Source organism: Salmo salar, chromosome ssa14 (assembly GCF_905237065.1).
Source record: "Salmo salar chromosome ssa14, Ssal_v3.1, whole genome shotgun sequence".
Lineage (NCBI taxonomy): Eukaryota > Metazoa > Chordata > Actinopteri > Salmoniformes > Salmonidae > Salmo > Salmo salar.
This window is the reverse complement of record NC_059455.1, coordinates 68123269-68195357: the sequence shown is the minus strand read 5'-3', so window position 1 is coordinate 68195357 and position 72089 is coordinate 68123269. Positions and strand designations below refer to the sequence as shown.

Sequence of the window (72089 nt, the reverse complement as noted above, 5' to 3'; positions counted from 1 at the left end):
CAGTGTCAGTAGAAAGGCCTCTTTAGTACCCTAAGTTTTCATAACTGTGACTTTAATTGCCTACCATCTGTAAGCTGTTAGTGTCTGAATGACCGTTCCACAGGTGCATGTTCATTAATTGTTCATTGAATAAGCATGGGAAACAGTGTTTAAACCCTTTACGATGAAGATCGGTGAAGTTATTTGGATTTTTATTAATTATCTATAAAAGCCAGGGACCTGAAAAAGGTAAGTTTGCTGAGTTTAGAATCAGGGCGCCCACTCCGACAAGGTTAATTGACCCACAGTCCCACACGGTGACATGGTATCATTGACGTGACGTGCAAATGAGCAATAGAAAACTGATCGAGCAAATGTCACCATTCCGAATTTTTGTGTGCGTGTGCCCTGTGCCGCCGCCCTGGGCGGCTGCCCATGTCATCTATACCTAAATCCGCCACTGACGGCAAGCATACCCATACCATGCTTAAAAATATGAAGAGTGGTACTCAGTTATGTTGGATTTGGCCCAAACGTAACGCTTTGTATTCAGGACAAAAAGTTTATTTCTTTGTCACATTTTTTGCAGTATTACTTAAGTGCCTTGTTGCAAACAGGATGCATGTTTTGCAATATTTATATTTTGTACAAGTTTCTACACTTTCAGTTAGTATTGAGGAGTAACTACAATGTTGTTGATCCATCCAGTTTTGTTAAACAATTTTAAAATCACCATTGGCCTGCTAGTGAAATCCCTAAGCAGTTTCCATCCTCTCCAGCAACTGTGTTAGGAAGGAAGCCTGTATCTTTGTAGTGACTGGGTGTATTGATACACCATCCCAAGCCCAATTAATAATTTCACCATGTTAAAAGGGATATTCAGTGACTGCTTTTTTTTCTACCAATCGGTGCCCTTCTTTGCGAGGCATTGAAAAACCTCCCTGGTCATTGTGGTTCAATCTGTGCTTGGCAAAAGGGGGCATGAATTGTTGATATAATTGCAAAACAAACCCAACCTTAATTTACTCATAGTGACGCAACTCAGGTTCCAAACTCTGTTTTAGACGAGATTGACAATTTTTGTATAAATTATATTTATACTTTGTAGTCAATTTTGACACTAGAACAGATTTGACAGAAATCAATGCCACATAGTCTGTTTTCAAAGGGATTAGTTGATTTGTAACTCATTGCAGTCGCTCTTTAACTAATTATTTTTGAAAGTCTGCAATATAGTACTTATTTCTTAATTATACAATATATGATGACATTTAGTCATGACTGGTTAATTCTACTTAAATTAATCCAGAATGCAACATTTCTTTTAGATTACTGACCTTTAAGTTGCATTTACACATGCAGCCCGATTTTGAATTTTTGCCACTAATTGGTCTTTGCCCAATCAGATCAGATCTTTTGCCAAATAACTGGGCAAAAGATCAGAATTGGGCTGCCTGTGTAAACGCAGTTCTAGACTATGGAGTCTGACTAATTAGATTAACTATGTGCAGGTGGTTATGACCTGAGGTTGCTTAAGAAGCCTAAGACCACAAATATTGAAGCATTACATGTGAGCATGGATTGGAGCATACGATCAAAATCAAACAATGCAGAAGATAAAATAAAACATTCAAAACAATATTTTGTGAATAAAGGATTAGCCCATTACAGCATGATTCTGCAACAGAAAGATAGGAAAAAGAACACTTGGACTACCATATGCAGTACACAGGAAGTTGGTGGCACCTTAATTGATGAGGACAGGCTCATGGTAATAGCTAGAGTGGAATCAGTGGAATGGTATCAAACACACAGGTTTCATGCTGTTCCATTTGCTAATTTCCAGCCATTATTATGAGCCATCCTCCCCTCAGCAGCCTCCACTGATGCAGTGAATTTAATGCAAATGAAATTCTAACTTTCAACTGTCAGGGAAAGCAGGGAACCTCTTGCCTGGCTGCCCAAACGCCACGCCGACAGACAGTTTATTTGCAGCAATGAGTCTGGATCTGTGTAACTCCGCAATGATTTCTATAATGCAAACACATTCTAACCGTTCTGATTGATCCCAGAGACCGATAGTGTAAAGCGATGTTTTGGGTTATTGTCTTTGATACTTGTGGTGGTTAATTTCTTTACTATCAAATGAGGAGAGACAAACTTGTCACACAAGTCAGAGTTATACTTAAAACTAAATCTTTAATAATAAGAGCTTTGCAATAGCAATGACTTTCAACGATTCACCATTTATAATGATCCGTTGAGAGTGATAAAACAAAAGTACAAAGGTCTTTTATAGATGTCACAAAAATATGAATAGAAATACTGATAATGAAGATATCACCTGAAGTTGTACGATTCTTGTGGTTACATTTTCATTTCCATTGAATTCACTGCAAATCGCAGCCCAACCACTCTTTTTCTTTTGCTCAGTAGCAGTAGTATGGTTTTTACTTTCAACAACTGGATGGTTTGACAGAAATATTTTAGTAACATTTTTTTCATATTCACAAAAGTTTTTTTTTATAACTAATTATTTTTGCCTATGTCATTGTTTTGTCATTGTTTTGTCTCAATATTCATTCCAGTAATGGTGTTTTCTATTCCATTCCGGGTTTTTATGCACACCATTAGACCAACAGCATGTGCTCATACTTAACCTAATCAGGCTTAACACAGGTGTTCTCATTTAGGCTTACTTACCTTACTCCAGGACTCTACAGTCTCTGACTAACTGAGCCAAATTTCAGCCACGTTCATGTAAGCTCCTTAAATGTCCTAGTTTAACTACCACACATTAAGGCCTACTCCTAGCTTAATCTAAGCCCTGTCTGTCAAACCGGCCCCATATCTATCTGTATCAAACACATACAAAATGTGTACACAAGTACTACTTTTTTTTAATAAAGTAATGTCACATCACCAACCAATTTACATCTGATTAAAATGGATTGTGTATAAAAACAAATGAATCATGAAGGAAGGACATAACTAATATATTTGAGCTGAGCCCAGGGCACTGCTGGAATACTTTAAACGTGTCCCATTTCCTTCACGCTTCCTGTCAGTAATCCCCGATTTGACAATACTGGACAGTGAAAGCTTTGTCGTGAACCTATCATTTGCATTCACCTGTCTAATCACGTTAGGATCATTGTTTATTATTACTATTCAGAGGGAGGAAGAAAGAATGCCGCTTTTAAGACATGCAGCCCAATTCTGATCTTTTTTTTTTACTAATTGATCTTTTGACCAATCAGATCAGCTCTGAAAAAGATCTGATTTGAAAATATCTAAAGTGATCATTGGAAAAGAATATCAGAATTGAGCTGCCTGTGTAAACGCAAACATAGAGGCGCGTAATAGATTATTAACTCCAGATGTTACCGTTTAGCTTGTGAGAATGTATATTCGGATGCAGGGTAACGTCGTTCCAATTGGTAGAAAGCTGCAGCCAATTGCAAATACTTCCTAAATATACCTAGGAGAGATATCAATTGTCATACCGTGTTCAGCATTCGGTGAGGCATTGTATGAAACCATGGCTTGGCAAAGGGGCGCACTGCTTTTTTTCCCGGCTTGGCTTTGCTTTGCATTGACTGCAGCGGGATGGGAGCGCGTTTCCGAAGAGGCAACTTTTTTCCACCATAACCTTAACTCAGAGGAGAATTATACCAAAGACAAGGCTATAGTTCAACTTGGAGACCCCGCCAATGTCAGTCTTAACGCCGACCGTGGATTCCAGGTGCAATTCGAGGAGGTGTCAGATGCAAACAAGTGGGTATCCGTTACCGAAGCTGCCCCAGCCAGTTTAGCGGTTCTGTGCGGTGAGGATGAGTTTAAAGTAACACTTCCAGCTGGTCCAATGAGTGAAGTCAAGATTTTGGGTAAATTAATTAATTTATAGGTTTAAAGATCATCAAATGCAATTTGGCTACTTTGCTCATTCTTAACTTTCCCCACAGGACCCAACAGTATGCTCTCTGTTCTTGAAGCCCCAGAATCCTGTGGATACTCCTTAAATCGAGGACAATATCAGAACGCCTTAACTGTCCGCTTTTCAGGCTGCCTCATTAGGCGTCAGGTAGGGTTTTTGCCTTTCCACGTTTTAAATTATATAATTTAATGTTGTAACTGTGTCATTAGAATGATTGTACATTTCTTGCCACACTGAATCTCTGCAGGCTGGGCGGTACACCTTGATGGTGTTGTTTGTCAATGAAGCTGGCATAATGGATGTTTCTACAGTGTCCTGTGCGGCTAGCCCCAAATCCTCTTTGTCCTCGACCGTACACCTGCCCCTCTCTAATGGTCTTCGCAATGCCCATGGTGGGCCTCCTTCAAAGTGTTTTAAACCCAACCCTCGCAATCTCAGCCCTCAAAATCCCACCAAGTCTCCTGGTGAGTCATGAAATGTTCTGGGCCTGGTTTCCAAAAACCATCATAAGGTTTCACTTGAAAGAACTCATAATTTAACGCCTGCCTCAGTCGACTAGAACTGCTAAATGCGTTGAATGCTTCCCTCCTCTCCCTCCTACATTACTTTATACACAGATCCCCCCCCCTGAACACAGAATCCCATGCTGTCTGTTTCTGTGACTGCAGATCACTTTAGAACAAATTTGCCAACGTCTTTGCAAGTGATACAAACAAGTGACCTAGATGTATGACTCAAATCGAGATGACTGCATTAAAATGTAGGCTAAACCTATTGAAAAGCATCTTAATGTTCAATTGAGTTTTGCTACTGTATGTAATTTGTCTCAATATATTTAATGTGTGGCTTATGATGTGCCAAGTTTATTCTCTTTCTTTGGCTAAGCATTAGAATATGCCGCCTCAATATTTGCTGTTCTAGTGGTCTGAGGCAGTCGGTAAAGGAGCATTTTGTGAATTGCATTTAATTTAGGTCCTAATCTATGGATTGCACATGACTGGGCAGGGGCGCAACCATGGGAGGGTATAGGCCCACTCACTGGGGAGCCAGGCCCAGCCAATCAGAAGATTTCCCCACCAGGGCTTTATTACAAATACTCAGTTTCATCAGCTGTCTGGGTGGCTGGTCTCATACGATCCCACAGGTAAAGAAGCTGGATGTGGAGGTCCTGGGCTGGCATGGTTAAACCTGGTCTGTGGTTGTGAGGCCCGGTTGGACAAAGCCTAATTCTTTAAAATGGAGGTGACTTATGGTAGAGAAATGAACATTCCTGCAGTCAGCATGCCAATTGCATGTTCCCACAACTTGAGACATCTGTGGCATTGTGTTGTGATACAACGGCACACTTTATTGTACCCAGCACAAGGCGCACCTGTGTAATGATCATGCTATTTAATAAGCTTCTTGCTATGCCTCAGGTGGGTGGAATATCTTGGCAAAGAAGAAATGACTAACAGGGATGCAAAGACATTTGTGCACACAATTTGCTTTCTTTACAAATGGAACACTTCTGTGTTCTTTCAGCTCATGGGACTGACAATTTTTTTTCTTCAGTATAATTAGTTGGCTACTGATCCTCAACTCTACTTCCAATATTTTTTGTATTTCAGGCTGCAGTATTCCCCAGAACCAGCACTTGGCTTGTGGTTCCACTGGAATCTCATCCTCCCAGTGTTTGGTGATGGGTTGCTGTGTGGATTCGGCAACTTCCGCCTGCTTCTACCCAATGGATGGTAAATACTCTTTCACAGGGCAAGATCATGTTTGACTTTGAATAGTGAGGACTGATGTGTACTGCTCTCCCTCCCCAGAGTGCACTGCAGACAGACAGTTTATCTTTGCCGTTTACCATAACATCACCACTTTCCCGGTGTCTCCCACCAAACTTGTGGCTGCTGGGAAGTCTCGCTGTGGCCCAGTCATTGTCAATGACAAGTTTGTGGTCTTCAAGTTCTCAGTCACTGAATGTGGAACTCGCTCATATGTAAGTGGACAAGAATATTATGCACTCTGGAACCCTCCTGGTGTAGTTCTTGTTGATCCCCACAGTCATTTTATTGTTTTTATCTTCATTAGGAAATTGGTGAGACCGTGATCTACACAGCAGAGGTACAGACGGCCGTCCGAACCCTAAACCTGAAGTTTGGCATAATATCCAGAGACAACGCCCTCAGGTAATCCAGAAGTCACACATTGTGCAACAAACAAAATGGGCATTGCTTATTGGACAGTTTCTACAGTTTGGTGTTTAATATACATCTCAATGTCTACACCTTTTTCTACATTTCTGTCTTTGCTATATGCCTCTGTCATAGTATTCCTATATATTGAGCTGATTCACCAGTTAAGTAACTCAGTGTATGACTTCAAATACTGCTGTTGCAAATGCCACAAATACTTGCCTCTTGGCACTTTCAGAATGTAATTTAATCTCACTAATTGAGGAATCATTAAATGCACCTGCTGAGATTGACTTGTACCCATGTTCATCTCTAGAGTCATGGTTGAGTGCCGCTACCCTAAAGCTCTGGGTACCCTGCCAACAGTGGCGAGTGTTGGCTACATGGTGAAAAGCCCCAGTGTAACGTTCCCTTCAAAGGTGACATCCAAGGGACTGTTTGGTGTTGAACTCAGGATTGCTGAAGGTATCTGGCTGGCATGTAAACACGCAATGGCTGGAATATAATGGTTGCTGTTCCGAATACTTTACATTGCTGAAATTGCTCTTTTACCCATCCCCCCCCCACCAGACAAAACCTATACCAAGTACCTCAAGCGGCACCATCAGCCCCTGCGTCTCTTCCTGGGCCAACTTGTATATCTAGAAGTTCGTCTGACTTCTCCAAATCCAGAGGCGACACTTTTGGTCAACTACTGTCTGGCTTACCCCCGCTCTGCCAAGAACGTTCTGGTGCTTCTTCACGAAGGGTAAGCACTGCAATGACTTGGTGTGACTGATTTGCCTAACGTACTGTAGATTGCGTATTGGTGGGCTACCTTGCTCTTGAACAGCCAATGTTCTCTTAATTTTGGCAATGAGTCCCTTTATGTACTTACCCAGAGTCAGGTCAACTTGTAGCTCCATTTGTCTGTGTATGCAGTTGAAGGAAGTTTCTAACTAGCGTTGGCACAATAACTATAGACTTTATCTGCTAGCTTTGGCTAAGGACACTACTGATCACTTCCTTCATATTGGCCATAGGGGCAGACAAATGGTATCCAAGTTCATCTGACTCAAAAGTAGATAAGGGGCCTCATTGCCAAAATCCTGAAGGATCCCTTTATGTCTGAACTTTGCCCCATCCAATGTGTAGCCCTTTCCATAGCCAAAGCATGACAGCCATTTTGTGACAGACCTCCTTATACCAAGGGTATTCAACTCTTACCCTATGAGTTTGAGGGCCTTATGCTGCCAAGAGGAAGTTGTCATTGAGTTTCCTTGACCAATTTCTCTCCTCTAGATGTGCGAACCCTCAGGACCCCAATGTCTCCATCCTTAAATTCAGCAACCTGCCACAGAACCGCCACCAGCGTCGCTTCATGGTCCAAGCATTCCAGTTCATGGATCAACAGACCAACAAGTATCTGGATGAGGAGGTGAGGAAGCAGAATGGGGACTGGGATTCACACCTTGATTGGTGAATGAGGCTTTGAAAAAGCTCTATTGTGTGCAATAGTAACTTTTTTTTTTTTTTTGCACAAAGTCTAACATGTCAAGTTGGTATTGAATCTCACTTCATTCCTCCCCACCAGATCTACTTCATGTGCTCTACTGAAGTGTGTATGCCCACAGAAAAAACTTGTGAAGAGCGCTGCTTTGATGGAATTAGGAGGTGAGGAAGAAGACTGGGGACTTGCATCTTGATTCCCTGGATTGGTGTATTGTGACATGGAGACTGAGGCACAACAAAAGTTGGCCTACATGTTATACAATTTGTCCCATCTTTAGTTCTTTAGTTAGTATTTAGTCTCACTTTATTTCTTCCCACCAGATCTACTACATGTGCTCTAGATAAAATAACTGAGAAGAGTGCTGCTTTAAATGAAAGGTGAGTCTTTCTGTTCCCAGATTTGAAAGTAACCTGCTTCAGTAGGAGCACATAGCTTTCACACCTTTGTTTTCCAGGTCTGACTAATCTACAGGGTGACAAATCTGATACTTGAACATACTAAAGAAATGTGGTAATTTGACTAATGTATGTTGAAATAAATTATATTTTGCTTATTTATCTGAGTTTTATATTTATTGTAATGTGACTTTCTGCTTTCTAACCTTGTGAGATTATACAAACTCTGAGTGTATGGTATACTGGCTTGCTCAGCTGTGTAGCTGACTTGGGTGACGTAACTAATTACTGTAGCCACTACGCCCTCATAATTGTCAGCTTTGGTAAAATTGTGCATATGGCAGAGGTGTGTATAACAAATTGATGTCTTGAGGGGAAGTGGGCTGTTTGACAGACTTCTGGGTGCATTTTGATGCAGCCTAGAGGGATTTGTCTGATTCAAGGACCTTATACCAAGGCACTGTCAACAATGCTAATCATTCCTGGTCTGGTGTCCTGCGCTTAGCGACTCTCTGGATACGGTTTCCCAAAAGCATCTTAAGGCTAAATTCACATTAACCATAGGATTCTAATTTTAGCCTTAAGATGTTTTTGGGAAACTGGGACCTGTGCAAGGCAGGTCCCTTCAGCTCATGTTCATTTGACTTCAGTAGCTTTTGACAGCCCTGAAAAGGTTTTTGGTTGCCCTTGCTGGATTGGGGTGTAGTCATTATACAGAGACCTTAGCAAATAGTTGCAAAATGTTTAGCACCAAACCATTTACTCAATGAAAACCATCTATTGGACATTCAGGGGTGTATTCACTAGGAAGCAAACAAACTGGGAGGGGCCTACTTTGTCCAATAGACAATTCTGGTTCACTTTTTCAGTTTGAGTAAAAGCTTGTTTTGGGACAGTATTTGTCTAAAGGAAGACACCCCAGGTAGGTCCCTCCCCATTTACCCCTGGTGATGTGTCACACCTGCACAAACAATAATTCAAATGGACCAAGAAGCTCACGAATCCCAAATCAGGCCCTAGCAAATTGCCGTTGTCATGTGTTGCTGAGACAATTCAGAAGTTGACTTTCAGAGTGGCACGGTGATCACTAAACCATGAACTTGAACACACCAACTTCAATGATGCAATTCATGCCCCCCCCCCCAATGGTTTCCAAGATATAAACAAGTTACATCTAAAATTGGGAGCATTTGTGTGACGTCTCAGACACGCACGTGTCGCAATTATGCACACCTTACAAAATAATTGAATGTAATTTGCGAACTCAACATGTTGGGATAGTGTTTCGCTCTGGAGCCTGCAGCCTTGGTCATTGTGTCTAATTAGCCCCTACATAAGTAAACTTCCACTCCCTCAGCATTGGGACATTTGTGCATATGGCAGAGGTGCTTGTGAACCCGCAAATGGGGTGATTTAGGTTACCTCAGTCACAAATCCTGCCCATTTCTTCAAGCCAATTGACCTGACTTAACCACACTGCTAACCTTACATGAAGACCAAAGCACATTTTTATGAAATAGCCCATTTTTGGCTGTGGAAACAGATTTGGGTTTCAGCCTCAAATTTCCAAATTGTATCAACAGCAAAAGATGCCAGGCATGTGCATATATAGAGCCCTAGGGGTGGTGTTTTTGTAAACTGATTTAAATTCAATCTAGTCTTTTCTCTAACTTTAACCCCTCAACTACCAACATTTTAAATGTATACCTGTTACGGATCCCTTTGGCCCTGCAGTCTAGGGGGATGGAAATGAGACCTGTAACATAACTCATGCAAATTATAATAGTGAAAAGGAACAGAAAAAAACCCAACTTAAATCTACTGTCAAACTAATGGTTTATTTTTTTAAACACACGGTAATGGGGTTGAGCTGGACCCAACAATAACCCAAAAACACCCCTAAGCTAGACTAGCGTACTTCAGTACAGCTAACTAACCAAAAATAGTGGGTGGTTTGCCCAGTTCTAACTAGTGTATTTAGTTTTCCTATGTGTAATGTAGGCCTGTGGGCGACTGGTCTTGGTACCCCCTTTTCCCACCATCAGTCAACACTTCAACAAAACAGTACTCACAGGTACTGGACAAATGTGACATGTATGGGCAAAACAAACGAGCAATCTGCATACAGAGAGATGGCGAGCGCTTAAGACAGATTTAAACACAGATCGAGACTCAGAAAACAACTGTTTTTAAACCAAGGGAAAGGATGTCATAGGGTAAATGAAAAGGTGCGGGTGTCTTCTGATTAGTGACTGATTGGGTAATGATTGTCACCTGTGAGGAGAGAAAATAAATACACACTCAGGATACTTGTATCGTAACAAAACCATTCAGAAGTTTGGGGTCACTTAAAATTGTCCTTGTTTTTGAAAGCAAAGCACTTGTCAATTAAAATAACATCAAATTGATCAGAAGTACAGTGTAGATGTTTAAAATGACTATTGTAGCTGGAAACAGCTTTTTTTTAAAATATGGAATATCTACATAGGCGTACAGAGGCCCATGGCACGTTGTTAGCGTTTTAAAATGCTAAACTTGGATCAGCTAATTGATCATTAAACCCTTTTGCAATTGTTAGCACAGCTGAAACCTGTTTTGATTTAAAGAAGCACTAAAACTGTCCTTTAGACTAGTTGGGTATCAGCATTTGTGGGTTTGATTAGAGTTAATAAAGCCCCATACAAACATGGTCTCTTGTTTTCTTGAGTAAGGCAGTAGCCATCATTACTCAGAACAAGAAAAAAAAACTGACGAGTTTCAGAAGAAAGCTCTTTGTTTCTGGCCATTTTGAGCCTGTAATCAAACCCACAAATGCTGATGCTCCAGATATTCAACTACTCTAAAGAAGGCCAGTTTTATTGTTAAAGAAGCAAGTTTGTTTGTAACGCATGTCTACTAGGGTTGTTAGCCCACCTGTCTAATGATTATTTGGCCGTGTCTTTTTTTTTTTTTTTTCCCAAAAGCAACACGGGCCTAATATGAGAAATGGCTACCTGTAAAGTAATGAGTAACCATTTTAGAAAATCATGGGACATATAGTCTTTGGTTGCATGCTATTTTATGTCAATTATGTTGCTGCAAAGCCTATAATTGATGCTTCATGTTCTTATGCTGCCATCTATTGGAAATATTTAGCAATTAAGTTAATTCACATAAAGACATTGGTGAAGTAGCTTAGAAACAAATGTTCTTATTCATTCCCGAGATCCATCTCAAACCTGCCCCACCTATCCCAGCCAATTGCTGGACTTTCACATAGGTTACCCGGTCGCACCCAGTTCAAACCACATTTAAAAAATGTAAATGTGGCTTGTTTATCAAGTGTTCTGCCTTGCAATAATACATATAAAATAACTAATAACACGTTAACCTAGGCAAGCATTTTTTATAAAAAAAAAAACTAGGCTAGGCTACTCTACCCAAGAATTAGGGATTAGGGTTAAGGCTAAAATAGGTTATACCTATTGTAGGGTTTGACCCACATCAAATTACCCAGCAGCCATTTAGAAACATCAAATTGTAAAAAATAAAAATAAAAAAAAAACATCTGGCAGTTTAAATCGGCTACATTTTGATAAAGGACAGGGACATGCGTTTTGTTTAGGTTTACACCTTTTATGAAAGTAAATATGGTTAACCATGACCAGACAATGTTTAACGTTTTAATGGCCATGAGCCAGCCATCATTAGCACTATTGGTCATATCAATGTGTACCTAGGTGAACAGTGAGCGTGCTCACCGACTAGCTGTAACTTTGTTAATACGTTACTTGAGTTAAGCAAAAGAGTTTAACGTGGACATATCTTATTACCAACAATAGCGAAGCGGGCATTGTGACATGGAATAGAATGTTGTTCGGAAGGTGAGTTGGTGCTCATTAGAACGAATAGGAGCTGGCAGGGTGAAAACTGCCCTAAAATAAGGCCTGTTTTTTTTTCGCGAAAACTTCTAAATTACAGCAAACAGATGGTAATATTATGAAACTGGGCTCCACGGCAGATGCAATGAACTAGTTTGTATCAGAAAAGCGTTAATTTCATGTGTCCAGTTTACTCTTGATGCTGGCATCGGCTGTAACTGAGCTTCTAACGTTAGCTAAATCCATCTCCTTGTTTTGAATCCTCTTCGCTATATTCCGGTTGAAACATGTAGGGTTGGCTGTCACCATGTTGATAATAGATGCTCCATCATCGAATTTGAGTCGATGAGAGAAACCACTTGAAGCCATTGTGTCTGGCCAGTTCTTTCAGGTTTGCCCAAAGAATTGTTCTTCGATGAGGTTTAACGGCGGTTGGCATCCAATATGTTGCATTACAGCCACCTACTAGACTGGAGAACAACTCCCTAATACTATGCTTGAAAGAATAAATAAATACCCTACCATATAACACTACACTCACAAAAGACAAAAAATAACACCACCCTACTCTGCTATTTAAATCTATTTAGTTCTACCTCATGCCAACAACCTGAAAGGATGGGACATTACCACTTAACACACCTTGTAAATGATCTCCCACACCCAAATACCTCTGCAGCTGCCACCACAACCTCCATTTTCTGCGATTTACATTCCATCCCTGCAGTACAGTTGATAACCATTGGTATACAGGCTAAAAATCAGTTCAAAATGTGTTTCCCAGTCGGATCTCATTTATTCACGACTTCACTGTTGTCTTGAACTCACTGAAGTCAAGTTCTGAGTTGTTTTTTATGCACGGCACAAATCATGCTTAATTTGCAGCATAACCAATGTTGAATGTTTATCATTTTAAACTTGGAAAAGAGCCCCTTAATCCCAGATTTGGGACCCCACAGCCACTCTACTGAATAGCTGGCTAGTGATTGCTTTGCAATGCTTGCAGTTAACGTTAGCCACTCACTAATTCCTTCCAAACCCCTCATTGTTGAATTTGCAATTTCTAACTTGTTGTGTAATGTTTGTCCAATGGCTGATGGGCACGTATATGTTTTATCTATAATTTCTCTTCATATGACAAGGATTAAAAGGATTTGCCAGTAGATTGTCAACTTGATTCATGATAATGACTGCTAGCTAAGATGTTGACATGGTCAGTCCAATCAAAGCTACTGTACATATAACGTGATTTGACGTCATTTTATCTGTGACCAACGACCTTGAGCCTTCTTGGGTCGGCACATCTAATGTAACTCTATGGCAGCACCCAAGGGGCTAGAATTTTCTAGCTCTCCCCTTAGACTTGGCGGTGACGTAGTGTCCCCATGAGTGACAGAACACTGAGCCAATCACAGCGCAACGCTCCGTAATTTCTGCTGGCTTGCCCCAGCACCACAGAAAGCACTGAGCTAGGCTGAAACACCAGCATTTTGGAGCTGCCTTACTCAAGAAAACAAAAAAGAGGCCATGTTTGTATGCGGCTTTATTAACTCAATGATATACATATCTTTTACATTGTTTGCAAACTGATGTGACAAATGTGGGGCTCAAAACAGGTGTGGCTCTGCTCGACCTGCCCTGAATGACAGGTCGCCACCACTGCACCTGAGCCGTCATAGTGTATAATTATTTAATGTATTTTTATTTATCTAGGCAAGTCAGTTAAGAACAAATTCATATTTACAATGATGGCCTCCGAAAGGCCTCCTGTGGGGACTGGGCTGGGATTAAAAATAAAAAAATATATAGGTCAAAACACACATCACAAGAGATACAACACTAAATAGAGACCTAAGACAGCAACATAACATGGTATCATTCTCGCACATCTCGCTGTTCTAGAAATGACTCAGATATTATGAAAACAAGCCCAGATTCCCTCGGGGGAATAAAATCCCCTTTAATTATGTCATTTTTGTTTTGAGCCGTGGGCTTGAACGGGGCATCTAGCTCATGCCCGGGAGGCAGCTGGTTACAAAAGAAATGCAATCAATTTTCACCCGGTACACAACTTTTTTTATTGGTACATTACTTTTTCTTATCCTGAAAGCATACTGAGATGACTTTCCTCTGTCTGTTCTTTATCATCTGTTTCTGAAAATGTTTCAAAACTATTGCCAACAAGAAACTCACTTGGCTATGAGTATGAAGATTCCACATTGTTATTTGCAACGTTGGGGGTTTCTGAGATAATACCATGCCATCACAACTACTTGTAGTGTCACAGTCAGCAGTTTGGGAGGAGCTAATTGTCAATAAAAAGTTACAAGAGATTGAGGCATGTGCATTGCTCTGTTAATTCGTAGTTCAAATAGTCTTTGTCCCAACAGCTCTCAGATTCCAGTAAACTCTTCAGCCAAAGATGGCTCATCTTCAAGCACTTTTTAAATATGTGGATGAACACCAGGAGCTATACATTGAGGTAGGGATTTCTCACTACTTGAATTATAATGCATTTAGTCATGTAACGTTATTACTATCTCCGACTTGACTGAGTTTAGTAATGCATTAGTAATGCATTTGCTAGCCATAGTAATATTTTAGCCAAAACATTACTTTCCAGGTGAATCTCATATTAAATTCTTAATCTTCAGATTCAGAAGGACTTGATAAAATCCTAGCCTGACATGCCTAGGCTATTGCTTTCACTTCTCCAACCCCTTTAGATCACAAGAGTAGCAAGAACTGACATGGTAGCACAACCTAGTCTCAGAGCATTTAATGTTATTCTGTGCGTAAATCCGAGACTTCATATAGTATGGTATGTTACGTTTTGTATGGTATGTATTCATTTGTGGATGTCCGTCACCCATTTCGTAAATGTTACAAATTACAATTCATATTATATATTACGAATTTGCAAAACGTATGATATTTTATGAATTCTAGCCAGCTGGCCAATGTTAGCTAGGCTATGGGTTAAGTTTAGGAGTTAGGTTAAAGGGTTGAGGTTAGGGGAAGGGTTAGCTAACATACCAAGTAGCTAAAAAGTAGTAAGTAGTTGAAAAGTTTCTAATTAGATAAATTGCTAAAGTTGTCTGTGATGAGATTTGAACTTGCAAACTTTGGGTTGCTAGACGTTTGCGTTATACATCCTCCCCGACCATCCACCCTACTTTCATTTTTGCCTTAACCATACCAAACTTAACATATATTAATTTGGGTGTCCCGGATGTACGTTTTCTATGCTACAACTGGTCTATTAGACCAGGCTGGGTAACAAAAACACCAGCGCATAAGATAGGACACCAGGGTATTAGGTTTAGGTTTAGTGCCTAAGACTTCACTTCCTTGCCACAATAACAGTCATGTGCTTGTGGGTTTTCCTATTAATACACTTGAAGAACATGTATAGAGCAGGGACCTCACAATATAATATTATAACTATACTTTGGTGCCAATACGATATGTATTGCGATTCTCACAATTCTATATGTATTGCTATTCGATACTGTGATAAAATTTTTTTATTGCGATTCAACTTTCCAAGCATATTGCTCACCGTATGTCTGCTGCAGAGAGATGAGCGAGCCATGAGAACTAGTTCTGATCAGTCATGGAAATTAAAGTGCTGAAAACAAATTTTCTCCATATTTAAAAAGATGGAGAACCAGCTATGAAGGACAAATACTGGAGTTTGGATGCAGGTACAGCCAACTAGTGCAAAAATAATATCCCAATATGTAACAATTTCCTCCCCCCATCACTAAACAAATACCGATCTGAATGTGTCCTATAGGTTAAAATGTTTTAATTTAACCTTTTAACTAGGCAAGTCAGTTAAGAACAAATTCGTATTTATAATGATGGCCTGCCAGGGAACAGTGGGTTAACTGCCTTGTTCAGCTTGGGAATTAGATCCAGCCTATTTTCAGTTACTGGCCCAACGCTCTAACCACTAGGCTACCTGCCGCCCCTGTAAGTTGTCATGGAAATTCATGCTGAGAGAGACTTGGACAACCGTCTTCAAACAATAATCTTTATATAATATCGATTTCATTATTGCAATAATGAAGCTGGTCGACACACACCGAAGTGTGTGTTGCCGAGAGCTTAACATTTACAGAAGTGCAGAGTTATTTTATATAGTAGATCTAAAAATCCTTAGTCATGGCAGGTTCCACCCCTACCATGCAGATTGGGGCATCATAAGCCCACTCTGCACAGGGGTTGTTGTCTTAGTTTCCCAGATGCCAGGATGATTTAGAGATGATGAAGGATTGTTCTAAACTATTCCAGGCTATCTATCTCGGTTACACCCACCACATCTTGTCTATGGAATGCAGTCTTTAACTCATTTGTCAGCTCAAGCCATCTCTAGTGACACATACACCCAGATTAGCTGCAGGCGGTGGAAACCATCCCTTCACAGCATTAAAAGAACAGAAATGTCTTACTATTTGTAAAGTATTAATTGTTAACTATTAATATCAAACAAATCAGGTAAATATGTACTTTTTCTCTCACAGTATTCCTTGATTATTGCCACTAACATGAACTCAGTGCGTATGAATTTATGAAATTGGCTTCAAAGCCTCTGTCAATTGAAAATGTATTTATATTGGCATGACAAAAATGTGTGTTGCGTAAGCAACAATGTTGAACAATTCATCATGACATAGCCTACATTTAAAAAACAATAATCAGAATTGGGTCTAATGTTCATCTCTGTCTCTCTCTCTGTCCTGCTATCCTCTCTGCCTTTAGCGTCTTGCCCAATGGGTGGCTGTGCAGAGTGTGTCCGCCTGGCCGGAGAAGCGAGGGGAGATCAAGAAGATGATGGAGATGGCAGCCAAGGACATTGAGAAGCTGGGGGGCACGGTGGAAATGGTAGACATTGGCAAACAAAAGGTAGGCCTTTGCACTGTGCCTTGATACAGTGCCTTCAGAAAGCATTCATACCCCTTGACTTATTCCACATTTTGTTGTTACAGCCTGAATTCAATACCCCATAATGACAAAGTGAAAACATGTTTTTAGAAATGTTTGCAAATTTATTGAAAATAAAATACAGAAATATCTAATTTACATAAGTATCCACACCCCAGAGTCCATACATGTTATAATCACATTTGGCAGCAATTACATCTCTCTAAGAGCTTTGCACACCTGGATTGTACAATATTTGCATTATTCTTTTTAAACTTCTTCAAGCTCTGTCATGTTGTTGATCATCGCTAGACAGCCATTTCCAAGTCTTGCCAGAAATTTTCAAGACGATTTAAGTCAAAACTGTAACTAGGCCACTCAGGAACATTCAATGTCGTCTTGCTAAGCAACTCCAGTGTATATTTGGCCTTGTGTTTTAGGTTATTGTCCTGCTGAAAGGTGAATTTGTCTCCCAGTGTCTGTTTTAAAGCACACTGAACCAGGTTTTCCTATAGGATTTCACCTGTTCTTCACTGTGTTTCATTTCTTTATATCCTAAAAAAAACTCCCTAGTCCTTACTGTTGACAAGCATACCCATAACATGATAATGCCACCACCATGCTTGAAAAAATGAAGAGTGGTACTCAGTGGTGTGTTGTGTTGGATTTGCCACAAACATAACGCTTTGAATTCATTTCTTTGCTAAATTTGTTGTAGTTTTACTTTAGTGCCTTATCGCAAACAGGATGCATGTTTTGAAATATTTTTATTCTGTACATGCTTCATTTTCACGCTGTCATTTGGTTAGTATTGTGGAGTAACTACAATGTTGTGGATCGATCCTCAGTTTTCTGTCACAGCCATTAAACTCTAACTGTTTTAAAGTCACCATTGGCCTCATGGTGATATCCCTGAGTGGTTTCCTTCCTCTCTGGCAACTGAGTTAGGAAGGATGCCTGTATCTTGGTAGTGACTGGGTGTGTTGATACACCATCCAAAGTGTAATTAATAACTTCACCATTCTCAAAGGGATATTCAATGTCTGCTTTAACTTTTTTTTACACATCTACCAATATGTGCCCTTCTTTGCGAGGCATTGGAAAATCTCCCTGTGGTTGAATCTGTGTTTGAAAATCCCTGCTCGACTAAGGGACCTTACAGATAAATGTATGTGTAGGATACAGAGATGAGATAGTCATTCAACAATCATGTTAAACACTTTTTGCACACCGAGAGTCCATCCAACTTATGTGACTTGTTAAGCAAATTTGTGCTCATGAACTTATTTAGGCGTGCCATAATAAAGGGGTTGAATACTTAGACACAAGACATTTCAGCTTTTCATTTAATGAATTTGTAAAAAAAAAATAATTAAAAAAAAATTAAACATAATTCCACTTTGACATTATGGGGTATTGTGTGTATGCCAGTGACCCAAATTCTAAATGTTAATAACTTCAGGCTGTAACACAACGAAATGTGGGAAAAGTCAAGAGGTGTGAATACTTTCTGAAGGCAGTGCATATGTTGTAACGGGGTTAGGGAAAGGGGGATACCTAGTCAGTTGTACAACTGAATGCCTTCAACTGAAATGTGTCTTCCGCATCTGAATCAGAGGGGTGCAGAGGGCTGCCTTAATCGACATCCACGGCTTCGGCACTTGGGGAACAGTGGGTTAACTTCCTTGCTCAGGAGCAGAATGACAGATTTTTACCTTGTTAGCTCAGGGATTCGATCCAGCAACCTTTCGGTTACTTACCCAACGCTCTAACCACTAGGCAGCGAGAAGCCTAGAAATAAGAGGCACGGGCCTGCTACCGATAGCTGTAGCCTTATCTCCTGACCTTGAGCAAGGCACTTAGCCAACCCAAGGTCCAATGAATCTGTTTTTATCTCCATATCAAATCATTTCTGGGTAACAATTAAGTACCTTTCTGTAATGGTTTTTAATTAAAATGGTCAAAAATAAACAAAAATGGGATCTTTAGAAAATAGCAATTTCTCAAGCAAGAATGTTGCTAAGACTTGACTGGCAGTGGTCTGATTGGGGAGGAGAAACCTGGAAACGAGTTGTTATTGGCAGAGCGGTTTGGAACCCTCTCATCCTTATTGGTCTATTAATTAGTGGTGATGTCACCAGGCAGGTCAAATCTCCATCCCACCAAAACGAGCTGAAATTTCATGTGGTCTTTTCAAACAGCTCTTACACTAAAAGGGCAATATCATAATTTTCACAATTTCACAGTATTATTCCAACCTCATAGTGTGTAAATATATAAAAATCACAGGAAAATAAAGTTGTTGACTGCAGTGGGCCTTTTAAGAATTCTTCTTCTTGGTTCTTAAGTCAGGAAGGGGGAGATTATATGATATGGTCGAGGTATGTGTGCCACAGTCAACATTCTGTGTGTAAAACAGCCACTACCACCGACTGCATCTTGAAACATGGCTACAAACACAGCTTTGATTAGATACGCTTTAAGCAACATTAAACATGCGCACAAAGCATGAAGAGATTTGTTTTTGTATAGATATTTGTTATGGATTAGTGTTGCACTTTAGGGCTACTTGGTCTTTCTTGTATTTTAAATATGTGGCGTTAACATTTTTATCAATCAGTACTTGTTTCCCAGCTACATTGTCTGCATAGATTGTGTCAACCACCAACATGGGTCCCATTATGCCTGGCGATAACCAAACACTGCATTCCAAAGTAAGAACCTTATACCAACGGTCAAGCATGGTGGTGGTAGTGTGATGGTTTGGGGATGTGCTGCCTCAGGACCTGAACAACTAGCCTTAATAGAATGAACCATGAATTATTCTCTGTATCAGATAATTCTACAGGAGAATGTCAGGCCATCTGTCTGTGAGCTGAAGCTGAAATGCAGCTCTGTCATGCAGCAAGACAATGATCCGAAACAAACAATCAAGTCTACATGAAAACGCCTAAAAACAACAAATTTAAGGTTTTGGAATGGCCTAGTCAAAGTCCAGACCTAATCTCAATTGAGATGTTGTGGCATGACTTGAAACGAGCAGTTCATGCTTGAAAACCTACAAATGTCGCTGAGTTAAAGCAGTTCTGCATGGAAGAGTGGGACAAAATTCCTCCACAACGACGAGAGATTGATCAACAACGACAGGAAGCCATTCCAGCTGAAGGTGGGGCACAACCAGTTATTGAGTGTAAAGGGGCAATTACTTTTTCACACAGGGGCGTTGGGTGTTGCATAACTTTGTTTATGAAATAAATGAAATAAGTATGTAATTGTTGTTATTTGTTCACTCAGGTTCCCTTTATCTAATATTAGGTTTTGGTTGAAGATCTAACATTCATTATCAAAAATATTCAAAAGTAGAGAATGAATAAAGGGGTAAATACTTTATCACAGCACTAACATTTTGAGTTAAACTGCAACCCATCAAATGAAATGCAACTGCTCCCTTGACTTTCATTCATGTAAATCATTTACCCTAGGGTCTTTACTCACTTAGTCCTCTTCATCCCTGTGGATGCATGAGAGGCTTCCAGGAAAGAACACTGCTGCCGATCCTCTGACTGGACTCAGACCCCCTTCATCTCCTTTAACCCTGACTACTTTGCTGTATCACTGGCTCTTGAAAATCTGTCTCCTTCCCTTCTTCTTTTACCTGGTAATTTCTTTCATGTCGGTGCAATGAAGGAGAAGAGGAAAATATGGATTTTTAGACCATTGAGAATGAAACCCTTTTTATATTTACCCCCTCAGCTTCCCTCCGGAGAGAAGATCCCCTTGCCACCCATCGTCCTTGGCTGCTTGGGCTCTGACCCGGGCAAGAAGACGGTGTGCATCTACGGCCACCTGGACGTCCAGCCAGCCGCAATCGGCGACGGTTGGGACACAGAGCCCTTCACGCTGGTGGAGAAAGATGGTGAGAGCAGATATTTCAAAGCACCTAAAAGAGAACAGTGCTGAAACATCAAAATCCATGCCAACATTGAGATTTGGACTTTGATGTTTCAGTGTTCTCTTTTTTGGGGAAGTATGTTTCTGATTTGCATTTCTCCTTGCATCAGCTTATAGGTGTCATGATTTCTGTTGGATCTAGACTTGTGAAATATAGGCTTATGGCATTGTTTTCGTTTTATAATAATTTTTTTATCAAAAAACATTCCTACATGACATCATGCTGCATGATTACTGAATCAAAAATCAAATCTGCTCGCAGACTGCAGTTGTATGTGGCACACCTTTTAATCATTTCGCTGCTAGTCTAGGAAAGCTACAGGACACACTGTATGCTGCTTTCTGTGCTTGGCCCTCCTATGTTGAACATAATAAACAGTTCTCTATCCACCGGATGTGTACCAAACTCACTAAAAGTGGCAGTAATAAAGCCTCTCTTGAAAAAGCCAAATCTTGACCCAGAAATTATAAAAAAACTATCGGCCTGGTTTTAGACCCCATCATAGCACTGACTGCACTTGTGAAGGTGGTAAATGACCTTTTAATGACATCAGACCGAGGTTCTGCGTCTGTCCTCATGCTCCTAGATCTTAGTGCTGCTTTTGATACCATCGATCACCACATTCTTTTGGAGAGATTGGAAACCCAAATTGGTCTACATGGACAAGTTCTGCCCTGGTTTAGGTCGTATCTGTCGGAAAGATATCAGTTTGTCTCTGTGAATGGTTTGTCCTCTGACAAATCAACTGTAAATTTCGGTGTTCCTCAAGGTTCCATTTTAGGACCACTATTGTTTTCACTATATATTTTACCTCTTGGGGATGTCATTCGAAAACATAATGTTATGCGGATGACACACAGCTGTACATTTAAATGAAACATGGTGAAACCCCAAAATTGCCCTCGCTAGAAGCCTGTGTCTCAGACATAAGGAAGTGGATGGCTGCAAACTTTCTACTCTTAAAGTCGGACAAAACAGAGATGCTTGTTCTAGGTCCCAAGAAACAAAGAGATCTTCTGTTGAATCTGACAATTAATCTGGATGGTTGTACGGTCGTCTCAAATAAAACTGTGAAGGACCTCGGCGTTACTCTGGACCCTGATCTCTCTTTTGAAGAACATATCAAGACTGTTTCAAGGACAGCTTTTTTCCAACTACATAACATTGCAAAAATCAGAAACTTTCTGTCCAAAAATGACGCAGAAAAATTAACCTCTATGGGCTAGGTGGGACGCTTGCCTCCCACCTACTCAACAGCCAGTGTAATCCCGTGGCGCGATATTCAAATACCTTAGAAATGCTATTACTTCAATTTCTCAAACATATGACTATTTTACACCATTTTAAAGACAAGACTCTCGTTAATCTAACCACACTGTCCGATTTCAAAAAGGCTTTACAACGAAAGCAAAACATTAGATTATGTCAGCAGAGTACCCAGCCAGAAATAATCAGACACCCATTTTTCAAGCTAGCATATAATGTCACAAAAACCAAAACCACAGCTAAATGCAGCACTAACCTTTGATCTTGATCAGATGACACTCCTAGGACATTATGTTATACAATACATGCATGTTTTGTTCAATCAAGTTCATATTTATATAAAAAAACTGCTTTTTACATTAGCATGTGACTAGCATGTGACTAGCATTCCCACCGAACACTTCCGTTGAATTTACTAAATTACTCACGATAAACGTTCACAGAAAACATAACAATTATTTTAAGAATTATAGATACAGAACTCCTTTATGCACTTGCTATGTCTGATTTTAAAATAGCTTTTCGGTGAAAGCACATTTTGCAATATTCTGAGTAGATAGCCCGGCCATCACAGGCTAGCTATTTTGACACCCACCAAGTGTGGTACTCACCAAACTCAGAATTACTATTAGAAAAATTGGATTACCTTTGCTGTTCTTCGTCAGAATGCACTCCCAGGACTTCTACTTCAATAACAAATGTTGGTTTGGTTCCAAATAATCCATAGTTATATCCAAATAGCGCCGTTTTGTTCGTGCGTTCAAGACACTATCCGAAGGGTAAAGAAGGGTGACGCGCCCGACGCGTTTCGTGACAAAAAAATTCAAAATATTCCATTACCGTACTTCGAAGCATGTCAAACACTGTTTCAAATCAATTTTTATGCGATTTTTCGCGTAAAAAAGCGTTAATATTCCGACCGGGAGTCGTTGTTTTTGTTCAAAGAGAGAGAAAGTAAACATGGAGTCGGCTCGTGCACGCGCCTCCAGTCTCATTGTCCTCAGATCGACCACTATCCAAATGCGCTACTGTTTTTCAGCCATGGCCTGCAAAGTCACCATTCATCGTTCTGGCGCCTTCTGAGAGCCTATGGGAGCGTTAGAAAATGTCACGTTATGCCAGAGATCCCCTGTTTTGCTTAGAGATGATCAAGAAGGCCAAGAAATAGTCAGAGAGAGCGCTTCCTGTTTGGAATCTTCTCAGGTTTTGGCCTGCCAAATGAGTTCTGTTATACTCACAGACACCATTCAAACAGTTTTAGAAACTTTAGGGTGTTTTCTATCCAAATCAAACTTATATGCATGTGTCTTATATGCATATTCTAGTTACTGGGCAGGAGTAGTAACCAGATTAAATCGGGTACTTTTTGTTATCCGGCCGTGCAAATACTGCCCCCTATCCCCAACAGGTTAATCCATGCCTTTGTTACTTCTAGGTTGGACTACTGCAATGCTCTACTTTCCGGCTACCCGGATAAAGCACTAAATAAACTTCAGTTAGTGCTAAATACGGCTGCTAGAATCCTGACTAGAACCAAAATATTTGATCATATTACTCCAGTGCTAGCCTCCCTACACTGACTTCCTGTTAAGGCAAGGGCTGATTTCAAGGTTTTACTGCTAACCTACAAAGCATTACATGGGCTTGCTCCTACCTATCTTTCCGATTTGGTCCTGCCGTACATACCTACACGTACGCTACGGTCACAAGACGCGAGCCTCCTAATTGTTCCTAGAATTTCTAAGCAAACAGCTGGAGGCAGGGCTTTCTCCTATAGAGCTCAATTTTTATGGAATAGTCTGCCTACCCATGTGAGAGACGCAGACTCAGTCTCAACCTTTAAGTCTTTACTGAAGACACATCTCTTCAGTAGGTCCTATGATTAAGTGTAGTCTGGCCCAGGGGTGTGAAGGTGAACGTAAAGGCTGGAGCAACGAACCGCCCTTGCTGTCTCTGCCTGGCCGGTTTCCCCTCTTTCCACTGGGATTCTCTGCCTCTACCCCTATTACGGGGGCTGAGTCACTGGCTTACTGGTGTTCTTCCATGCCGTCCCTGGGAGGGGTGTGTCACTTGAGTGGGTTGAGTCACTGACGTGGTCTTCCTGTCTGGGTTGGCGCCCCCCTTGGGCTGTGCCGTAGCAGAGATCTTTGTGGGCTATACTCGGCCTTGTCCCGGGATGCTATGTTGGTGGTTGGAGATATCCCTCCAGTGGTGTGGAGGCTGTGCTTTGGCAAAGTGGGTGGGGTTATATCCTACCTGTTTGGCCCTGTCCGGGGGTTTAATCGGATGGGGCCACAGTGTCTCCTGACCCCTCCTGTCTCAGCCTCCAGTATTTATGCTGCAGTAGTTTATGTGTCGGGGGCTAGGGTCAGTCTGTCACATCTGGAGTATTTCTCTTGTCTTTTCAGGTGTCCTGTGTGAATTTAAATATGCTCTCTCTAATTCTCTCTTTCTCTTTCTTTCTTTCTCTCTCTCTCTCGGAGGACCTGAGCCCTAGGACCATGCCTCAGGACTACTTGGCTTGATGACTCCTTGCTGTCCCCAGTTCACCTGGCCGTGCTGCTGCTCCAGTTCCAACTGTTCTGCCTGCAGCTATGGAACCCTGACCTGTTCACCGGACGTGCTACCTGTCCCAGACCTGTTGTCCCAGACCTGCTGGACCCTGACCTATTCACCGGACGTGCTACCTGTCCCAGACCTGCTGTTTTCAACTCTCTAGAGACAGCAGGAGCAGTAGAGATACTCTCAAAGATCGGCTATGAAAAAGCCAACTGACACTTTCTCTTGTGTTACTGACTTGTTGCACCCTCGACAACTACTATGATTATTATTATTTGACAATGCTGGTCATTTATGAACATTTGAACATCTAGGCCATGTGCTGTTATAATCTCCACCCGGCACAGCCAGAATAGGACTGGCCTCTCTAGGTTTCTTCCTAGGTTTTGGCCTTTCTAGGGAGTTTTTCCTAGCCACCGTGCTTCTACACCTGCATTGCTTGCTGTTTGGGGTTTTAGGCTGGGTTTCTGTACAGCACTTTGAGATATCAGCTGATGTAAGAAGGGCTATATAAATACATTTGATTTGATGATTTGATATGCAAGGTGTAAAGAGCTATGAAGGCATGGCTTGCCTATAATTGACTATGTGGTATGTCGTTCTTAAGCCCTTTAGACATGCCCTGGACTATTGGCTATTATCTGCATGTTTTCCAAAAGTCTGCACCAATTAACCTAAAGACTCCAAAGTACAGGTTACATGGTTGGCAGACTAGGCTGTGATCAGTGTCACTCTCGTTCAAATGGGTTTATAATGATTGCATGAAATTAGTGTTCGATAAGGAACTTTCCTCAATGGTCCAGCAATCAATCACCTGTCTGTAAAATATGTTCCTTACTGGAAACCTAGTGTTCCCATCAAGTCTGGGCAAGTGAGACACAAATCATTCTGTTTTGATGTCTTGGCCTGTGGTTGCACAACATCCTGACCATGTTAGGCCTACATTGGTGACATTTGAGTTAGAATTTAATTGTGAAAACTGCCATTTGTGTGGATACATAGAATTTTTATTTTATTTTTTCAAACCAACATTTTATTAGCATATCATTGGAAGGACATAAGTATCAGTCAGAGCTATGTTGCTGTATACATGTCAGTGTGTCAAATGCAGAGATGTGAAAGCAGCACTTTCCTTTCATGCTGACACACTTTTCTGGATCAAAATGGGACTTAGGTGGTGGGAGCGTGGCCAAGTGCGAGGCCAATGCTGTGGTCGCCCTTCTGCTGGCTGCAGTGACAAAATGTAGCTATTTTAAAGCACATTTCCTGCAATTCTACAGATTTTGCCATGGTATATGTTATCTGAGTGACTCAAACATTATCAATGGGGGCCCCATGCCATGACAAAAATGTTAGATTCCCTGACTGTCTAGTTTTTAATTTGGTGATTGTTAGTTCTCAAAGATGATCTTATAAAAACAATATATATATTTTGTCCATTATCTTTTCTACATACTTTATATCTGGTTTTAGTCGTTGAAGTTTACACAGTCATTTTCGATCCCTAAAATTACACCCCCCCCAATCAGGTGACTGACACAAGACAGTTTTTTTACCGCCGAAGACTTTTCTATGCCAACAAAACCCTGTTGATGTCTTGTGACAGTCAAAATCCTCATTTGCTAAATCCTCATTTCCTTTTTTTGGCTCTTGATGTGTTTCACAGGGAAGCTAGTAATGAATTTTTTCTCTCCATTTAGTAGCATTTTCCCCATTTATTTTATTGGTCTATAATGATATCTTTTAAATGACTAAAGGGTAAAATAGTTTTCTTAGATAATATAGTAGATCATTATCATTGCTATATATTTTTTAATGGTTTTAGTCATTGACATTTAGATTTAAGTCATTTTCTTACTAAGACACCTACGGCTTGCAGATTGCGTAAATTGTCATCATAAAAAACATAATCAGCAATTTAATCCGCTGCAGGGAAGCTCTATGGCCGAGGCTCGACAGACGACAAGGGCCCAGTGTTGGCCTGGTTCAACTGCATTGAGGGCTACCAAAAGATCCAACAGGTAAGACACAGCACCACGACTTGATAAGTACCACTCACTCAAGCTAGCCCAGGACAAAGAAAAACCCATGGTATTGTGTTTGCAAAACTGTTTTAGTACATGTGCTCTTTTTTATGGTTAGGCACCTAATAACAAGCCTATAACCAACAAGCAAGGTTAAAAGGACTTGTTGATATGATGTCAGCTCCATGGTAAAAAGCCTCTTGGCTTGAAGACTTTTCGTCTTGATGATCACATCAGTGTTGTCAGCAGCATGGCCGTCAAAGTCCTCAAGTCATTTTTATGTCCTGTCATCAGCCTTTAATGATTGAGCTGACCTACATTTTATACTAGCTCCCTGACATAGTAACCATTTGAGGTACAGCCAGAGGAGGATGGGCCTCCTCTCTGAGTCTTATTCCTCGTCTAGATCATTTTTTGGGGTGTAGGCACTTTGTGACAATGACGCTTGAAAGCTAGGGCTATATACATTTTAATTGAATGATTTGATCTCTATTTGTCATAAAATTTAAGCACATGACTGAAAAAGTTGAAGCAGTCTTTTGTCAGCCCCAACAGTGACATTCATTTCGAGGCTTTAATAGTTTGTGGTTAACAGAAAACAAATGAAAAAGACATCTCTACCTGGTTGTAACAGAGACCAGTTGGTTGTAATCTGCTAATGTGATGTTTTCTCAACAACAACAAAGCATTTTACAACCAGAAAATAGTGCGGTATTTTTCCCGCTGAGATACTCATCCATGCCTCTCATGAAAACAGGAGCTTCCGATCAACATCAAGTTCTGCTTCGAGGGCATGGAGGAATCAGGCTCGGAGGGCCTGGACGAGCTGGTGTTTGCCCGCAAAGATACCTTCCTGAAGGACGTGGATTACATTTGCATCTCAGACAACTACTGGCTGGGCAAGACCAAACCCTGCATTACCTATGGACTGAGGGGGATCTGCTACTTCTTCATTGAGGTGAGGCCATAGAGTTAGAAAAATCTAGACAGTGCAATTATCACAATAAATAGTGATTGCATGGGTCATAAAATCAAATCAAATTTTATTGGTCACATACCTGTGTTTTGCAGATGTTATTGCGGGTGTAGCGAAATGCTTGTGTTTCTAGCTCCAACCATGCAGTAATATCTAACAAGTAATATCTAACAATTTCACAACATATACCTAATACACACATCTAAGTAAAGGAATGGAATTAAGAATATATAAATATATGGACGAGCAATGTCAGAGCGGCTGAAATAATCTTATTAAATACTTTTTTCTTTACATAGTTGAATGTGCTGACAACAAAATCACACAAAAATAATCAATGGAAATCCAATTTATCAACCCATGGAGGTCTGGATTTGGAGTCACACTCAAAATTAAAGTGGAAAACCACACTACAGGCTGATCCAACTTTGATGTAATGTCATTAAAACAAGTCAAAATGAGGCTCAGTAGTGTGTGTGGCCTCCACGTGCCTGTATGACCTCCCTACAACGCCTGGGCATGCTCCTGATGAGGTGGCGGATGGTCTCCTGAGGGATCTCCTCCCAAACCTGGACTAAAGCATCCGCCAACTCCTGGACAGTCTGTGGTGCAACGTGGCGTTGGTGGATGGAGCGAGACATGATGTCCCAGATGTGCTCAATTGGATTCAGGTCTGGGGAACGGGCGGGCCAGTCCATAGCATCAATGCCTTCCTCTTGCAGGAACTGCTGACACACTCCAGCCACATGAGGTCTAGCATTGTCTTGCATTAGGAGGAACCCAGGGCCAACCGCACCAGTATATGGTCTCACAAGGGGTCTGAGGATCTCATCTCGGTACCTAATGGCAGTCAGGCTACCTCTGGCGAGCACATGGAGGGCTGTGCGGCCCCCCAAAGAAATGCCACCCCACACCATGACTGACCCACCGCCAAACCGGTCATGCTGGAGGATGTTGCAGGCAGCAGAATGTTCTCCACGGCGTCTCCAGACTCTGTCACGTCTGTCACATGTGCTCAGTGTGAACCTGCTTTCATCTGTGAAGAGCACAGGGCACCAGTGGCGAATTTGCCAATCTTGGTGTTCTCTGGCAAATGCCAAACGTCCTGCACGGTGTTGGGCTGTAAGCACAACCCCCACCTGTGGACGTCGGGCCCTCATACCACCCTCATGGAGTCTGTTTCTGACCGTTTGAGCAGACACATGCACATTTGTGGCCTGCTGGAGGTCATTTTGCAGGCCTCTGGCAGTGCTCCTCCTGCTCCTCCTTGCACAAAGGCGGAGGTAGCGGTCCTGCTGCTGGGTTGTTGCCCTCCTACGGCCTCCTCCACGTCTCCTGATGTAGTGGCCTGTCTCCTGGTAGCGCCTCCAGGCTCTGGACCCTACGCTGACAGACACAGCAAACCTTCTTGCCACAGCTCGCATTGATGTGCCATCCTGGATGAGCTGCACTACCTGAGCCACTTGTGTGGGTTGTAGACTCCGTCTCATGCTACCACTAGAGTGAAAGCACCGCCAGCATTCAAAAGTGACCAAAACATCAGCCAGGAAGCATAGGAACTGAGAAGTGGTCTGTGGTCCCCACCTGCAGAACCACTCCTTTATTGGGGGTGTCTTGCTAATTGCCTATAATTTCCACGTGTTGTCAATTACATTTGCACAACAGCATGTGAAATTTATTGTCAATCAGTGTTGCTTCCTAAGTGGACAGTTTGATTTCACAGAAGTGTGATTGACTTGGAGTTACATTGTGTTGTTTAACCTCTCTCGGCTAGGCGGGACAAATTCGTCCCACCTACGCAACAGCCAGTCTAATCCAGTGGCGCGATTTTCAAATACCTTAAAAATCCTATTACTTCAATTTCTCAAACATTTGACTATTTTACAGCTATTTAAAGACAAGACTCTCGTTAATCTAACCACACTGTCCGATTTCAAAAAGGCTTTACAACGAAAGCAAAACATTAGATTATGTCAGAAGACTACCAAGCCAGAAATAATCAGACACCCATTTTTCAAGCTAGCATATAATGTCACAAAAACCCAGAAGACAGCTAAATGCAGCACTAACCTTTGATGATCTTCATCAGATGACAACCCTAGGACATTATGTTGTACAATACATGCATGTTTTGTTCAATCAAGTTCATATTTATATCAAAAACCAGCTTTTTACATTAGCATGTGACGTTCAGAACTAGCAAACTTCTGGCGAATTCACTAACAATTTACTAAATTACTCACGATAAACGTTCACAAAAAGCATAACAATTATTTTAAGAATTATAGATACAGAACTCCTCTATGCACTCGATATGTCCGATTTTAAAATAGCTTTTTGGTGAAAGCACATTTTGCAATATTCTAAGTACATAGCCCAGCCATCACGGGCTAGCTATTTAGACACCCGGCAAGTTTAGCACTCACCAATATCAGATTTACTATTACAAAAGTTTGATTACCTTTTGTTGTCTTCGTCAGAATGCACTCCCAGGACTGCTACTTCAATAACAAATGTTGGTTTGGTCCAAAATAATCCATCGTTATATCCGAATAGCGGCGTTTTGTTCGTGCGTTCCAGAAACTATCCAAAATGGTAAATCAGGGTCGCGCGCATGGCGCAATTCGTGACAAAAAAAATCTAAATATTCCATTGCCGTACTTCGAAGCATGTCAACCGCTGTTTAAAATCCATTTTTATGCAATTTTTCTCGTAAAAAAGCGATAATATTCCGACCGGGAATGTCCATTTAGCTAAACAGAGGAAAGTAAACAAAGCTTTCGGTCGACGCGGGCACGAGCCTGAGTCTCACAGTACTGTAACCAGCCACTACCCAAACGCGCTACTTTGTTTCAACCAGAGCCTGCAAAGCCACGATTCAGCATTTTGCCGCCTTCTGAGAGCCTATGGCAGCCGTAGGAAGTGTCACGGGACAGCTAAGATCCTCACTCTTCAATAAACAGAGACAAGAAGAATGACACCTTGTCAGACAGGCCACTTCCTGCATGAAATCTTCTCAGGTTTTTGCGTGCCATATGAGTTCTGTTATACTCACAGACACCATTCAAACAGTTTTAGAAACTTTAGGGTATTTTCTATCCAAAGCCAATAATTATATGCATATTCTAGTTACTGGGCAGGAGTAGTAACCAGATTAAATCGGGTACGTTTTTTATCCAGCCGTGTCAATACTGCCCCCTAGCCCTAACAGGTTAAGTGTTCCCTTTATTTTTTTGAGCAGTGTATATGAGATGAGTAATGCAAGATATGTAAACATTATTAAAGTGACTAGTGTTCAATTTATTAAAGTGGCCAGTGATTTCAGGTCTATGCATGTAGGCAGCAGCTTCTAATGTGCTAGTAATGGCTATTTAGCAATCTGATGACCTTGAGATAGAAGCTGTTTTTCAGTCTCTCGGTCCCAGCTTTAATGCACCTGTACTGACCTTGCCTTCTGGATTATAGTGGGGTGAACAGGCAGTGGCTCGGGTGGTTGTTGTCCTTGATGATCTTTTTGGCCTTCCTGTGACATCGGGTGCTGTAGGTGTCCTGGAGGGCAGGTAGTTTGCCCCCGGTGATGCGTTGGGTAGACTGCACCACCCTCTGGAGAGTCCTGTGATTGTGGGTGGTGCAGTTGCTTTACCAGGCAGCGATACAGCCCGACAGGATGCTCTCAATTATGCATCTGCAAAAGTGTGTGAGGGTTTTAAGTGCCAAGCCAAATTTATTCAGCCTCCTGAGGTTGAAGAGGCGCTGTTGTGCCTTTTTCACCACACTGTCTGTGTGGGTGGACCATTTCAGTTTGTCAGTGATGTGTACGCCGAGGAACTTGAAGCTTTCCACCTTCTCCACGGCGGTCTCGTTGATGTGGATAGGGGCGTGCTCCCTCTGCTGTTTCCTGAAGACCACGATCATCTCCTTTGTTTTGTTGACGTTGAGTGAGAGGTTATTTTCCTGGTACCACACTCCCCGAGCCCTCACCTCCTCCCTGTAGGCTGTCTCGTTATTGTTGGTAATCAAGCCTACTACTGTTGTGTCATCTGCAAACTTGATGATTGAGTTGGAGGCGTGCTTGGCCACGCAGTCATGGGTGAACAGGGAGTACAGGAGGGGGCTGAGCACGCACCCTTGTGGGGCCCCAGTGTGGAGGAGGTGTTTTCTACCTTCACCACCTGGGGGCGGCCCGTCAGGGAGTCCAGGACCCATTTGCACAGGGCGAGGTTCAGACCAAGGTCCTCGAGCTTAATGATGAGCTTGGAGGGTACTATGGTGTTGAATGCTGAGCTATATTCAATGAACAGCATTCTTACATAGGTATTCCTGTTGTCCAGATGGGATAATGGCATTGTGCATTGTGATGGCGATTACATCATCTGTGGATCTATTGGGGCGGTAAGCAAGTTGAAGTGGGTCTAGGGTGACATGATCCTTTGACTAGTTTCTCAAAGCACTTCATGATGACAGAAGTGAGTGCTACAGGGCGATAGTCATAGTTCAGTTACCTTTGCTTTCTTGGGTACAGAAACAATGATGGCCATCTTGAAGCATGTGGGGACAGCAGATTGTGATAGGGAGAGATTGAATATGTCCGTAAACACTCCAGCCAGCTGGCCTGCGCATGCTCTGAGGACGCAGCTAGGGATGCCGTCTGGGCCAGCAGCCTTGCAAGGGTTAACACGCTTAAATGTCTTACTCACGTCGGCCATGGAGAAGGAGAGCCCACAGTCCTTGGTAGCGGGCTGCGTCGGTGGCACTGTGTTATCCTCAAAGCGGGCGAAGAAGGAATTTAGCTTGTCCGGAAGCAAGATGTTGGTGTTCGCGACATGTCTTGTTTTCCCTTTGTTGTCCGTGATTGTCTGTAGACCCTGCCACATATGTCTCATGTCTGAGCCGTTGAATTACGACTCAACTTTGTCTCTATACTGATGTTTTGCCTGTTTGATTGCCTTGTGGAGGGAATAACTACACTGTGTGTATTCTGCCATATTCCCAGTCACCTTGCCATGGTTAAATGCAGTGGTTCGCTCTTTAAGTTTTGCGGGAATGCTGCCATCTATCCACAGTTACTGGTTAGGGTAGGTTTTAATAGTCACAGTGGGTACAACATAATTTCCTGATAAACACAGTCACCGTAGCAACTCACTCACCGTATCAGTATATTCGTCAATATTATTCTCGGAAGCTACCCAGAACATATCCTAGTCCGTGTGATCAAAACAAGCATGGATTCCGATTTTTGTCAGACCAGCGTTGAATAGTCCTTAGCATGGGTACTTCCTGTTTGAGTTTCTGCCTATCGGAAGGGAGGAGCAAAATGTAGTCGTGGTCAGATTTGCCGACATGAGGGCGGGGGAGGGCCTAGTCCTGCTTTAAATGTAAAAATGAAATAACCTTGTTTTGTCAGATGGAGTGCTGTGACAAGGACCTCCATTCTGGGGTGTTTGGAGGCTCGGTCCATGAAGCCATGACCGACCTCATTGCACTGTTGGGTGAGTTGAATCGGGTGTGCTGGAATAGAATTATCATAGAGATATGTAGGTATGAAATGATTTGATAGGTATAACAATAGGTTTGTAGCCCTCTGATAGAATCAAATAAAATGCTTGAATGAAGTCTACAAAGTGCCTAGGAGGTTCTATAGGGACTGTGGGTTGTAGGACTGGGGTTTGTTTCCGGACAGGGTACAAGATATCGCTGCGGGGTTCATAATGCACCGAACAAAAGAAAACGGACTGAAATTGGGTGGGATTAGTTTTCTTTTCTCGCTGCAAAATGAAATCAGAACACTGTGGTGTGTCCTCCTTCAGGCTCCCTAGTGGACAAGAAGGGGAAGATCCTGGTCCCGGGGATGTACGAGGAAGTGGCCAATATCACTGATGAGGAGAAGAAACTGTACGAGAAGATCGACTTTGACATGGTGGAGTACGCCAAGGACATCGGAGCTGGGAAGCTCCTACACGACACCAAGGTATGGAGAGCATGTCCCTGTTCGAATACTTCAGAAATGAAACATTCCTCTTTATTTTCTACCTCCCTTGAATCAATCACTGATCTTAATTGGTTGGTTTGGGGAAAGTAATAGGGTGCTAACCATGCTCTCACTTATCCAATGTGCTTACATATGCATTTCTGAAGAACTCAAACAGGGCCAATGTCTGAAATGACAAATAACTAGATTTAAAAGCAATGCTGGTTGATTCTTAGTCATTTGTAAGTGATTCATTCCCAACATTATCTGGTTCATAATGTCCTTTGCCCTTTCCTCTGACCCTCGTCTGCAGGAGGCTATCCTGATGCACCGCTGGAGGTACCCCTCCCTCTCTCTGCATGGCATTGAGGGGGCCTTCTCTGGCGTGGGTGCCAAGACCGTCATTCCCCGCAAGGTCATCGGCAAGTTCTCCATTCGCCTTGTCCCTGACATGGATCCCAAAGTGGTGGAGAAACAGGTAGAAACCTCCATAGAGTTGAGTTCTACCTAAATTCTAGATCAGGTTTTTAGATGCTTTACTCGTCTTTTAAGTGCAGATCTAGGATCAGTTCCCACCGTCGCTGGACCAGACAGGACTGGCAAAAAATGCTCTTCACTGACGAGTCGCAGTTTTGTCTCACCAGGGGTGATGGTCGGATTTGCGTTTATCGTCGAAGGAATGAGCGTTACACCGAGGCCTGTACTCTGGAGCGGGATCGATTTGGAGGTGGAGGGTCCGTCATGGTCTGGGACGGTGTGTCACAGCATCATCGGACTGAGCTTGTTGTCATTGCAGGCAATCTCAATGCTGTGCGTTACAGGGAAGACATCTTCCTCCCTCATGTGGTACCCTTCCTGCAGGCTCATCCTGGCATGACAAGGCCACCAGCCATACTGCTCGTTCTGTGTGTGATTTCCTGCAAGACAGGAATGTCAGTGTTCTGCCGTGGCCAGTGAAGAGCCCGGATCTCAATCCCATTGAGCACGTCTGGTACCTATTGGATTGGAGGGTGAGGGCTAGGGAAATTCCCCCCCAGATATGTCCAGGAACTTGAAGGTGCCTTGGTGGAAGAGTGGGGTAACATCTCACAGCAAGAACTGGCAAATCTGGTGCAGTCAATGACGAGGAGATGCACTGCAGTACTTAATGCAGCTGGTGGCCACACCAGATACTGACTGTTACTTTTGATTTTGACCCCCCCTTTTTTTTCAGGGGCACATTATTCCATTTCTGTTAGTCACGTGTCTGTGGAACTTCTTCAGTTTATGTCTCAGTTGTTGAATCTTATGTTTATACAAATATTTACAGATATTAAGTTTGCTGAAAATAAAAGCAGTTGACAGTACGAGGACGTTTCTTTTTTTGCTGAGTTTAGTTTCCAACAGGCCAATATTCTACATAATTTGCACAGAAAACCTGGTAAATAACTACAATGGTCATAATCGTTCCGGAACTCCAATTTGAGCAGCAGTAGCTGAAAAATGAGCTCCTACAAATATTGAAATTTACATGGTTTTTAGAGTGAAGTACATCGAAAAAAAGCAAAAGAAAACTGCAAGACTGAATAGGAGAAAAAACAAGCAACAAACAAAGAAGATAGGCTTTTGAAAATAACTATTTTTCATAAAATTGTAGTTATCTTAGCAAGCTGAATTGTTTACCAGTTGCTAAGCAGTTGCTAGGGACTCTTTTGGAAGAAGCTAGCTAGCTAACGAAGAACAACAAAGAATATCTAGTTAACAGAAGAAAAGAAAGAGAAAATCAGGACAGAAGAAAAAGGATATCAAAGTGAAACAGTTCTCTAAAGACACAGGAGACAATAATACAAGAAACAACACTTCTGTAGCTTGTCAACTATGTGTCTGTCTATCCCTGTTCTCTCCTCTCTGCACAGGCCATACAAACGCTTCACACCGCGTGGCCGTTGCCACTCTAACCTGGTGGTCCCAGCGCGCACGACCCACGTGGAGTTCCAGGTCTCCGGCAGCCTCTGGAACTGCCGGTCTGCAGCCAACAAGGCTGAGTTCATCTCAGCCTATGCTACCCTCCAGTCCCTAGACTTCCTGGCGCTGACGGAAACATGGATTACCACAGATAACACTGCTACTCCTACTGCTCTCTCTTCGTCTGCCCACGTGTTCTCGCATACCCCTAGAGCATCGAGCCAGCGGGGTGGTGGCACTGGAATCCTCATCTCTCCCAAGTGGACATTCTCGCTTTCTCCCCTGACCCATCTGTCTATCTCCTCATTTGAATTCCATGCTGTCACAGTTACCAGCCCTTTCAAGCTTAACATCCTTATCATTTATCGCCCTCCAGGTTCCCTTGGAGAGTTCATCAATGAGCTTGACGCCTTGATAAGTTCCTTTCCTGAGGATGGCTCACCTCTCACAGTTCTGGGTGACTTTAACCTCCCCACGTCTACCTTTGACTCATTCCTCTCTGCCTCCTTCTTTCCACTCCTCTCCTCTTTTGACCTCACCCTCTCACCTTCCCCCCTACTCACAAGGCAGGCAATACGCTTGACCTCATCTTTACTAGATGCTGTTCTTCCACTAATCTCATTGCAACTCCCCTCCAAATCTCCGACCACTACCTTGTATCCTTTTCCCTCTTGCTCTCATCCAACACTTCTCACTCTGCCCCTACTCGGATGGTATTGCGCCGTCCCAACCTTCGCTCTCTCTCTCCCGCTACTCTCTCCTCTTCCATCCTATCATCTCTTCCCTCTGCTCAAACCTTCTCCAACCTATCTCCTGATTCTGCCTCCTCAACCCTCCTCTCCTCCCTTTCTGCATCCTTTGATTTTCTCTGTCCCCTATCCTCCAGGCCGGCTCGGTCCTCCCCTCCTGCTCCGTGGCTCGACGACTCACTACGAGCTCACAGAACAAGGCTCCGGGCAGCCGAGCGGAAATGGAGGAAAACTCGCCTCCCCTGCGGACCTGGCATCCTTTCACTCACTCCTCTCTACATTCTCCTCTTCTGTCTCTGCTGCTAAAGCCACTTTCTACCACTCTAAATTCCAAGCATCTGCCTCTAACCCTAGGAAGCTCTTTGCTACCTTCTCCTCCCTCCTGAATCCTCCTCCCCCACCCCCCCTCCTCCCTCTCTGCGGATGACTTCGTCAACCATTTTGAAAAGAAGGTTGACGATATCCGATCCTCGTTTGCTAAGTCAAACGACACCGCTGGTCCTGCTCACACTGCCCTACCCTGTGCTTTGACCTCTTTCTCCCCTCTCTCTCCAGATGAAATCTCGCGTCTTGTGACGGCCGGCCGCCGAACAACCTGCCCACTTGACCCTATCCCCTCCTCTCTTCTCCAGACCATTTCCGGAGACCTTCTCCCCTTCCTCACCTCACTCATCAACTCATCCTTGACCGCTGGCTACGTCCCTTCCGTCTTCAAGAGAGCGAGAGTTGCACCCCTTCTGAAAAAAACCTACACTCGATCCCTCCGATGTCAACAACTACAGACCAGTATCCCTTCTTTCTTTTCTCTCCAAAACTCTTGAACGTGCCGTCCTTGGCCAGCTCTCCTGCTATCTCTCTCAGAATGACCTTCTTGATCCTAATCAGTCAGGTTTCAAGACTGGGCATTCAACTGAGACTGCTCTTCTCTGTGTCACGGAGGCTCTCCGCACTGCTAAAGCTAACTCTCTCTCCTCTGCTCTCATCCTTCTAGACCTATCTGCTGCCTTTGATACTGTGAACCATCAGATCCTCCTCTCCACCCTCTCCGAGTTGGGCATCTCCGGCGCGGCCCACGCTTGGATTGCATCCTACCTGACAGGTCGCTCCTACCAGGTGGCGTGGCGAGAATCGGTCTCCGCACCATGCGCTCTCACCACTGGTGTCCCCCAGGGCTCTGTTCTAGATCCTCTCCTATTCTCGCTATACACCAAGTCACTTGGCTCTGTCATATCCTCACATGGTCTCTCCTATCATTGCTATGCAGACGACACACAATTAATCTTCTCCTTTCCCCCTTCTGATAACCAGGCGGCGAATCGCATCTCTGCATGTCTGTCAGACATATCAGTGTGGATGACGGATCACCAGCTCAAGCTGAACCTCGGCAAGACGGAGCTGCTCTTCCTCCCGGGGAAGGACTGCCCCTTCCATGATCTCGCCATCACGGTTGACAACTCCCTTGTGTCCTCCTCCCAGAGTGCTAAGAACCTTGGCGTGATCCTGGACAACACCCTGTCGTTCTCCACTAACATCAAGGCGGTGACCCGATCCTGTAGGTTCATGCTCTACAACATTCGCAGAGTACGACCCTGCCTCACACAGGAAGCGGCGCAGGTCCTAATCCAGGCACTTGTCATCTCCCGTCTGGATTACTGCAACTCGCTGTTGGCTGGGCTCCCTGCCTGTGCCATTAAACCCCTACAACTCATCCAGAACGCCGCAGCCCGTCTGGTGTTCAACCTTCCCAAGTTCTCTCACGAAACCCCGCTCCTCCGCTCTCTCCACTGGCTTCCAGTTGAAGCTCGCATCCGCTACAAGACCATGGTGATTGCCTACGGAGCTGTGAATGGAACGGCACCTCCATACCTTCAGGCTCTGATCAGGCCCTACACCCAAACAAGGGCACTGCGTTCATCCACCACTGGCCTGCTGGCCCCCCTACCTCTGAGGAAGCACAGTTCCCGCTCAGCCCAGTCAAAACTGTTCGCTGCTCTGGCACCCCAATGGTGGAACAAGCTCCCTCACGACGCCAGGACAGCGGAGTCAATCACCACCTTCCGGAGACACCTGAAACCCCACCTCTTTAAGGAATACCTAGGATAGGATAAAGTAATCCTTCTACCCCCCCCCTTAAAAGATTTAGATGCACTATTGTAAAGTGGTTGTTCCACTGGATATCATAAGGTGAATGCACCATTTTGTAAGTCGCTCTGGATAAGAGCGTCTGCTAAATGACTTAAATGTAAATGTAAATGTAATAATCCATTGTGCTCTTACTTGTCTGGTCTGTGTTTGTTTTATGCCTGGTACATAAGAGACAGAAGAATGTGCGATCGAGAGGAATAGAGCAGTTGCTTCACAAGGCATCTGTACCTGAAAATACATTATCTAAGTGATTGATAGTTGGTATTCAGCAGTCCTAAAAGTATTCCTTATTTTTTTGGAACTACTAAAATAGTTATTTTGTCAGACAGCATTGGCAGCAGCTCTATCGAGATGATTACTTGGAATGAGTCATCAAATAAAATAAATGTAGTTTACGCAATCACTGAAATATATATTTACTTCAACTGTATATGTTGTGAATGTATTGTAATGTTTTTTAAAAAAATGTATAACTGCTGTAATTTTGCTGGACCCTAGGAAGAGTAGCAGCAGCTAATGGGGATCCATAATAAATACAAATAATGATTTTTATTTGTGATTATTTTTTGTATTGTATTTATTATGGATTCCCATTAGCTGCTGCTACTCTTCCTAGGGTCTAGCAAAAATACTGCAGTAATACATTTTTTAAAAACATTACAATACATTCACAACAGATTTCACAACATATACAGTTGTAGTCGTTAAATGTATACGTTTAAACTCCGTTTTTCACAGTTCCTGACATTTAGTCAGAGTAAAAATTCCCTGTCTTAGGTCAGTTAGGATCATCACTTTTTATTTTAAGAATATGAAATGTCAGAATAATAGTAGAGAGAATGACTTATTTCAGCTTTTATTTCTTTCATCACATTCCCAGTTGGTCAGAAGTTTACATACACTCAATTAATATTTGGTAGCATTGCCTTTAAATTGTTTAACTTGAGTCAAATGTTTCAGGTAGCTTTCCACAAGCTTCCCACGATAAGTTTGGGTAATTTTGGCCCATTCCTCCTGACAGAGCTGGTGTAACTGAGTCAGGTTTGAAAGTCTCCTTGCTCGCACACGCTTTTTCAGTTCTGCCCACACATTTTCTATAGGTTTGAGGTCAGGGATTTGTGATGGCCACTCCAATACCTTGACTTTGTCCTTTTTTCCCTCATGATGCCATCTTATTTGTGAAGTGCACCAGTCCCTCCTGCAGCAAAGCACCCCCACAACATGATGCTGACACCCCTGGTCTTCACGATTGGGATGGTGTTCTTCAGCTTGCAAGCTTCCCTCTTTTTCCTCCAAACATAACGATGGTCATTATGGCCAAACAGTTCTATTTTTGTTTCATCAGACCAGAGGACATTTCTCCAAAAGATACCATCTTTGTCCCCATGTGCAAATGCAAACCGTAGTCTGGCTTTTTAATGGCGGTTTTGGAGCAGTGGCTTCTTCCTTGCGAGTGGCCTTTCAGCTTATGTCGAAATAGGACTCGTTTTACTGTGGATATAGATACTTTTGTACCTATTTCCTCCAGCATCTTCACAAGGTCCTTTGCTGCTGTTCTGGGATTGATTTGCACTTTTCTCACCAAAGTACGTTCATCTCTAGAAGACAGAACGCGCCTCATACCTGATCGGTATGACGGCTGCATGGTCCCATGGTGTTTATACTTGCGTACTATTGTTTGTACAGCTGAATGTGGTACCTTCAGGCGTTTGGAAATTTCTCCCAAGGATGAACCAGACTTGTGGAGGTCTACAATTTTTTTTCTGAGGTCTTGGCTGATTTCTTTTGATTTTCCCATGATGTCAAGCAAAGAGGCACTGAGTTTGACTCAAATGATGTCAATTAGCCTATCAGAAGCTTCTAAAGCCATGATATAATTTTCTGGAATTTTCCAAGCTGTTTAAAGGCACAGTCAACTTAGTGTATGTAAACTTCTGACCTACTGGAATTGTGATACAGTGAATTATAAGTGAAATAATCTGTCTGTAAACAATTGTTGGAGAAATTACTTGTGTCATGCACAAAGTAGATATCCTAACCGACTTGCCAAAACTGTAGTTTGTTAACAAGAAATATGTGGAGTGGTTGAAAAACGAGTTTTAATGACTCCAACCTAAGTGTATGTAAACTTCCGACTTCAACTGTAAGTATTTGGCTTAACCTCGTGGTGCACTCCATCAACAGCAGGTGCATTTCAAGAGCGGCAAATTTGAATCCAAATAAATGTCAAAATTCAAATTTTTCAAACATACAACTATTTTACACCCTTTGAAAGATAAACATCTCCTTAATCTAACCACGTTTTACGATTTCAAAAAGGTTTTACGGCGAAAGCATAAATTTAGAGTATGTTAGGACCCTACATTTACAAGAGTTGTGTGTAATGTTTTGTCAATTCAAAGACAGGGTCACCAAAACCATAAAACCAGCTAAAATGATGCACTAACCTTTTACAATCTCCATCAGATGACACTCCTAGGACATTATGTTAGACAATGCATGCATTTTTAGTTCTATCAAGTTCATATTTATATCCAAAAACAGCGTTTTACTATGGCATTGATGTTGAGGAAATCGTTTCCCTCCAATAACCGGCAGTCAAGTCAGCAACACAAATTAAATAATTAAAATGAGAAAACATTGGTAAAATATTATATTGTCATTTAAAGAATTATAGATTTACATCTCTTGAACGCAATCAACTTGCCAGATTTAAAAATAACCTTACTGGGAAATCACACTTTGCAATAATCTGAGCACTGCGCCCAGAAAAATACGGGTTGCGATACAGACAAGCCGTCATGTTGGGGAGATCTCAAATCGAAAATACTATGTAAATAATCCATTACCTTTGATTCTCTTCATCAGATGTCACTTCCAGGTATCACAGGTCCATAACGAATGTAGTTTTGTTCAAAAAAGCTCATCATTTATGTCCAAAAATCTCAGTCTTGTTAGCACATGATCTAAGCCCGCCGGACTTCACTTCATGAACGAGGGGAAAAAATATATTTCCGTTCGTTCAAACATGTCAAACGTTGTATAGCATAAATCATTAGGGCCTTTTTTAACCAGAACATGAATAATATTCAAGGTGGACGAATGCATTCTCTTTTATAACGTATTGGAACGAGGGTACCCAACATGAACTCGCGCGCCAGGTGTCTAATGGGCCATCATCGTTCCATGGCTCTTGTTCGGTCAGATCTCCCTCCAGAAGACTCAAAACACTTTGTAAAGGCTGGTGACATCTAGTGGAAACAATAGGAAGTGCCAAAATATTCCTCAGCCCCTGTGTTTTTCAATGGCAAAGGTTTAAAGGTAATACAACACATCAGGTATCCACTTCCTGTCAGAAAATGTCTCAGGGTTTTGCCTGCCAAATGAGTTCTGTTATACTCACAGACACCATTCAAACAGTTTTAGAAACTTTAGAGTGTTTTCTATCCATATATAATAAGTATATGCATATTCTAGTTACTGGGTAGGATTAGTAACCAGATTAAATCGGGTACATTTTTTTTATCCAGCCGTGCAAATACTGCCCCCCTAGCCCTAACAGGTTTTAAGGCAGTAATGGGCATTCACTACCATCATGGGCCAATTAAAAAAAAATTATGTATTCTGTGTTAAAGCATTCAACCCACAGTAATCTTTAAAAACATTGTAGCATTTAAAAAAAATTATCGAACCATCCTCAAAGCACTGATCGCTCAGCACATGTGCCATACACAGAAATTCCATTCCGGTTTATTTTTAATTTAGTCTTTATTTAGCTAGGCAAGTCAGTTAAGAACAAATTCTTATTTACTATGACAGCCTAGGAACAGTGCCTTGTTCAGGGGCAGAAAAATGTTTTTTTGCCTTGTCAGCTCGGGGATTCGATCCAGCAACCTTTCGGTTACTGTCCCAACACTCTAACCACTAGGCTACCTGCCACCCCCATCTGATTGTGTATTTTCTTTTCATTACTGTTTATACAATATTTTATCTCAATGAGACTTTAATATGAAGGTCAAAACATATTTAAAATATATATAATCCTCTCCCATCAAGGTTACTTGCCACCTGGAGAAGAAGTTTGCTGAACTAGAGAGTCCCAACAAGCTCAAGGTGTACACGGGCCATGGGGCCAAAGCCTGGGTGTCCGACTTCAACCATCCCCATTACATGGCTGGTAGAAAGGCCATGAAGACCGGTGTGTGGACACACAGGCAAACCCTCTCTCTCACACACACACTGGTCTTACTTAAATATTTATAATAACATGTTGAGCAATAATGTCGGTCTCTCCCTCTTTTCCACAGTGTTCGGTGTGGAGCCTGACCTGACGCGGGAAGGCTGCAGCATCCCGGTCACCCTGACCTTCCAGGAAGCCATCGGCCGCAATGTCATGCTGCTGCCCATGGGCTCGTCTGACGACGGAGCACACTCACAGAACGAGAAATTCAACAGGTTGGCTGCCACAATTGTCTTTTTATCTATACTATGTCTGGAATGTTTACCATGGGACAGCGCGCAAGATTTGACTCACATCCTCCACACGCTGAGGTCCTGGATTTGACTCTGAGCCATAACTAACACTTAACTCAGTTAAATCAGGTGTGTCACTGCTGGGCTGCAACGCCAACTTGCTCACCTGGTTATTCCCCTAGGAACTGTATTTAAGAACACTGCTCTATTGAGAACAAACTTCTATAAACCGCAGCAACGTATCAGAACTATAAGCAGCAGGTAGCCTAGAGGTTAGAGCATTGAGCCAGTAACTGAAAGGTCGATAGTTCAAATCCCAGAGCCAACAAGGTAAAACATCTGCCGACCTGCCCTTGAGCAAGGCGCTTAACCCAAATTGCTCCTGGCCGTGACCCTACTCTCTGAGGGTGTCTCAGGGGAGTTGGGATATGCAAAAAACATATTTCCCATTAAAATACACACTTGTACATGTGTGAAATATAAGAACCCACCTAAATATTATTGTTATTAATTGTATTTCCACGTAATCTACAGTGTTTTCCACTACCGTCAGCTATTCAGACGATTAACAGACTCATTTTCAGCCAGGTACCTTTTCCACTTAAATTAACTAGGCTACTTTTTAATTCGCTAATCAAAAAAGTCTGCAAAGCCTTCTCCCTCTACAACTGCAAAAATCACTGAAGCTGGAGACTCATATCTCCCTCACTAGCTTTAAGCACCAGCTGTCAGAGCAGCTCACAGATCACTGCACCTGTACATAGCCCACCTGTAAATAGCCCATCCAACTACCTCATCCCCATACTGTATTTATTTATTTATCTTGCTCCTTTGCACCCCAGTATCTCTACTTGCACATTCATCTTCTGCACATCACTCGCTCCAGTGTTTAATTGGTATGTTGTAATTACTTCGCCACCATGGCCTATTTATTGCCTTACCTCCCTTATCTTACCTCATTTGCACACACTGTATATAGATTTTTTCTACTGTATTATTGACTGTATGTTTGTTTTTTCCATGTGGTGTGTTGTATGTGTCAAACTGCTTTGCTTTATCTTGGCCAGGTCACAGTTGTAAATGAGAACTTGTTCTCAACTTGCCTACCTGGTTAAATAAAGGTGAAATAAAAAAATTAAAAAAATAAAGATATGCATCTTCTTGTGATCTATTGATAGGACCGGTGCTTTTCAGTCAAAGTGAACGATGACAGGGTAACACTGCTGGTTTGAGTCTGCTGTTTTAAAAAAAAATATATAATTCACCTTTATTTAATCAGGTAGGCTAGTTGAGAACAGTTCTCATTTACAACTGCAACCAGCATTAATGCTGGCCTGGGGCCAGTCAAAAATATGTCCGGCCAGTGAATCTCATCAGTAACTTTTCAGCGCATTTTTTGCATTCCAGTTCAACATTTACCTGCTCTGTCGCAGTCTACCATTAGAAGACTACATGAGTAAATGTCATGCTATTTGTATTTGAGCAATATGATAGGCAGATCAGTCAAGCACCACAATGCTGCCGCAAGTCACAACTTCTGGAGTAGTACACGTGTTGATGCATTCCATAGCATACACAAGCTGTCCAGAGCAAAAAGAAGGGTCTATCAATATTCTCACTGAACCTATTTATTTCAAGGAAAGTGATTTACAAAAGTAAACCTTCAATAGTGGACATACTAGCAATATGCTGGCCACTATTGATAGTCTACAAAAAAGAAACCTACCATTCCTCTTAGCAAGCCTATTGTAGCCATTTCGATGTTTCGTTTGGAACGTTTGTCTTAAAGGGGCAGTGTCCTTTTTTCAAATCTTATCAATGACATACTTTAGAAACAAAAATGAATGCAATTAATACAATGCAATTCTAAAGAATAGATTAATGACTTCCATTGCTAAATTATATTACACAGCTTTTTAATACATTCTCAATTTGGCTGGCTACTCCATGTGCTTGTGGAAAACACTGGATCTATGGAATGTCTTGTTTAATTCAGTGATGTACACATCTATGTAAATGTATATGAATATATGTCTATGGTTTACTTTCAGGACAAACTACATCCAGGGCATCAAGATGCTCGGCGCATACTTCCACGAGGTCTCCCAGTTGGAGTAAATGAACTATCCAGACCTGAGTGAGATGTGTCGTTCCACCTCCAGAACTGTGGACCCAACTGTTTACTTTTCTATCCGATGCAAGTTTCATAATGTTTTCCATGTACTGCTGCTGCTGTACAGCAAAATGGAGCTTTGAAGATCTTCCTTAGTAATTGGTAATTTCATCTTCCATCAAGAAGATAAGTAGAGGAAAATAATATAAAAGTATTGATTATTGTACTGTAGAAGCGCCATCGTATAGCGTCATCTACTGAATCGGAGTGTTATAGACGAGATCTAAACCAAACTCGAAGGAAGCGTGAACAGTATACCCATTACACTTCCATGTTGTGGTGTATTTATGAAAGTGCTAACAGACAACAGTACACGTACAGTATACACACTCGTTTCCTCCATTTGGGGGACTTGGAGATGATTTTATACCTACTTATCTTATATCTTAAGATGTTAGCTTGTTTGGGAAACCTCCAACTGTAATGGAAAAAAGCACACCATCTTCAACTCCTATTTTATTCCTGTTTAAATATTATGGGTAATCATTTATGAAGCAGAACACTGCAGTATGTCTGAAAACATGAGTAGAACAGAGAAATACACACACAGGACATAGCCATAGACATCCGCAGATATTGGAGGCATATGGAAGTATTTGAAGTGATGAAAATAACTCAATACTTTTGCATTACGTTGAATATTCCAGTATACAAAATCGTTTCTTGATTTATCCATTCAAGGTTCTCTTAACTGGAGCTTGAATTGACTTGTGTATGCATCTATTTTCTCCCTTGTCACAAGCCAATATATTCAATAAATCATAACATCAGTCTGTCTTTTATCATGCTTTCAATATCTTGAATTCCCAAGTCATGCCATCATGCCAAAGAAAACACAATCAATACATTTCAAATGTGATTTCGCCTGTACATTTGTAAAACCGTAGAAAATAATGTGACGATGACCCTTCCCACTGGGCATACTGGTTGAATCGACGTTGTTTTTTGAGTGCGAACCCATTACACTATTTTTGTTTGTCTGAATTTGCAGGTTTTACGCACTAGCCAAGCTTCAGGGAGAGTGTGATGGTTCATTTTTTTAATCAACGTTTCCACGTCATATCAATGAAATGTCTGTGTCCGGTGGGCTGAGGCTCAATCACAAACCGATCCCTCCTCCTTTAGGCCCTTTATTTGACAGTCATCATGAAGGGGAGGCAACAGGGGCCTAAGGACAGTGGAGGGATCGGTTAAGGCTTGAACCCAGGAGTGACTGAATGGGGTTGATGTTCCTACTCAAGCTACAGGATGTGCCCTTGGTTGATTTCAAGTGTGTGTATGTGTGTGTGCAGGGGTGGAAAAAGTACTCAATTGTCATACTTGAGTAAAACTAAAGATACGTTAATAGAAAATGACTCAAGTAAAAGTGAGTCACCCAGTAAAATACTACTTGAGTAAAAGTCTAAAAGTATTTGGTTTTAATTATACTTAAATATCAAAAGTTAATGGAATTGCTCAAATGTACTTAAGTATCAAAAGTTAAAGTATAAACCATTTCCAATTCCTTATATTATGCAAACCAGACGGCACAGTTTTTTTTTATTGACGGATACCCAGGGGTACACGCCAACACTCAGACATAAATTACAAACAAAGAATTTGTGTTTAGTGAGTCCTCCAGATCAGAGGCAGTATGACCAGGGATGTTTTCTTGATAAGTGTGTGAATTGGACCATTTTCCTGTCAAAATGTAACGTGTACTTTTGGGTGTCAGGGAAGATGTATGTAATACAAAAGTACATTTATTGTCTTTAAGAATGTAGTAAAGTAAAAGTTTGCAAAAATATTAATAGTAAAGTACAGATACCCCAAAAAAACAACTTAAGTAGTACTTTAAAGTATTTTTACTTAAGTACTTTACACCACTGTGTGTGTCTGACCAGTGGAATGACATGTAACCAGTGGGGTTGTCCTGTTGTAGACAGGTGGTCAGATGCATCCCACTGGGCACAGACGTCATTTTAAGGTCTTTGTTTTTATTTGAATTTGGTTGAAAGTAGTGAAATCATTGGAATTAGGTTAAAAGTTGGGTGAAGAAAAAAAATCCCTTCGGTTAATCCAATCAGTTTTCCAAGTTGATTCAACATAACAGATTTTTTTTGACTCAAGCAGTTTTTGCCTAGTAGGATCCTCCACAACCCAGAGGTGCAGAAACCTTACTGCGAGAGGAGTTTGGTGCCTAATGAAAACAACCCTGCTCTCAGGTTGGATCTGGAGACGGGCTAGCATTTGACAATACCAACATGAGACAGAATACCCATTCTGATCTCCCCAACAGAAGAACAACTGAAATGCGGAGGTACAGTCTGCACTTGTCCAATAACAGTTTTTCATTTACCAAACATTTTGCTAGCGTGTGCCCTAATGAGCACGACTCATATCTCTGCCAGTGAGTTTTTTTGCTTAAGGTCCTTTCCTGAAAATCTAGGATCAGATTGACCAGCCCAAATCCCATCATTGACCACTAGGAGGTAGAGAGAAATCTGATCCTGGACCAGTGGTTTTGGGGCAATTTCTACCAACTAGTGTTTTAGGAGGAAAAATGACAGTACCTGTCATGGCATTTGTATAACTAAGAGAACCAAGGTCCTCACTTCCCCAAAGCCTCCTGCGTTTGTGGCATTGCCATAGACATTACTATTCAGATGTGTTCGCTTGCAACGGAGAAGCTGAACGTGCCCGGAGCATGCGGTTAGCGCGTTTTTTTTTTTTAAACGAGGCTAACGGGAGAGAACATGAATGTTGTGCTAAAATAGTTGATTGCAATTGATTGCAACGTAAAACCCAGAAGACTAAACCAGTGATTTAGCTGATCTCATGTTGATACTAGACCGCTGCAATTTTCTTTATCTAGGTTTTCTATTCCCACCCCCAATGAAATAACAACCTACCAGGAACATCAAAACTGATGAATGTAAAATACTAGTAGAAGTATACAGCATAAGAATATGAGTAGTAGGCCTATACTTCAGTCAAATGTTTAATCTTCAATGGTAAAATAATGTGCCATTTGAAATAACTTTTATTAGACCACATTTGATAAAAATTACATAACTCATTCACAATTGGGTTGATTTAGTTACACATTTCAAATATGGTCAGTGCAGGGATATCCCCCCATGCTTTCTAGGCCAGCTGTAATTAGATTTGGCTACACAAACATGAGTTTTCCATTAATAAAATGCAACGCCTTCAGAAAGTCTTCATACCCCTTGAAGTATTCCACATTTTGTTGTTACAGCCTGAATTCAAAATTGATGAAATATACACTGCTCAAAAAAATAAAGGGAACACTTAAACAACACAATGTAACTCCAAGTCAATCACACTTCTGTGAAATCAAACTGTCCACTTAGGAAGCAACACTGATTGACAATACATTTCACATGCTGTTGTGCAAATGTAATAGACAACACGTGGAAATTATAGGCAATTAGCAAGACACCCCCAATAAAGGAGTGGTTCTGCAGGTGGGGACCACAGACCACTTCTCAGTTCCTATGCTTCCTGGCTGATGTTTTGGTCACTTCTGAATGCTGGCGGTGCTTTCACTCTAGTGGTAGCATGAGACGGAGTCTACAACCCACACAAGTGGCTCAGGTAGTGCAGCTCATCCAGGATGGCACATCAATGCGAGCTGTGGCAAGAAGGTTTGCTGTGTCTGTCAGCGTAGTGTCCAGAGCATGGAGGCGCTACCAGGAGACAGGCCAGTACATCAGGAGACGTGGAGGAGGCCGTAGGAGGGCAACAACCCAGCAGCAGGACCGCTACCTCCGCCTTTGTGCAAGGAGGAGCAGGAGAAGCACTGCCAGAGCCCTGCAAAATGACCTCCAGCAGGCCACAAATGTGCATGTGTCTGCTCAAACGGTCAGGTGGGGGTTGTGCTTACAGCCCAACACCGTGCAGGACGTTTGGCATTTGCCAGAGAACACCAAGATTGGCAAATTCGCCACTGGCGCCCTGTGTTCTTCACAGATGAAAGCAGGTTCACACTGAGCACATGTGACAGACGTGACAGAGTCTGGAGACGCCGTGGAGAATGTTCTGCAGCCTGCAACATCCTCCAGCATGACCGGTTTGGCGGTGGGTCAGTCATGGTGTGGGGTGGCATTTCTTTGGGGGGCCGCACAGCCCTCCATGTGCTCGCCAGAGGTAGCCTGACTGCCATTAGGTACTGAGATGAGATCCTCAGACCCCTTGTGAGACCATATGCTTTTGCGGTTGGCCCTGGGTTCCTCCTAATGCAAGACAATGCTAGACCTCATGTGGCTGGAGTGTGTCAGCAGGTCCTGCAAGAGGAAGGCATTGATGCTATGGACTGGCCCGCCCGTTCCCCAGACCTGAATCCAATTGAGCACATCTGGGACATCATGTCTCGCTCCATCCACCAACGCCACGTTGCACCACAGACTGTCCAGGAGTTGGCGAATGCTTTAGTCCAGGTCTGGGAGGAGATCCCTCAGGAGACCATCCGCCACCTCATCAGGAGCATGCCCAGGCATTGTAGGGAGGTCATACAGGCACGTGGAGGCCACACACACTACTGAGCCTCATTTTGACTTGTTTTAATGAGCCTGTAGTGTGGTTTTCCACTTTAATTTTGAGTGTGACTCCAAATCTAGACCTCCATGGGTTGATAAATTGGATTTCCATTGATTATTTTTGTGTGATTTTGTTGTCAGCACATTCAACTATGTAAAGAAAAAAGTATTTAATAAGATTATTTATTTCATTCAGATCTAGGATGTGTTGTTTAAGTGTTCCTTTTATTTTTTTGAGCAGTATATTATTTTCTTGCCCATCTACACACACTTTTTTTCATTTGACATTTTTTTATTTAACTTTTATTTAACTAGGCAAGTCAGTTAAGAACAAATTCTTATTTACAATGACGGCCTATAAGACCCCTTAATCACAAAAGGAAAACATGTTTTAGACATTTTTGCATATTTGTTGAAAATGAAGTACACAAATATGAAATTTACATAAGAGTCAATACATTAGAATCACCTTTGGCAGCAATTACAGCTGTGTCTTTCTGGGAAAGTCTCTAAGAGCTTTGCGAACCTGGATTGTACAATATTGGCACATTATTATTTTTAAATTCTTCAATCTCTGTCAAGTTGGTTGTTGATCATTGCTAGACAGCCATTTTCAAGTCTTGCCAAAGATTTTGAAGCCAATTTTAAGTCAAAACTAACTAGGCCACTCAGGACAATTCAATGTTGTCTTCGTAAGCATTTGTCCTGCTGAAAAGTGAATTTGTCTACCAGTGTCTGTTGGAAAGCAGACTGAACCAGGTTTTCCTCCAGGATTTAGACTGTGCTTAGCTCTATTCGGTCTCTTTTGATCCTAAACTGCCTACTCCTTGCTGATGGCGAATATACCCACAAAATGATGCCGCCACCACCATGCTTGAAAATATGAAGAGTGGTACTCAGTGATATGTTGTGTTGGATTTTCCCCAAACATAGCGCTTTGTTTTCAAGACATAAAGTTCATTTATTTGCCACATTTCTTGCAGATTTACTTTAGTGCCTCATGCTAAACAGGATGTATGTTTTCGAATATTTGTATTCTGTACAGGCTTCCTTTTTGTCACTCTGTCAGTTAGGTTAGTATTGTGCAGTAACTGCAATGTTGTTGATTCAACCTTAGGAGAAAACTATCACAGCCATTCAACTCTGTGACTGTTTTAAAGTCACAATTGGCCTCATGGTGAGAGGAAGGATGCCTCTATCTCTTTATTGATTGGGTGTATTGATACTGTACACCATCCAAAGTGTAGTTAATAACTTCACCATTCTCAAAGGGATATTCAATGTCCGATTTTTTCTATATTTACTCATGTACGAATAGGTGTTCTTCTTTGTGAGCCATTGGAAAACCTTCCTGGTCTTTGTGTTTGAAATTCACTGTTCAACTGAGGGAGCTTACAGATAATTGTATGTGTGGGGTACAGAGGTGAGGTAGTCATTCAAAAACCATGTTAAACACTGTAAAAATGTCTAAAAACATAATTACACTTTGATATTATGGTGTATTGTGTTTAGACCAGTGACAAAATAGTCAGGCTGTAATACAACAAAATGTGGAAAAAGTCAAGAGGTACATTTGGTTAATTATGTTTGTCCCCCATGAGACACTGTAGCATATTTCACTTCCTCAAAATCCCCAGAATGAATCTAAGAATTTGTAATTAATTTGAACGTTTTGGCCTAGTATGTTTTACTTGCACAATTTTACATCTAACTAATGTGTTTGGTGCTGTATTTGTCTCCTGCACTAAACAGTCAGTCTCACTGTCTATGCTATTGGATAGAGCGCAATCACCGCAGTTCTTCACCCCATGTTACTGGGCAAATGGACATCATCAAATCTTAACCCAACCTTAATTTACCCGATGTGGCGCACAGATGTTCCAAACTCCCTTTTAGACAAGACTGACTTTATGACCAAAATTATCCTATTTACACCTTGTAGTCAATTTTGGCACTAGAAAAACTGTTTCTGACTTACATCGTTGCCACAGGCCATTTAATAAAAGGGATTAGTTGCTTTTTAAAGGCAGTAACTTTAAATCTACTGTTGGTCTGCTAAAAAAGGTTTAATTTAAACCGATGATAACCACCAGAGGGCGAGATTGTATTGGTCAATGATGGTTGCAATTGATGGTTTAACCAGTGGCGGTTCTAGACCATTTCAACTGGGGGGGGGCAAGCTTGGGCCAGTTGTACTGTTAGAGGGGCCAGTTACATTAGACGTTATTGTTGTCATATAGTTTTCTTCACTGCATTGCAGGCATTAGCAGGCAAAAGACCATGTTCATCATCATTAGTGTTCTGCGTTGCCACTGTCTGTCTAATAACGGATGTAAAAAAAGAACGATTGCAAAAATTTGTTATGTAAAAATTATTTAATTCTCCACATTTAGGGGGGCTGCAAGGGGGTCCAAAATTGTTGTCACAGGTGCACTGCCCCCCCCCCGAACCACCCCTGGGTTTAACGAGAGATTACTTTGTATTAGTACACTGGCCAACGCTGGTTGCAAATGACCCATGTAGGCTAATTATGGTACTATCCTGGAAATGCATTTGGAAGATGTAAGGTAGCAAAAACAACCCAGCTACTCACCCTGTAGAATGAGAACCTTGTTGCATTATGGGCACCAGAGGGCGACACAAAACCATGTATTTTCCTTGAGTTCACCAGGGGTTGTGTTGTGGCACAGCCGGTAGCTGAACTATAAACTCCAGGAATATTTTGAGTAGGCCGCTGGTATGAGTATTGAATTGCTTTTGCTATACCAATTGGTGTTCAAAACTATTGGCCTATCAGTCTAGGCAATCTTGTCTAGATCAGTGTTTTCCAACCAGGGGTACTAGGACCTCTGGGGGTACTTGGCCTATCCAGAGGGAGTACTCGAAGACTCATGAGACCATAGGCCTACTGGTAAAATTCACTTGAGGGGGTCCTTCAAGGGTACTCTGGGTAAAGCAAAATGTACTTGGTGGTACAGTAACCGAAAAAGGTTGGGAACCACTGATCTAGATCAATGCTATTTAATTTGTGACATTTCTAACATAATTTCAAATCAGTCATGCAGGATTGCCAAAAGTTGTCAAATTGCTTCCCTTAAATCAGTCAGCTGTTTGTGAAGGTTTCTATTTTATTCATAGTCCTGTGATGTAAGTTGCCTACATTTATTTGAACATTGAATTACTCTGTAGCCAATATTTACAGTTAGTTGCCCCCCTATCCCCATGAAAATGCTTACAATTCATGTGAGAACTCCTAAAATATGTTTAGAAACCCCCCAGTATCTTCCCAGTATCTTTAATGACAATGGTTACCCTTTAACAAAGGCAGCCTGCCCATAAATGTGAAAAATGAATGTGCAGGGTAGTGGTAATCTGTTTAGTCTGTTTTATCAACGCCAGGTTCGTTACAAAATGTCGTTCTTACTTGATATGTTTAAAATATCCTTTGATAAGAATTTAGTTATTTGTATATATTTTTAAGTAAAAGTATTTTGTTATGAAGGTTAAAGAAAGGAAATGAACTAGATTAATGCTTCCAAACTAATGGTCAGGGATTTAGGATTCCCAAAGTAATGTCTACTCAAGACGTTCAACGTGTAATTGATGTGTCCATTACGTGAAGAATTCGCTGTAATTATAGTCAATAAGTCATGTAAATGGGTTAAAGCTCACTAAAAGCATACCAAATCCCCAAAAGAGAGTCTAATAATTCTAAATAATCAATGCAGAAGGCTGAGTACAGTTAATTTGTGTGTGTGTGTGTGCTTTCCATTAAATATATATTCAGTTGGATCTAAAACAAAATAGCTCTGCGCCAATTATAGATGCTATTCAAGACACTTGGACAGGTTAAGTGTTCATACACCATTATTCTTCCTCTGTGATATAGGAAAGCTTACCTCTTAAGCCTCATTTGAGAGGGAGCATTGGCTAGCAGACTGTTGCCAAAATGCTTATTTTTTTATTTATTTTAATGCAAAGCTGGAATTTTTGGTGAATTATTTACATGCATTTTTGGCTTGAGGGTTGACTGTATATTTTATGTACACATACTGTATGTCATAATGTTATTTGATTACTTTCCACATTAAACCACAATGCTTAGTTTTAGGCTAACGTTTGCAATGTATGGGTCCTACTATTTACCCCAAACAATCGACCACAAATAACCACAAACAGGTACCCCAAACAAACACAACCAACCAAAAACAGCCACAAACTGGTACCACAAACAGGCACCCCAAAACAACCACAAACAGGCACCCCAAAACAACCACAAACAGGCACCCCAAAATCTGTCACTAGCTCTGGTCCAGGGCATAGGTAGTAGCTCTGGCCTGAACTAACTCTGGTCCAGGGCATAGCTAGAAGCTCACTAGCTCTGGTCCGCACTAACTCTGGTCTAGCTCTGGTCCGCACTAGCTAACTCTGGTCTAGCTCTGGTCCGCACTAGCTAGCTCTGGACCAGAGCTAGTTAGTGTGGACCAGAGCGAGCTAGCTAGCTAGTAGCTACACCCTGGACCGGAGCTAGGGCGTTAGAGCACTGCATGCGCACATACCAACAGATATGCAAAAGTAAAAATCTGAGATGCATGCACTTTAAGGTTCGCGGGGGGGTACCTATTTGTGGTTGTTTGGGGTACCTATTTGTGGTTGTTTGGGGTACCTATTTGTGGTTGTTTGGGGTACCTATTTGTGGTTGTTTGGGGTACCTATTTGTGGTTGTTTGGGGTACCTATTTGTGGTTGTTTGGGGTACCTATTTGTGGTTGTTTGGGGTACCTATTTGTGGTTGTTTGGGGTACCTATTTGTGGTTGTTTGGGGTACCTATTTGTGGTTGTTTTTTTGGAGGCCCCATTTCTTTTTCTTCTTTTAGGGGTCAAAAAGTCACAGACCTTTTATTTCACATAATCTACTGTTTTGGCTTTCAGTGTGTAACCACCAGACATCTTGAATTGGCTGCTTCTAAACACTCTTAGTATCAATCTGTGTAGGCGAGATGGCACGCAGGGACTTATATTTAATGGAGATTACATCAGAGGGGAATCAAGGCAATGAATAAGTCATTCTTGGTCTAATTTCAAACCTAAAAGATTCATACCACCAATTTAGATGACAGTATTAATTTAACATGACACTGCATTAATGGTCAATTTCAGTTTCACGGAACTCATTTAAGTGGATTGGAGTCCCTTAATTTGATGAGATGTGATGGCTGAGCTGTAATGTCTCTCTCTACTCTCTTTCTTTTCCTCTCTCTCCCTTTGGCGTGTTTAATGAAAGCAGGCGTCCCAGCATGGGACGTATGCTGGGGGCTAGACCCGCTGTGTGTGCGCCTGTGTGCATGTGTGTGTCAGAGTATCTGACAATGAAGATACATCAGTATTCCAGATCCCACCACTCAACTGTGAAACACACACCCGGTTTTCTAGAATCTTCAAATCAAAATGTATGTGTCACATGTGCCGCATACGACAGGTGTAGATATTACCGGGAAATTATTACTTTACAAGCCCTTAACCAACAATGCAGTTGAAGAAAGGGAGATAAGAAAATATTGACTAAATAAACTAATGTAAAAAATACAATTAAAAGTAACACAATAAAATAACAATAACGAGGCTATATACAGGGGGTGCCGATACCGAGTCAATGTGCGGGGGTACAGGTTAGTCGAGGTAATTTGTACTTGTAGGTAGTGAAAGTGACTATGCATAGATAATAAACAGCGAGTAGCAGCAGTGTACAAAAAGGGGGGTGGGAGGGGGGTTCAATGTAAATAAAATATTCTGGGTGGCCATTTGATTCATTGTTCAGCAGTCTTATGGCTTAGGGGTAGAAGCTGTTAAGGAGCCTTTTCGTCCTAGACTTGGCGCTCCGGTACTGCCTGCCATGCGGTAGCAGAGAAAACAGTCTATGACTTGGGTGACTGGAGCCTTCCTCTGACACAGCCTAGTATATAGGTCCTAGGTGGCAGGAAGCTTGGCCCCAGTGATATACTGGGCCGTACGGACTACCCTCTGTAGCGCCTTACGGTTGGATGTCGAGCAGTTGCCATACCAGGCGGTGATGTAGCCGGTCAGGGTGCTCTTGATGGTGCAGCTGTAGGACTTTTTGAGGATCTGAGGACCCATGCCAAATCTTTTCAGTCTCCTGAGGGGGAAAGGTTGTTGTCGTGCCCTCTTCTCGACTGTCTTGGTGTGTTTGGACCATTATAGTTTGTTGGTGATGTGGACACCAAGGAACTTGAAACTCTCGACAGCCCTGTCAATGTTAATAGGGGCCTGTTCGGCCCTCCTTTTCCTATAGTCCACGATCAGCTCCTTTGTCTTGCTCACATTGAGGGAGAGGTGGTTGTCCTAGCAACAGTTGCCATTCATTCTTGGTTAGAGCTTCAGGATCTGATTTGTCACATTCCATACTTGCAGTAAGTACTTGCAGTACATAAATGTATTAGCAGTCCACTATGCCTGCAGCTCTCCTCAGAAAGAGTTTGTCTTCCAGCATGTCTCCCAGCATTGTCTGAGTAGTTGTTAAAACCTTTTTGCTTTTCATGTAGCACCTTAACTAAACTGGTATTATGCAGGCCCAATCATGCTTTGCTATAAAGCCCACTAATGCTTGACTAGTCTGGCTTTGCTAACATTGTCAGTTCCGCCTAGCCCTATTAGGTACTGTAGTCTAATGACAAGACCTGAGGCTAGTCAGGCCAAGCTAGTACAGTCCGAGGAATTTCTGCTAGTAAGCAGCAATGACCCTCTCAGCCCTGTGGTTCATCCTTAGCCATGCTACCCCCAATAGCAAGTAACTGGGCTACAGGCTAGTTAGTAGCAATGACACCCTCAGGCCTGTGGTTCATCCTTAGCCATGCTACCCCCAATAGCAAGCAGCTGGGCTACAGGCTAGTTAGTAGCAATGACACCCTCAGGCCTGTGGTTCATCTTTAGCCATACTACCCCAATAGCAAGTAGCTGGGCTACAGGCTAGTTAGTAGCAATGACACCCTCAGGCCTGTGGTTCATCCTTAGCCATGCTACCCCCAATAGCAAGTAGCTGGGCTACAGGCTAGTTAGTAGCAATGACACCCTCAGGCCTGTGGTTCATCTTTAGCCATACTACCCCAATAGCAAGGAGCTAGGCTAGACTAGTTAGCAGCCATGACACTCTTAGGCCTGTGGTTTATCCTTAGCCATGCTAACCCAGTAGCAGATAGCTGACAGTGGCCTGATAATGAGTCTCTGTGCCCCTGGTGATGGATGGCATGCTCGGACGCACTCCCTCTCATCCTGACAGGCCGCCGGCTATCTGATTTATTAATGACAATAATTAGGCGTAAACCTCTACAACCAAACCAGAGTGATTAGTGTCTTAATTACGGAGGGGAGTGGTGTGGGAAACCTGATTAATGTTCACCATCCTGACCTTTTGCATTCTGCCTTTGCAGAGCGAGAGAGCGAGGCGGAGAAGAGGTGGAGGATGAGAGGAAGAGGAGGAGAACACTGTAGACGTCCCATACGAGTAAAGGGTGTTCATTGTCACTATCTTCAGTTTTAAACTGAGTGGTTATTGCAAGTCCCTTCCTACTACATCACTCAACTCTGCAGAATTTGTGTGATATTTACTTTTGCTTCATTAGTACTGTATAATGGAGTTTGACAGGTTGATATAGCCATTGATTCTTGGAGAATAGAACTTATAAATGAATGCCTTAGTGAGCCTAGTTCAATCGTCTTACCCCATCAGAACCAAAAATATAGGCTTGTTTTACTCCTTTGATTGTAAACAATATACTTGTAAACATACACTATATAGTCTCAAAACATGGTTAAAACTATAATTTTGATCTCATGGGATGGTCAATGCTTGCATCCACAGCTCTGTCTATGCATTTGAGAGTCATTACATTTCTCCAGAACCATCCTTCAACTATTTACAAAATCAGTGTCAGGGTGCTCACTTTCTTATTGCAGTGCAGATTTAAGTAATGGTAAATCAGATTTGAGAAGCAGCTGACAGATCTCTCAACTCAAATAATTAGAAATTGAATTGAGGACAAGCTGAACAACAACTTAAGTTGGGATACAGTGTCAGTAGGTGAAAAGACACAATTAAATTCCGCAAGTCTATCACAATGTTCACAAGTCAGAAAAGAGAAAGCAATGCCACCAGTTTCAGTAAAACAGAAGCTTGGTCGAACCATATCACTTGTGCAATAACTGGGCATATGCTCCCCCTTCTCATAAAAGGCAGCATCCAGTGGCTGACTAACTGCGAAGAAGACAAAAGGTCGGCGTCTTTATTTGGGTCAGACTTGAGTTGGAGAAGCCGGCAACTAATGAACTAGAGAAAATGGAGATCAAAGTGAGGAGGACACTGGGTGGCCATTTTATGGTGCTGATGTGCTTCAGATTAGACTAGCACTGACTTTATCAGTGTACTCCATCTGTGGGATAAAGGCGTTCAATAATCACAACACAATCTATGGTGGTTGGATTTGACAACAGCCAAAAATGTAACTGGTGTGGGTTATCAAGAGAATATGACAGATTTCTCATAGTTTAGAAACTGAAATACGAAAACAGTGATGTTGTGCTAGTGTAAAATTAGGTCAATGTAGACAAATACTTGTCATGACAAGCTTTGGCTCAGATGAAAGTGATGTATTTCATACAAACATGAGATTTCCCCCCTGGTTATAACATTTAATATCCACTCAAATATACCCAGTTCATGTTCTTCAAATATTTTTTTTCTCAGCATCTGAGTTTCTTGTTTTCTGTGGCTGAAAATCAAGTGGTGCAATCACTCCCCATGTGGTGGTGTGGCGATTCAAAAGGTGACAAGTCTTTAAATCAAATATACCTGCACATATCTTTTCACTCTTTTACATTTTAATTTCATCATCTGATGTAGCCTATCACAAGTAACCTCCTAGGCATGCTTCTGAACCCACGTTAGTATCCCATTTCTATCACCAATGTAGCAAAGTGTTTACTATCCCACGTCTGACACTAACATACTGTAGAAAAATCTCCAGTATTCAAATTCTAACAATAATGTAGGAAATAGGCTAAATACACAACCGGTCAAAAGTTTTAGAACACCTACTCATTTAAGAGTTTTATTTGTACTATTTTCCACATTGTAGAATAATAGTGAAGACATTAAAACTATGAAATAACACACATGGAATCATGTACTAACCAAAAAAGTGTTAAACAAATCAAAATATATTTGTCACGACTTCTACCGAAGTCGGTCCCTCTCCTTGTTCGGGCGGCGTTCGGCGGTCGACGTCACCGGCCTTCTAGCCATCGCCGATCCACTTTTCATTATCCATTTGTTTTGTCCTTGTCTTACACGCCTGGTTTCATTCCCCCAATTACTTGTTCATTATTTAACCCTCTGTTCCCCCGTGTTTGTTTGTGAGTGATTGTTTGTATGTAATACGGTCCGTTATTGTGGGCTAGATTATTGCGTTGTATTATTGATTCTTTGAGTAAATTACGTTTATTACTCATATCTGCTGTCCTGCGCCTGACTCCTCCACACCAGCTACACACAGGTTTATTACAGAATCACTCACCACCGAATGGAGTCAGCAGCAGCAGACGCCCTCCCTGTAGCGGTAGAGGAGCACGTCCAGCAGCACGCGACCATGTTGCAATGTCTATGCACCTCCATGGATCGCGTGCTGCAGACAATGGATCGTTGGGAGAGAGGAGGAGGTCTTCCAGCGCCTCCACCAGCCCCACTACAGCAGACCCCCCTATCCACCCCTCCTTCACCCGGTCCCAGCGGGATTCGGCTCGCGCTCCCGAGGGAGTATGATGGGACGGCTGCCGGATGCCAGGGGTTCCTACTCCAGCTGGAACTCTACCTGGCGACCGTCCACCCGGCTCCTTCGGGACGTGAGAGTGTGTCCGCCCTCATCTCCTGCCTCTCAGGCAAAGCCTTGGAGTGGGCCAACACCGTATGGAGTGAAGGAGACGCGGCGTTGGACCATTACGCAGAGTTCACCCGCCGCTTTCGTGCAGTTTTCGACCACCCGCCTGAGGGTCGAGCGGCGGGTGAACATCTGTTTCACCTGAGGCAGGGGACGAGGAGCGAGCAGGATTTCGCTTTGGACTTCCGGACCCTGGCAGCCAGCGCGGGATGGAACAACAGCACCCTGATCGATCACTACCGGTGCAGTCTGCGTGAGGACGTCAGTCGGGAGTTGGCCTGCCGAGACAACACCCTCACGTTGGACCAGCTGGTGGACCTGTCCATCCGGCTGGACAACCTGCTGGCTACCCGCGTACGTCCGGATCGGGGCCTGTCAGTTCCATCCCCCAGCACCTCCGCTCCGACGCCCATGGAGCTGGATGGTGCTGCGCTTAGGGCGACCGGAGGAGGGGCCATTCCCTGCACCATCTGTGGCCGCAGAGGGAACACTGCTGGTCGGTGCTGGGGGGGTTCCTCAGGGAGTTGAGGCAGCAGGCAGGGCACTATCGTGTCACCCCAGGTGAGTCGGCACCAGGCTCACCCAGAGCCCCCTGTTGCTACACATGTATGTGTTTATTACATTTCCTGAGTTTTCCCTCACATTCCCAGCATAAGGCACTCGTAGATTCAGGCGCAGCTGGGAATTTTATTGACCGTTCATTTGCCCATAGTTTAGGGATCCCCCTTGTTCCTGTGGACATGCCCTTCCTTGTGCACGGCCTAGATAGTCGACCATTAGGGTCAGGGCTGATTAGGGAGGCCACTGCTCCACTAGACATGGTTATGCAGGAGGGTCACAAGGAGAGAATCAGTCTCTTCCTTATTGATTCTCCTGTGTTTCCCGTGGTGCTGGGCCTACCCTGGTTGGCCTGTCATGACCCCACTATTTCGTGGCAACAGAGAGCTCTCAAGGGGTGGTCACGAAAGTGCTCAGGAAGGTGTGTAGCGGGTTTCCATCGGTGCGACTACAGTGGAAATTCCAGACCAGGTCTCCACCGTGCACATCCCCTCAAAATATGCCGATTTGGCTCTTGCCTTCTGTAAGAAGAAGTGGTCGGCTGAGGCGGACAGGGCTTTTGGTCACCTGAGGGCTCTGTTTACCTCGGCTCCCGTGCTGGCTCATTCAGATCCCTCTTTGGCGTTCATAGTGGAGTTGGACGCATCCGAGGCTGGGATAGGAGCCGTGCTCTCTCAGAGAGCACGCCACCGAAGCTCCACCCCTGTGCCTTCTTTTTGAAGAGGCTCAGCCCGGTGGAACAAAACTATGATGTGGGGGACGGGGAGCTGTTGGCTGTCATCAAGGCTCTGAAGGCGAGGAGCCATTGACTTGAAGGGGGCGAGAAACCCTTTTCTCATCTAGACTGACCACCGCAATCTGGAGTACATCCGGGCGGCGAGGATACTTAACCCTCGCCAGGCAAGGTGGGCCATGTTTTTTACCCGTTTTGTGTTCACCCTGTCCTACCGACCAGGTTCCCAGAACGCTAAGGCAGAAATACTGTCCCAGATGTATGACACAGAGGAGCGGTCCATGGATCACACTCCCATACTCCCGGCCTCTTGTCTGGTGGAACCGGTAGTGTGGGAGCTAGACGAGGACATCGAGCAGACGTTACATACAGAGCCCACTCCTCTCCAGTGTCCAGCTGCGCATCTGTACGTTCCGTCTGCTGTCCGTGACCAGTTGATCTATTGGGCCCACACGTCACCCTCCTCTGGTCATCCTGGCATCGGTCGGACAGTGCGTTGTCTTAGTGGGAAGTACTGGTGGTCCACCTTGGCCAAGGACGTGAGAGTTTATGTTTCCTCCTGCTCAGTGTGCGCCCAGTGCAAGGCTCCCAGGTACCTTCCCAGAGGGAAGTTACAACCCCTACCCGTTCCACAACGGCCATGGTCGCACCTGTCGGTGGCCTTCCTGACGGATCTTCCTCCCTCGCAGGGCAAAACCACGATTCTGGTCGTTGTGGATCGGTTTTCTAAGTCCTGCAGTCTCCTCCCTTTGCCCGGTCTCCCTACGGCCCTACAGACTGCGGAGGCCCTGTTCACTCAGGTCTTCCGGCACTACGGGGTGCCTGAGGACATAGTCTCTGATCGGGGTCCCCAGTTCACGTCCAGGGTATGGAGGGTGTTCATGGAACATCTGGGGGCCTCAGTCAGCCTCACCTCAGGTTTTCACCCCAAGAGTAACGGGCAGGTGGAGAGAGTAAACCAGGATGTGGGTAGGTTTCTGCGGTCATATTGCCAGGACCGGCCGAGGGAGTGGGCGGCGTTCATCCCCTGGGCAGAGATGGCCCAAAACTTACTCCGCCACTACTCCACTAACCTCTCCCCCTTCCAGTGCATACTGGGGTATCAGCCGGTTCTGGCACCTTGGCATCAGAGTCAGATCGAAGCTCCTGCGGTGGACAAATGGTTTAACCTGTCTGGGCTAGGGGGCAGTATTGTCACGGCCGGATGAAAAACGTACCCAATTTAAACAGGTTACTACTCTGGCCCAGAAACTAGAATATGCATATTATTAGTAGATTTGGATAGGAAACACACTGAAGTTTCTAAAACTGTTTGAATGGTGTCTGTGAGTATAACAGAATATTTCTAATACTAATTCTAAGTTTAGGTTGCCCCAAACTTGGCGGATGTCTGAATAGCTCGCAGTGATGGCTGAGCTATGTACTCAGAATATTGAAAAATGTGCTTTCTCCGTAAAGCTATTTTAAAATCTGACACAGCGGTTGCATCCAGGGGTAGTCTATCTATAATTCTTGAAATAATTGTTATATATTTTGTCAACGTTTATGATGAGTATTTTTGCAAATTGATGTGCACTAGTTGATGTGCACTAGTGGGACACTAGCGTCCCACCTAGCCCATAGAAGTTAAGTGCTCGGAGGAGACCTGGGACACCGCTCATGTGCACCTGCAACGGGCCGTGAGGCGGCAGAAGGCGAGCGCCGACCGCCACCGCAGTGAGGCCCCAGTGTTCGCACCGGGGGACAGGATCTGGCACTAGTTGATGTGCACTAGTGGGACACTAGCGTCCCACCTAGCCCATAGAAGTTAAGTGCTCGGAGGAGACCTGGGACACCGCTCATGTGCACCTGCAACGGGCCGTGAGGCGGCAGAAGGCGAGCGCCTACCGCCACCGCAGTGAGGCCCCAGTGTTCGCACCGGGGGACAGGATCTGGCTCTCGATCTGAAACCTGCCCCTCCGCCTGCCCTGCCAGAAGCTGGGCCCGTGGTTTGTGGGGCCATTCAAAGTCCTGAGGAGAATGATCCAGGTATGCTATAGGTTACAGCTTCCCCCAGATTACCGTATTAATCCCTCGTTCCATGTGTCTCTCCTCAGGCCGGTGGTGGCTGGTCCACTCCAGGAGTCTGAGGTGCGGGAGGTTCCTCCGCCCCCTCTGGACATCGAGGGGGCCCCGGTGTATGCTGTTCGAGGCATCCTGGACTCAAGGTGTCGGACGAGGGGCCTTCAGTACCTCGTGGAGTGGGAGGGTTACGGTCCGGAGGAGAGATGCTGGGTCCAGGTGGAGGACGTCTTGGACCCTTCGTTGCTGCAGGAGTTCCACCGTCTCCATCCGGATCGCCCTGCGCCTCGTCCTCCGGGTCGTCCCAGAGGTCGGTGTCGGCACGCTGCTGGAGCGGCGCGTCAAGGGGGGGTACTGTCACGAATTCCGCCGAAGTCGGTCCCTCTCCTTGTTCGGGCGGTGTTCGGCGGTCGATGTCACCGGCCTTCTAACCATCGCCGATCCACTTTTCATTTTCCATTTGTTTTGTCCTGGTCTTACACACCTGGTTTCATTCCCCCAATTACTTGTTCATTATTTAACCCTCTGTTCCCCCATGTTTGTTTGTGAGTGATTGTTTGTATGTAATACGATCCGTTATTGTGGGCTAGATTATTGCAATGTATTATTGATTCTTTGAGTAAATTACGTTTATTACTCATATCTGCTGTCCTGCGCCTGACTCCTCCACACCAGCTACACACAGGCTTATTACAATATTTTATATTTGAGACTCTTCAAATAGCCACCCTTTGCATTGATGACAGCTTTGCAAACTCTTGGCATTCTCTCAACCAGCTTCACCTGGAATGCATTTCCAACAGTCTTGAAGGACTTCCCACATATGCTGAGCACTTGTTGGCTGCTTTTCCTTCACTCTCCTTCACTCTGCGGTCCTACTCATCCCAAACCATCTCAATTGGGTTGAGGTCGGGGGATTATGGAGGCCAGGTCATTTGATGCAGCACTCCATCACTCTCCTTCTTGGTAAAATAGACCTTACACAGCCTAGAGGTGTGTTTTGGGTCATTGTCCTGTTGAAAAACAAATGATAGTCTCACTAAGCCCAAACCAGATGGGATGGTGTATCACTGCAGAATGCTGTGGTAGCCATGCTGGTTAAGTGTGCCTTGAAGTCTAAAGTGTCCCCAACAAAGCACCCCCACAACATCACACCTCCTCCTCCATGCTTTACAGTGGGAAGTACACGCGGAGATCATCCGTTTACCCACACCGGGTCTCACAAAGACACTGTGTTTAGAACCAAAAATCGCACATTTGGACTCCAGACCAAAAGACAAATTTCCACCGTTCTATTTTTTTTTTAACTAGGCAAGTCAGTTAAGAACAAATTCTTATTTACAATGACGGCCTAGGAACAATGCGTTAACTGCCTTGTTCAGGGCAGAAAGACAGATTTTTACCTTGTCTGCTCGGGGATGCAATCTTTCGGTTACTGGCCCAACACTCTAACCACTAGGCTACCTGCCGCCCTTGAGTCTGTCCTTTGCTCGTGTTTCTTGGCCCATGCAGGTTTCTTCTTCTTATTGGTGTTGTTTAGTAGTGGTTTCTTTGCTGCAATTTGACCATGAAGGCCTGATTCACAGTCTCCTCTGAACAGTTGATGTGTCTGTTACTTGAACTCTGTGAAGCATTTATTTGGACTGCAATTCACGAGGCTGGAAACTCTAATGAACTTTTCCTCTGCAGCAGAGGTAACTCTGGGTCTTCCATTCCTGTGGCGGTCTTCATGAGAGACAGTTTCATCATAGGCTTGATGGTTTTTGCGACTGCACTTGAAGAAACTTCTCAATTCTCTATTAACTGACCTTCATGTCTTAAAGTAATGATGGACTGTCATTTCTCTTTGCTTATTTGAGCTGTTCTTTCTGTAATATGGACTTGGTATTTTACCAAATAGAGCTATCTTCTGTATACCCCCCTACCTTGTCACAACACAACTGATTGGCTCAAACGCATTAAGAAGGAAAGAAATTCCACAAATTAACTTTTCACAAGGCACACCTGTTTATTGAAATGCATTCCAGGTGACTACCTCATGAAGCTGGTTGAGAGAATGCCAAGAGTGTGGAAAGCTGTCATCAAGGCAAAGGGTGGTTATTTGAAGAATCTCAAATATATAAAATATATTTAGTTACTACATGATTCCAAGTGTGTTATTTCATAGTTTTGATATCTTCACTAATATTCTACAATGTAGAAAATAGTAAAAATAAAGAAAAACCCTTGAATGAGTAGGTGTCCTAAAACTTTTGACCGGTAGGGTATATTCCACTTCTGACACCAATGCAGTAAATGTATTTTTTATTTTACCTTTATTTAACTAGACAAGTCAGTTATAAGAACAAATTCTTATTTACAATAGGTTAACTGCCTTGTTCAGGGGCAGAACATCAGATTTTTACCTTGTCAGCTCGGGGATTCGATCTAGCAACACTGGCCCAACACTCTAACCACTAGGCTACCTGCCGCCCCAGGTAGCTTGAATCAAATCAGCACACATCGAAGCCCAGCACACTACAGCTATACCAGGACAATAAAGACTGTGACAGTGTTAGCTGTGGTTGCCAAGGCTAAGTCGACCAGTGAATTTTGTGTCACTGAATTTAATGACTCTCCCTTTCATTAAATCTCTTGTTTTTTTGTTCTCTCCAAAATATGAGTCTGATCAAAGGCCCATAAAGTTGCTCAAAACAACATGACCTGCAGAAGTAGCAGAAACAGTTGGCAGGACGACCTACAGCAAACTGCCAGCAGGCAAATATTACCCCAATCCTTCATCTTTAATGGGGGAAAACACGAGGCTGCATGGTGATTTCTGCCCGGCTCTTCCAACGGTGCACGGCCACTCACACTAGACCAAAGCCACTTAATGAGAGCATTCCTTTTCTCTTCCATCATGAGTACTCAGCAGCCCAAATGATCCTCCCCACTCGCTGTGTTTCTCTGCACTCGTTAAATTATGTATCAGGTCTTAAAATTCTGTGAAGCATTGGTTTAATACGGACACACTACACGTAAACAGCCTCGTAGAGTCATTCAAGTTCTCATTTGCATTCAAGTTCTCATTTGCATTTCCCCCCCCCAACATGGGAGTTGTTGGATGTAGTGGGCGCCTATAACGACCTCATGCAACTCTTAAACTTTCTCTAAGCGTATGAATTTATAGTATTTTTTTCTCTCTCTTAATCTCAAATGTATTGTGATATCCCTGCATCTTAAAAGCCTAAAGGATGTACGTCTCAACTCAAGCCTGCATTTGATATCTCTCTTCTTTGCCCTGTTCAGATTAAACCGTCAATTCTGCATTGTCTGTAATGTGTGTGTGTGTGTGTGTCTGTGTGAGAAGCCTAGTCCTGACAGCAAAGGGCCACATCTCACTAGCTTCTTCTCCCAGAGCAGTCGCCACTTAACTCAGCCTATATTGTTTGGACCTTCCACTGTACCATCTTATAATCCTCAAATGGAATCTAGTTAAAAGTACAGCAGAAACTATTTTTACTTTCAGCTATTTTTACATTATAATCTCCCCGTTAGACGATTATAATGTCACTCCCATGATCCTCCGTGCCCATGTAATTGTAAATCATGGCCTCATGGTGTGTCAAAGGATGTCAGTACCATGCAATTAAATGGCAAAATATAATAGACCAAATTATTGGCTGTTAGATTTTGAACAACACAGTCGGTATTGGAATTACACTTAATCATTATGTGCATTAGCGGTATCATTGGAATCCTGCTTAAGGATGAACATGAAACAGACTGCATTATTAATACCTCTTATTGTGATGTCCATTTATTTCTGGGTTACAGTACAACAAGCAAGGTTTTTGTCAAACACAGAATTCTTAAAAGCCAACAGCACCCAAAGTCAATCAAGCACATAAACCAAATTGTTAAAAATAGCAAATTTCCTTGGCTTGGGAAATACTTAAAAATGATACATTTTGCAGAATATTTTAAAGGAGATATTAAATATTTACTTTTAACCAGCAAGGAGATGAGACCCTTTTTTGCATAATTAATTTATCCATACAAACGAGGTTACATTCTGACTAGTAAACCTACTCATCTGTTTTTAATAAATCTTTAACTTTTGGCTTTGGAAGGGATCGTTTCATTTCTCCTCATTAGGACCGAAACAGACGACACTTTCTCGTCTTTTAAAAAGAGAGATGAGACACATGCTATTGATAATGGAAAAGTGTGATTTCAGGACAGGGCAAATATTTTGTCAGCTTGTGATATTGTATCATATGTTACATTTTGTGAAGACTTTTGTGAAGAGTTGATAGACACTTGGGTAAGTGTGTTAATGTGTGAGAAACATTATATGATAAAAACCAAATACTATTTTGAATGCCTTACCATACACTCATTTGATCGAAGATCACATAAATAAGTAATTATTATGATACGCTTTGTGGCATGCATTATCTAAGATAGGTCCTCTACAAAAGACCCCTCTCGGCTGCAATACAAATAGGTCCTTCAATTTGTCTTATTCAGCTTCTTATTATCCAATTGGAGGAAATACGATTGAGCTATAAGATTTGTTAGAATTCAAATTATCTCACAATCACTTAACTTTTCCCTTGGCCTAATTCAGCTTTATGCCCTTGAGCAGTACGTTGAACATTTCTCTTATATCGTGTGAACAATTTGATGTAGCTTTGATATTCATCGCAGTTCTTGGGAGAAAAGTGTATCTCGTAATAATTTATGCCCTTGTAACTGCTCCAATGATAACTCACCATATGGGTTTTCCTGCTTGCATCCATTATATTCAACTGTTTGACATCCCAATAAGTCACAGCCCCTGGTGCTCTTGTCTGTGTCCCCCCTAGGACGACATGTAAAGTAGGTTAACTTATACAATGATAACACAGTTTCTGTTACAATTAAACATTGTCTGTTAAAGACTGTATCTCGCTGTACGATTCCTCAAGAGCCAAATGTTGCAAGCTTGGAATGGAATGCAGATTTAGTTTGGAGAGAGAGAATTTTCACTCTCATATCGTTTAACTCTGTTACCAAACTTTCATCTAACTCTAACCTGAGCAGAGGACATTTTTCCAAACCTACTGTATTTTCCCTTTCCTGAAAGCCTGCATGGGCACCCTAGAAGACTTTCCTTCAGAATTGGAACACCTTTCGTTTCCCCCCTGCTGCACTTACAGTACAGGTAGCCGCCAATCACCATCTTCCAGACACTTCATTAGCAACAAAAGCATCTCTCACACGGGACACATACTGTACTTGGCACATGCTAACTACTGTTGTCTCAGTGAATCAGCTAAGCTCACTGATTATAATTGAACGTTAGCGGTAGGGCGTGACGTGTGTGTGATGACAAAGGGAAGTTAAGGTTAATTTATTTTAAAGATTTTTTTAAAAGTCATGGAATGACAGAAAGAAAACTCTTGCCAAACTTTAACCCCTGAATGTGTGGTACACCGTCTGTAATGATGGTCTAAATCAAATTCTAATCAGTAAAGATCAAGTCAATAATATGTGTTTCTGTACTTGTTTGACTTTAGCTCATAGGGTTATTTAGTCCATGGTAATGTCATAGCTATGCCAGCTCTAAGGAATAAGTCAGGGGTTCCCAAACTGTTTGTGTCGGGGCCCCTTTCATGATATAAAATTCATCAGGGACCCTCTCATAATATTAGAACACATCTCCTCCTTTAGAGTGCGATTAAAAATAGCATACAAACAGTTTTACTTCTAATCAAGTCTCGGCCCCTGGGAAAGAAAATTAATTCTTCCCTCCTGGCATCAGAGAGAAAATTTTTGCAGTTTCAAAGCACATTTGTTTCAGCAATTCTACATATTTTGCCAAGGGGCAGAGAGATAATTTTGCAGTTTTAAAGCTGAAATTACAGTGCATTTATTTTCAAAACAACTATTAACCTGATATGGATAGGGGGCAGTATTTTCACGGCCGGATGAAAAAACGTACCCGATTTAAACTGGTTACTACTCTTGCCCAGAAATGAGAATATGCATATTATTAGTAGGTTTGGTTAGAAAACACTCTGAAGTTTCTAAAACTGTTTGAATGGTGTCTGTGAGTATAACAGAACTCATATGGCAGGCAAACACCTGAGAAAAAGTCAACCAGGAAGTGTAGGATCTGAGAAATGTAGTTCTTCTTTCTAGTCCCTTTCGAAACTACAGTATCTGTGCTGTTACGTTGCACTTTCTAAGGCTTCCATTGGCTGTCTAAAGCCTTCAGAAAGTGGATTGAGCCTTCTCCTGTCTCTGGGCAGAGTATAGGAGCTCAGGTACTGAGTGGTCTGCCTAAGGACAGAGATTGGATATGCGCGTTCCCTCGAGCACGCTGTTTTTTATTTTTCTCCTTGAATGAATACACTATTGTCCGGTTGGAATATTATCGCAATTTTATGTTACAAATACCATAAAATTGATTTTAAACAGCGTTTGAAATGCTTCTAAGTACGGTAATGGAACATTTTGACTTTTTGTGTCTCGAATTGCGCTCGCACGTTACCCTTTGGATAGTGACCTGAACGCACGAACAAAACGGAGGTATTTGGACATAACTATGGATTATTTCGAACAAAAACAACATTTCTTGTGGAAGTAGCAGTCCTGGGAGTGCATTCTGACGAAGATCAGCAAAGGTAATACAATATTTCTAATAGTAATTCTGAGTTTAGGTTGCCCGAACTTGGCGGGTGTCTGAATCGCCGTGATGGCGAGCTATGTACTCAGAATATTGAAAAATGTGCTTTTGCCGAAAGGTTATTTTAAAATCTGACACAGCGATTGCATAAAGGAGTTCTGTATCTATAATTCTTAAAATAATTGTTATGTATTTTGTCAACGTTTATGATGAGTATTTTTGTAAATTCACCAGACGTTTTTGGTGGGAATACATTTTCTGAACATCACGCGCCAATGTAAAAAGCTGTTTTTGGATATAAATATGAACTTGATTGAACAAAACATACATGTATTGTATAACATAATGTCCTAGGAGTGTCATCTGATGAAGATCATCAAAGGTTAGTGCTTCATTTAGCTGTGTTTTGGGTTTCTGTGACATATATGCTTGCTTGGAAAATGGCTGTGTGGTTATTTTGGTCTATGTACTCTCCTAACATAATCTAATGTTTTGCTTTCGCTGTAAAGCCTTTTTGAAATCGGACAACATGGTTGGATTCAGGAGAGGTTTATCTTTCAAATGGTGTAAAATAGTCGTATGTTTGAGAAAATGTAATTGTGGTATTTTAGTTGTTTTTGTATTTCGCACCATGCGATCCTATTGGCTTTTGGCTAGATGTAAGAAGTTAAGGGAATATAAGAACAATTGAGTTGGAAAAAAAGTATAATTGATGGAGTACTGTGGATACCAATATCCCCGGGAGCCTCCCAAATCCCTGTGCATCTAAGGGGACATAAACTATGGATGCATATTACGTTGTTTTGTATTGCACCCTCTAAACTTTTCCCACAGATCCCTGCTCAAAAAGGTCTTTAAACTGTTGCTAGCAATATTAATAAAAAATTCAAATAAATGTACTTTTATAAATAAAAAATAAAATAAATGGTGTGATCTGGTTGCGGACCCCCTGCAGTACTTCCATGGACCCCACTTTGGGAACCATTGTAATAGGTTATGAAGCTTTCTACATTAAGCACATTAGCCCCACACGTTATGGCACATTGCTTCAAACCTCTCTCTGTAACACTACAGTATGTGTTCTGAAAGATGGGGCACTGTGACAATGCCGTGTTTTGCGCATTCCATTACAATATACATAATGCATTTAAAGTAATGGAGTGTGCCACTCTTCGAGATGTCTGGATGACTTCGCTCTTAACACACCAGTGACTCTTCTGAGTGTGATTGAACTCACTCTCAGCAGAACTAATAGTTCAACTGCCTGCCTCCTGTTACCTGGATTTTCACATTCTAAGTTACTCTTAACTTTAACCTGGTACAGCCAGAAGAGTTGGGGTCTTCCCTCTGCGCCTGGTTCCTCTCAAGGTTTTTTCCATCAAGAGTTATTACATAGTCCATGTAACACATGGACAACAAAGTTCTATTCTAGTGTTCCTAGCTAATCTTTGACGTTTGGGATTGGGCCGCAGGGTTAAATTAAAGTCTAAATATCTTTGTGTGTTTCGTAACATTTTAATCTGTATCCTTTAACTGAGTTAATGCATTTCAAAGAATGTGGAATTAAAGCAAAGCAAGAAGGAAGTTGATATTTTCATTGATTTATCTTCAAGTAACTTTTGGATCCAGTGGCGAGACTAATACACACTTCAAATTACCCTTACTTTAAACATAGCGGAAATAACATGTTGGTTTATTGGCTGTAGTTTCTCAACTCACTCTTGTAGACTTTGAAGTTCAAGTTTCCTCTCTTCATCCGTAGCACCACCACTCCATGACTAATGTCCTCTCTCTAAGTCTGTGTTGTTTAGTACTACTTGTGATTTGCATAACATGATGTCAGCATGTTCAAGTAGTTATATTGGTTTTATATATATGTATATATATATATATATATATATATATATATATATATATATATATATACACACACTGACTGTACAAAACATTATATTGAGTTGCACTCCCCCCTTTTGCCCTCAGAACAGCCTCAATTCATCGGGGCATGGACTCTACAAGGTGTTGAAAGCGTTCCGCAGGGATGCTGGCCCATGTTGACTCCAATGCTTCCCACAGTTGTGTCAAATTGACTGGATGTCCTTTGGGTGGTGGAACATTCTTGATACACACGGGAAACTGTTGAGTGTTAAAAACCCAGCAGCGTTGCAGTTCTTGACGCACTCAAACTGGTGCCCTTGGAACCTACTACCATACCCCGTTCAAAGACACTTAAATCTTTTGTCTTGACCATTCACCCTCTGAATAGCACACATACACATCCATGTCTCAAGGCTTAAAAATTCTTCTTTAACCTGTCTCCTCCCCTTCATCTACATTGATTGAAGTGGATTTAACAAGCGACATAAATAAGAGATTACATTTTATTTTATTTTTTACATTTTACAAGTGTTAAAAGTGTTACCTAGCAGTAGCTTTTTCTTGAGCACTACCTGGAGGCAGTAGTACCTTTGCCACAAAAAGCACGGGCCTCAGCCAGTAGAAGAGGCAGTTGAACAATCACATACGCTGTTACGCTAGATCGTTACAGCCATATCGATCATATACTGTGAAGAATCCCCTGAATAATGTAAATA

The 72089-nt window shown here is 42.5% G+C and overlaps 2 protein-coding genes across 2 annotated transcripts; both read left to right on the top strand.

Annotated features, from left to right (window-relative positions):
• The first annotated feature begins 3439 nt into the window (after positions 1–3439).
• LOC106570151 (zona pellucida sperm-binding protein 4) lies at positions 3440–8145 on the top strand. Its single transcript, XM_014142184.2, has 12 exons — positions 3440–3866; positions 3945–4063; positions 4164–4380; positions 5527–5649; positions 5728–5900; positions 5993–6090; positions 6413–6561; positions 6667–6844; positions 7378–7513; positions 7670–7749; positions 7909–7965; positions 8043–8145. Exons 1-12 carry the CDS (start codon positions 3521–3523, stop codon positions 8050–8052), a joined length of 1686 nt encoding a protein of 561 aa, XP_013997659.2. The 5' UTR covers positions 3440–3520; the 3' UTR covers positions 8053–8145.
• A 5984-nt stretch (positions 8146–14129) lies between these two features.
• Positions 14130–45771, top strand: LOC106569863 (cytosolic non-specific dipeptidase). The gene is made up of 11 exons (XM_014141540.2): positions 14130–14325; positions 16611–16754; positions 20526–20688; positions 26482–26570; positions 27331–27531; positions 32954–33038; positions 33357–33517; positions 33831–33995; positions 42412–42553; positions 42663–42810; positions 44880–45771. Exons 1-11 carry the CDS (start codon positions 14266–14268, stop codon positions 44944–44946), a joined length of 1425 nt encoding a protein of 474 aa, XP_013997015.1. The 5' UTR covers positions 14130–14265; the 3' UTR covers positions 44947–45771.
• The last annotated feature ends 26318 nt before the right edge of the window (positions 45772–72089 follow it).

Excerpts from the sequence above, each read along its gene's own strand:
- LOC106570151 (XM_014142184.2), top strand. The coding sequence starts at position 3,521 with ATGGCTTGGCAAAGGGGCGCACTGCTTTTTTTCCCGGCTTGGCTTTGC. Across the intron at positions 3,867-3,944 it reads GAGTGAAGTCAAGATTTTGG|GACCCAACAGTATGCTCTCT; the intron begins GTAAATTAATTA and ends CTTTCCCCACAG. Across the intron at positions 5,901-5,992 it reads AATGTGGAACTCGCTCATAT|GAAATTGGTGAGACCGTGAT; the intron begins GTAAGTGGACAA and ends TATCTTCATTAG.
- LOC106569863 (XM_014141540.2), top strand. The coding sequence starts at position 14,266 with ATGGCTCATCTTCAAGCACTTTTTAAATATGTGGATGAACACCAGGAG. Across the intron at positions 16,755-20,525 it reads TAGACATTGGCAAACAAAAG|CTTCCCTCCGGAGAGAAGAT; the intron begins GTAGGCCTTTGC and ends TTACCCCCTCAG. Across the intron at positions 33,039-33,356 it reads CGACCTCATTGCACTGTTGG|GCTCCCTAGTGGACAAGAAG; the intron begins GTGAGTTGAATC and ends GTCCTCCTTCAG.